Source organism: Panthera tigris, chromosome D1, assembly GCF_018350195.1.
Source record: "Panthera tigris isolate Pti1 chromosome D1, P.tigris_Pti1_mat1.1, whole genome shotgun sequence".
NCBI classification, from domain to species: domain Eukaryota; kingdom Metazoa; phylum Chordata; class Mammalia; order Carnivora; family Felidae; genus Panthera; species Panthera tigris.
In genome coordinates this window covers 102,122,024-102,184,630 of record NC_056669.1, presented here as the reverse complement: position 1 = coordinate 102,184,630, position 62,607 = coordinate 102,122,024, and the positions used below count along the sequence as shown (strand labels likewise).

Genomic DNA, 62,607 nt, shown 5'->3' with positions numbered 1-62,607 from the left:
CTCACAAACCAGGAGATCATAACCCAAGATGAAATCAAGAGGTGAACGCTCAACAAACTGAGCCACCCAGGCACCGCAATAAAAAAAATTTTTTTAAAGGATTTAAGAAGAATAGGTAAATGTAACAAATTAAAAACAGAAACTAAAACAAAAAAAATTTTTTTTTAAGTAAAGCTGAGTTGCTTTGGATTGGAAAAGATTCTTTTTTTCTTTCTTTTGCTTTCAGTGGAGAAAAGGTTGAAATTAGTTAAAATGAAATTTTGAGATATTATTTTTGTTGCACACCTGTGTTGACACTATAAATTGTATAACTATTTCATCTATCAGAATATAGAGCAAAAATGTCAGCAACAGAGATAATAATCATGAAAAAAGTTGAGAGGCACAAAAAACACTTACCTGTTTAACAAAAGTTCAAGGTGGGGTGCCAGGAGGGGTGGCTCAGTCAATTGAGTGACCTTTGATTTTGGCTCAGGTCATGATCCCGGGGTCATGGGATTGAGCCCCGTGTCAGGCTCTGTGCTGAGCGTGGAGCCTGCTTAAGATCCCCTCTCTCTCCCTCTGCTCATCTCCCCAATTCACGCACTCTCTCTCTCGCTCTTTCAAATAAATAAATAAATAAATAAATAAATAAATAGAAATTTTTTTACATTTTTAAACAAAAGTTCAAGGGGCACCTAGGTGATTCAGTAGGTTAAGCTTCTGACTCTTGATTTCAGCTCAGGTCCTGATCTCAGAATTCATGAGTTCAAGCTCTGCACTGGGCTCTGCACTGACAGCTTGGAGCCTGCTTGGGATTCTGTGTCTCCTGCTCTCTCTGTCCCTCCTCCACTTGCATTCTCTCTCTCTCTCTCTCTCTCAAAACGAAATAAATAAACATTTAAATATATATGTGTGTATATATATATATATATAATAAACATTTAAATGTATATAATAAATAAATAAAACAAAAGTTCAAGGATAATATACAAAGAGAATAATAAATTTTTTTTAAAAACAATAGAAGGAAATTCCCTTGAGCTTCAAAAAAATCTGAAGTCTTCAGATCCAAAGAGCTCACCAACACCCTGATACCAACATTGAGGACATATTTCTAGACTCAAGAATAGGACAAAAGGGCTTGGCTGGCTCAGTCAGTAGAGCATGTGACTCTTGATCTCAGCGTCACGAGCCCAAGTCCCATATTGGGGGTAGTGTTTACTTAATAGAAATATTTTTTTAATAATAGAATGATATACTGTACATTTATGTAAAAGAAAAAAACAAAAATAAATGATCTGTAAGGGAATTAGAAACAAAATTTTTATCTACTATACTGAACATCAGAAGTCAAAGGAAAGAAAAATGTCTATAAAGATCACAGAAAATGATTTTGAATCTAAAATTTAACTTCCAACTATTCCCTGGTCACAATGTAAATAAATTAACAAGGATCTAGCCAAAAAGAATACCAACCATTTTGGCATATTGAAATGGCCTGTTCAGTGACTCTGGAGATAAAATGGAACTCATCCTGAAATTTCAAGGTTTTTAGAAATAACTGACATTGATTAGTGCATATTAAAACCTGTGAATTGTATGGGGCGCCTGGGTGGTTCAGTCGGTTAGGCGTCTGACTTCGGCTCAGGTCATGATCTCGCTGTCTGTGGGTTTGAGCCCCGCGTCGGGCTCTGTGCTGATGGCTCGGAGCCTGGAGCCTGTTTCAGATTCTGTGTCTCCCTCTCTCTCTGACCCTCCCCCGTTCATGCTCTGTCTCTCTCTGTCTCAAAAATAAATAAACATTAAAAAAAATTTTTTTTTAATAAAATAAAACCTGTGAATTGTAGTAAAATGAAAAAAGGGGAAAAACTAGGCTAGTAAATGCATTTATTAGAAGATATGGAAAAAGAAATAAATTAGGTATGTTGCAAGTAAATACTAAACCCCAAACACACTAACCAAAAGAAGCTAGAAGAAAGTAAAAAGAGAGAAGTAGAAAGTAACAACATATAAGACAAATTTTTTAGTGGACCTGATAAATAAGGCCAGAAGCTAACTTTTTCAAATGATCAATACAATAGAAAATATATTGCCAGATTCACAAAAAACTACATAGGGAGCTATATGTATCAATAGAGATAAATCCCAAAGCCATCGTGCTGAACAAATTCCTAAATATTTGAACATTATGAACATTATATCCATAATCCATATATGTAGAACATATATCCATAGATGTGGAGCTTAGAAATAAATATAAATAAATGGTGGGTTATTAAGGAGATATAAGTAATTAGTAATAATCTAAAAGCACGTAGGGGGATGTTAACACCAAATTTAAGATAGTTGGTGCCTGTCTGGATGAAGTCAGGAAAATGAGATCAGAAATGGGTACATAAAGTTTTCAAGAATATCATTACTGTTTTGGGGTGCCTAGGTGGCTCAGTCGGTCAAGTGTCCAGCTTTGGCTCAGGTCCTGATCTCACAGTCCACAAGTTCAAGTCCGGCATCAGGCTCTGTGCTGACAGCTCAGAGCCTGGAGCCTGCTTCAGATTGTGTGTCTCCCTCTCTCTGTCCCTCCCCTGCTCATACTCTCTCTCTCTCTCTCAAAAATAAATAAAAACATTAAAAATGTGTATATTAAAATAGAATATCATTAGTTTTATCTTTTAAAATATTAGACAGACAGTAAAATGTTAATATTTGCCAAACCTGGATGGTGGTACATATGTTCATCAGAATATTTTCCATGTTTTTCTGGATAATTAAAATATTACACAATAAAAATTATAATAGAATACCCTAAGTTTTTATTTTTTATTGAAAAATATTTTTAAAGGTTTATTTTTGAGAGAGACAGAGCACGAGCAGGGGAGGGGCAGAGAGACAAGGAGACACAGAATCCGAAGCAGGCTCCAGGCTCTGAGCTGTCAGCACAGAGCCTGACGCAGGGCTTGATCCCACAACCAAGAGATCATGACCTGAGCCAAAATCAAGAGTCTGATGCTCAACCGACTGAGCCACCCAGGCACTCCTGCAAGAAAAACATTTAAAAAAATTAATAGCTATATAACCAACTAAAATCATGCCCTTCATTATGGTGGTAGCAGCCATATGTGACTATTAAGCACTTGATATGAGGCTCGTCAGAACTAAGATGTGTTCTGATATAAACCCTGGACTTTAAGGATTTACTATGGAAAAATACAGGGAAAATATCCCATTAGTAGTTTTTATAAGTTGTATGTTGAAATGATAGTGTTTTAGATACACTGTGTCAAATAAAATATGCTATGAAAAATTAATTTCATTAATTTTTAATGTGACTGTAAGAAAATTTTGACTATATTTGAGGTTCATACTATATTTCTATTGAACAACGTTGGATCAGACAATGCAATGAAAGGGAGATTTAATTCATACCAATGACACAAACTACAATTACTACTTAGGAACCAACCTAATACACTGTGCACCACCCCATATAAAGAAAATTATAAAATCTACAGAAGGACATAATTTCATAAAATTTTAAAACCAGAAGACACATATGTATGGATGGGAAAAGATTACCATGTTGTTAGAACAGAAGACTCTGTGTAAGAATGTCAATTCTCACAGAATTAAATCTATTATTTTAATGTGAGTCCAATCCAATGAGCTTTTTGCTCATGCTGTTTGCTTGTTCATGATGATGGTATTGATGACCCCAATCAAGGGCGACCCTTTCACATGCCCTTTTCAGTGTGATTGAAGCTCCACCTTTTGAGAGATTGACTCAGTAACCCCACCCTTTGCATAGTTGCCTGTTTTATCACTTTATTCAGCAGAACGCAGCTGAAGAGATGGCGACCTAAGTTCAACAGTGCACACATCTGCTCTCTTAGACCCTGCCACTGCCATGTGCACATGCTTGAGCTCACCTGTTGGAGGAGGAGAGCCCGGTGGGCTGCTTACAGCCAGCTAATGCCCACTGTGTCAGAGAACTAGCCAAGCTGTGACCTAATCCAGAGTTGACCGCAGATGCATGAACTTCCCCAGCTAAAATCAGAAACACTAGCTAACCAACCTTTAGACTCACAGGCAATAGTAAAAGCTTATTGTCTTGGGGCATCTGGGTGGCTCAGTCGGTTAAGCCTCCGACTCTTGATTTCAGCTCAGGTCACGATCCCAGGGTTGTGGGTTCGAGCCCACTTTGGGCTCCACACTGACAGCATGGAGCCTGCTTGGGATTCTTTCTCTCCCTCTCTCTCTGCCCCTCCCCTGCTTGCATTCTCTCTCCCTCTCCCTCTCTCTCTCTCTCAAAGCAAATAAAAAACTTAAAAAAAAAAAAAGCTTATTGTCTTAAGTCAATGAGTTATTATGACAATGGGTAACTGACACACTGGTAAAATAGGGCAAGTTGATCTTAAACTTTATCTAGAACTTTAGATTGCATAACAAAAGCAAAGACTGAAAAAGACTGAGATATTTTGCCCTAACAGATAGCAAAATAAATTCCAAATCTTAAGAAATTAAAGAAACTAAGTTAAATACGACTATAGGGTTAAAATGTATCTGGGGCTGGAGGAGGGAGGAGTAAGTACTGAAAACAAACTCAAGTACATGTGGAATATACATGAAAATGAAGTGTCAATTCACTTTTTTCTCTTCCTCAGCTTTTTCCCTTTTACTCTTCACTATCATTCTTACACGATTTCATATTTCTTGAACATTTTCGTGTTATATATGGTGAATTCAGACTTATATGAAGTAAACTAAGATTTATATGCTGTCGTGTTGGGTCCATGAATCAATATGTGCATGCAAACATTATCCACGGGTAATAAATGGTTTCTATATACGTGCAACCATATATGTATGGATATACTATGTAGATACTCTGCGTTCTGCAAATATGTGTTACTCATCCAAGTGTTTTAGGAAGTAAACTGCAAGTCCAGGAGGCTTTTTGACTTAATATTCTTTTTTCAAAAATGATAATAAACAATTCACTTTGGCAACAGCAACAACAACAAAAGAATAAAAAGAAAATGAAGTGTGGCAAATTACTGATTAAGGAAACCAATAAATAGTATCCAGACAACTGGCATACCACATCAAAAAATGAATTTTTTGTTAAACAAAATTATTTATTTTTTGTATTTGCAAAAGTATGAAAGTTTTTTTTTAAGTGTGTTTCACACCCAGCATGGCACCCAGTATGGGGCTTGAACTCATGACCTTGAGATAAAGACCCGAGCTGAGATCAAGAGTCAGACGCTTGGGGCTCCTGAGTGGCTCAGTCGGTTTAGTGTCCAACTTGGCTCAGGTCATGATCTCACGGTTTGTGAGTTCAAGCTCCGCGTGGGACTCTGCACTGACAGCTCAAAGCCTGGAACCTGCTTCAGATTCTGTGTCTCCCTCTCTCTCTAACCCTCTCGCACTTGCTCTCTGTCTGTGTCTCTCAAAAATAAATAAACATTAAAGAGAGAGAGAGAGAGAGAGAGAGAGAGAGAGTCAGATGTTTAATCAACTGAGCCACCTGGGCACTCTGAGAGAGTATTTTTATAAACTTCGGGCAGAGAAGGACAGCAGGGAAGCTGGCATCCTTTATCGTGAAAGTAAACATTGCACTTGGCCCAGGTGTTGGAGAAGCTTTAGGGGAGACATGGAAGCAGCTGATGTGGCAGGAGTCTGGGTGTGGTCCCGCGGCAGCCAGGTGAACCAGCAGGTAAGTGACAAGGCACGTAAGCTGTAACTGTCTCCCTCCCTCCAACCCCCTGGTGCTCTGCACCTGTCTTCAGAGCTAAAAGAGATGCGGCTTCTACTTTATTCACCTCCTACAAAATGTCTCTTGTGGCCCACACTGAAACAAGGAAATGGGGTTCCCCTTGTCTAGCTGACACAGGACAAATCCACCAACAATTCTCTTTCTAACCACCGGTCGTAATGCCGAGCATGAGTGCATAACCACGCTCTCAAAGATATTTATTCCGATGTTGTTTGTCACTGGAAGGAATTAGGGGAATAAAGGGATAAGAACATCTCCACAGAGTGAAACTCTATACAGCCTTTTAATAAGAAGAAACCAAACCTGCAATTGACCAGTTAGTTACAAGGATATCCACAGTAAAGTAGTAAATTGCAGCAAACGATACAAAAAAAAAAAAAAAAAAAAAGATACCATTTTTGTTTAAAAATAAGTTAACAAAAGTTTGATGAGCACCAAAAGATTGATACAAAAGTAACCGTGGTTGTCTCCGGGTGATGAGATTGGAGGCAGAGAGAGGAAAGCCAGTCTCTCCTTTTTACCACATGTATAGATATATTTATCCTTTAGGTTTATTATAACAGAAAAGTATTAATTTTGTTTTAAGAAACCAAAAAGTTTTTAAAAGAGAGACTGATTTAAAAAAGAGAGAGAGAGAGACCAAATGCCTAAAAATCATAAATCACAGGAATTAGTATGAGAATCCTAGGCTCTTAAAACTATTATTGTTGTTGCTGTTTAGTGGTAGTCTCTGGTTAGCTCAAGGAGGCTTTTTGGTGACCCACCCTCTCTGCCTTTTTCCTGAAAGCTGAAATGTGTAAGAGAAGCAATCTTCCAATAAAGAAGTCTGGGTAGTATTTTCTCATCTTCCTGCACTGAATAAACAGCAGAATCCCCATGTGCAACCCTGAAACCCCAGGAGGTGCATAATTTTGTAAACGTTGAATCTTCAAATGATGGAATTTCCCTAAAGATGTATTTGCACTGAGGCACGTGAGGGGAGAAGATTTCCCTAAAGTGTTACTCAGCCGACTGCCTGAGGTCAAGGATCTCATTGACTCTCTCCCTGGCACTGCTAACAATACCTGGCCCTCCTCTGTCGACAAATACTCATCTACTGTCTACCAAGTATCAAGCAGGGTTCTGGAAATGCGGGGGAACATCAACAAGCCAGCAAGGCTCACATGTGCCCTGCCCAAGGTCTGTTGGGGAAAAAAACTGACATTAATAAGTGCTTTGTGTATTTCAAAAGCAAGCCACGAGGGTGCCACAGGAGCAAACAACCAGCAACCTTAGTGTCTTGGGGGAATCAGGGAAAAGCTCAATAATGTTGCAAAACTTATTTGAGGGCCCTGAATGTGGCAGTCCCTTCACAAAAGCGATCGCAGAGTCACAAAGCCACGAAGCCACAGGTGGTAACAGCAAATGATCAGGATAGTTTTCAACAGAACCCTTGGAAGAAACAAAGTTTGTCTTTTTTTCATTCCATAGACAGAACCTGTGTTAAGAGCTGGAATTGTGACAAATGTATCCAGCCTGAAGGAATACATCCTTTTACTCATCATTTATTCCACAGATATTTGCTGGGTACTTACAAAATGCCAGGGGCTGTTTTAGCCACTGAGACACGGCAGAGAACCCTGCCCTTATGAACTTACATAATTGCGAGGTGACAGAAAATAAAACAGGAAAGAAAAGCATTCACTATGTCAGATGGGATAAGTGCTATGCAGAAAAATACAGCAGAAAATGATGTTAGGGATGTTGTTTGCAATTTAAAATAGGGTGATCAGAGGCCTCATCAGAAGGTAATATTTGAGCAATGATTTTAAGGAATCAAGGGAGCAAGTTATACAGCTATCTGGAAGAAGCATTCCACTAGGGGGAATAGCGAGTGCAAAGGTCCTGAGGTGAGATCACCCCTGGTGTATTCAAGGGTCCATGAGGAGTTCAGAGTCTAGTACAACAAACAATATACTGAGGTCAAAGAATATATTTACTCTCTCCCTGGCACTAACAATACCTTCAGTCAACAAATATTCATTGACTGTCTACCAAGTGTACATAAAAAGGAACTATTTTACAATGTATCATGACAAGTGATGATGCCAGGTATTTTTGCTAATTAATTAAGGGAGGTCATGGCAGAATTCTGGTGCTGGGAAGCAGAGAGGCTGTCTACTATTGCTAGAAGCGCCTGGGCAGCAAGGTCAATGTTAAACTGAAAAAAAAAACCCTCCACAAACCTGATTTGGCAGCATTGGGATGGGTATGGACTGGATGAACCTGATCAGTCTCCCCATCTGCAACCCACTTCACCTTCCCCTGAACAGTATTTTTCCACCCTTGTTCATTGTTCTATTGTTGCTCATGACCTGCTCTCCTGCTGATTGTAATCTCAGACCGAGGGTGAAGAAAACAGTGCTGTGGGGCAGCAGGACTCCTGGGTCTTCCTCCCCATCCCCTCCCCGGCCCCCACCACCATCTCTGACTAGCTGTGGGATCCTGGGTACGAATCTCTCCATCTCTCTGTTTCCACTGCCTGTTGTTTTTTTTTTACTTTTTAAAATATTTATTCATTTTTGAAAGAGAGAGAGAGAGACAGAGTGCAAGCAGGCGAGAGGCAGAGAGAAAGGGAGACACAGAATCCCAAGCAGGCTCCAGGCTCCGAGCTGTCAGCACAGAGCCCGACACGGGGCTCGAACTCAAGAACCATGAGATCATGACCTGAGCTGAAGTCGGACGCCCACCTGATTGAGCCGCCCAGGCACCCCTTATCTGTTTTTTTTATAACCCCCACCCTATGACAAAAAGCTGGACAAATTCTAATTTCATCATTACCTTTTCTTCCTTTTTCCCTTTCCATAAATTCTTATATGTGGTTACCGTAGGTCCCCATCCCCCACCCAAGCACAGGTAGGGTGGGGGGATATCCTCCTTCTGTGGGCTCCTGGCCCCCCACAACACTCTGCTAGTGTTGTTTCCAATCAATGGCTGACCTGCATCCCCAAGGAAAGGTCATTGTTGATACTGGGCTTCCTTGCGTGCAAGGTTTCTCTTCTACGCCCATTGCTAAAAGCCTTTGCCCTCTTGTGCCACTGCTAACAATGGTTAAGGGAGCCTCAGTTCTAGTTCTGACTTGTCCCCTGAGGAGCCACCAGTCCTCCAGACTCCGGTTTCCTCTGTCGGAATAATGTCATGCATCATAAGCTCTGTCACCCTCACCAGCTGTGACCTGGGTGAAAGCCACTTTGCAAAGACAGGGCTCGCCCCACATTTTGCCCAGAGGTAAGGGGAACCTATTCACCTAGGGAAAGACAGGGCACATTGTAACCACAGGTCTGCCCCCTGGGGTCAGGCGCTTCATCAAGTTTCTCCCTTTAATCTTTAAAGCAAGAGAAACCTTGGAGGCAGGGGGTGGGGTGAGGGGGATAAGTAGGACGAGCGCATTGCCAGGAGGAGCAATTGGCAGTCTGCAGGTTGGCATGACCTTTGCCAGCTCTCTGCGGCTGAGAAATGTGGCAATTATTCTTAGCATCTGAGGCACAAGCATTTTTATGAGTCTCAAAATGGTCCAGGCAAGACAAAGAAAAGCAACATGGCCAGGGAGAAACTCCCTTGATAAAGATGCTACCAGGGAGGGTAAGGTGGGAACTACCTGAACACTGAGCCAGGGTGTCCTTTTTCACTTGCGGAAGGTGCTCTAGAGCCCTGGACCAACAGGGCTTTCACAGAACAGACAGACACACGTGCACACATGCACAGGTGCACACACACGCACACACACATAGATGCTGTCAACCTTAAAAATAGAGCTTGCAGTTATTTTTACCAGCAAACAATGGGCGTATTTGGGAATAGCAGAGAATTTCAATCCAGGACAAGCAAGCTACAGCAAACCCATCGGCAAGTCCAACGACAAACGAAACAGAGGAAGGTTATTTTAGGGAGAGGTCGGAGGGAGTTTGGAGGGTTGTTTTGATCACAAGAGTCAAGAGGTGAGGCGAGAGTCCAGGGTGATGACCCTTTCTTTGATTTATTAGCTACAGGGCTAGATGATTTCTTATAGGAGATGCAACATACATCTTTCCCTGCTGGGGCCTGTAATTGATTATTTTTTCCTGTTGAGATGCTTCTGATCTGGAGTCTGTGATTGATCATTCCCATAATTGACACTGAGTGTAAGTAAGGCTTCTCCTACAACCTTGCCCCCTGGGCATCATCCTCAGTCCACTTTCTCGAGCTTGTCTTTTATTGATTTTCACGATACACACACTTATTTCCTGCCCTCAAGAATAGTATAAGCTTCCATGAGGGGTGGATCATACATGTAATTAATCATTTCCAAACCAGGATAGAAGTCCAAGGGAGATGATTTCCAAGGAAGAGGCATTTGAGCTGAAACTTAACACAAAATTGCAAACTGCCTATTCTCCTTTGCCTTCCCTTATATTCTCTACAGGAATTATCACCTTTCTGAAATAACAGGTCATTTAGTTATTGCAATTCTTGTCTCTCACCCTCACCCCTCTGACCAAGGCTGCTCCTACACTTTTTCCCATGGCATCCCTTCTAGTAGAGAAAGATGCAAAGAAATAAAAATTGATGAGCTCTTTCCCTTGCAAAGTACCTTTGACCTTTGAGAGCGATGTCCCACTCATTTTTTCCTCCAGAGAGCTCTGGGAAGAACAGAGGTCATGTGACTTCCCCATTCTGCTTAAGTAGTAACATAAGCTGGGGGTGGGGGAGGGATGGAAGGTTGCTCAAGGTCATCCACCTAACACTCACCAGCCTTATAGAGGTGTCGTTAGAATCTCTCCTGGCATATAGAAGGCACTCGAATTACAGAAATCATGATTTCATTTTTCTTATGCCATATTCTTCAGGAAAAAAAAAAAACTATTAAGCTACTTTCTTAGTACTGTCAGCTGGCACTGTGAATATTTTTCTGACTCCTTTTCCTTTCCTGTCTCCTTACGGTGCCAGAAAATAATTACCCTTCACTTTAATGTCCTTGTTTCACAAGGACCCAGGAAGGTGTTTTCCCGAAGACCAGAGGGTGGACACAGATAGTTTCCCCAGTGCAAGACTCCTGCCTGTTCCTCACTGCCAAAAAAAATTTGTTTTAATTTTTTTTAACATTTATTTATTTTTGAGACAGAGAGAGAGAGAGAGAGAGAGCATGAACAGGGGAGGGTCAGAGAAAAAGGGAGACACAGAATCTGAAATAGGCTCCAGGCTCTGAGCTGTCAGCACAGAGCCCGACGCAGGGCTCGAACCCACAGACCACGAGATCATGACCTGAGCCAAAGTCGGCCGCTTAACCGACTGAGCCACCCAGGCGCCCCTAAAACAGTTTTAATAGCATGTATTCTCTGATCACGTCTTCAGTACAGTTGCAGGGTAGAGAGCGTGACTTTTACCACCCTGACAACCCATTGTGAGAGTGATACTCTTCCTATGTATCCCTATGAAAAAACATTTAAATAGATAATATTTAATCATAACATATAATAATTAATTAATATTAATTTAATTAAATATATACTATTTCATTACGGAAAACATTAAATATATAACATTTCTAAAAGATGAAAAGTTATTTTCTCCAAAAAGTTGGGACATTTTTGCTTATTATCACTTCTCATTACCGGTCACGGACGACACTAATGGTATCAGCATGTTACACAGTTACAAAGTGGGGGGTTAAAATAACCCTCAGGAGGCTTCCTGGAGGACTCCTTCATTTTCTTGTTTCTCCAGGATTTAAATCAAAGCGTTCCATGCAGGAACCCCAAGTCCATGAGGCTCTTCATGAATGGCCTCTTGGCTGCTGCCTACAATAAGATTTGTTACAGGTGCAGGTGGGGGGAGTGGGATCTGCTCAAGATTCTTCAGTTCCCCCAAGCTATCACGGATCTAATGATTAATTTTTTGATCCGGCCTCTGTAATATCTGCTGTATGTTTTCCTGGGCAACATCTGGATGAGAATTGGCTTCTCTTCTGTTGTTCTCCACCAAAGGTTGCAAGGACCAGTATTCTAGTGTCCAGATACTTGGCCCATGAGACCCCTGCCACCCCCACTTCTGTGGGCCTGTGGTCTGAGCGATGAGCCACCAATCCCTTTGCCGGCACATACCAGGAAATGTCACTTTCTCATTCTAGGAGCAGGACGTCCCTGCTGTGCCTCGCATGCTTTCTCAAAGTCTGGTTTTGCACGTTCCTCCTGCTACTCCTGACTTTTGTACTGGTGGAGACACTTGGATGCAAGTATCAGAAACCAATTCAAATGCTTTGCAGAATTAAGAAAAGATTCATTGTAAGCAAGCACTGAAGGGATTCTCACAGAACCTACAGGCAGCAGTGCAGCCAGACTTAGGGAGCACATCTCCTGAAGGACTACCAGGAACCTGGGCAGTGATTCTTTGTTGTTGTTGTTAATTTTTTTTAATTTTATTGAAGCATAGTTGACACACGATGATACATTAGTTCAGGTGAATATACATAGTGATTTGACAAGTTTCCTAAACTGTAGGAACAGCTGATGGTAAAAACCAAACAAAACAACAAAAAAGAACACTGGTAATATGGTTGGGCATAAAGAGAAAGGTAAAAACCACCTTTTCCGGGGGGGGGGGGGGCACTTGTTGGAATGAGCACTGGGTGTTACATTAAGTGATGAATCACTAAATTCTACTCCTGAAACCAACACTACACTATGCGTGTTTTCTTGTAATATAACTTATTGTCAAGTTGGCTAAAATACAGTGTATACAGTGTGCTCTTGGCTTTGTGGGTAGATTCCTGTGACTCATCACTTACACGTAATACCCAGTGCTCATCACAAGTGCCCTCCTCAATGCCCATCACCCATTTTCCCCTCTTCCCCACCCCCATCCACCCTCAGTTTGTTCTCTGTATTTAAGACTCTCTTATGGGTTTGCCTCTCTCTCTGTTTGAAACTCTTTTTGCCCTTTCCCTTCCCCCATGGTCTTCCGTTAAGTTTCTCAAATTCCACATATGAGATAAAACATATGATATCTGTGCTTCTCTGACTGACTTATTTCACTTAGTATAATACCCTCGAGTTCCATCCACGTTGTTGCAAATGGCAGGATTTCATTCTTATTCATTGCCAAGTAGTATTCCATTGTATTTATAAAGCACATCTTCTTTATCCATTCATCAGTTGATGGACATTTCGGCTCTTTCCATAATTTGGCTATTGTTGATAGCACACTACATTATATGTTAACTAACTTGAATTTAAATTAAAAAAAAAATCTTTTCTGCCCCCCCCCCATTCTGTCTCCACCCAGAGTCACCACGCAGAGACAACCACAGGAACTAGGGTAACATCTGCTCTGAAGTCTGGCTCCTCCCCCTGACTAATTACTTAACCTTTTGGAGCCTCAGTTTCCTCAACTATAAAATGGGAAGAAGAAGGAGAAGGAGAAGGAGGGGGAGGAGGAAGAAGAGGAAGAGGAGGAGAAGAAGGAGAAGAAGAAGGAAAAGAAGGGGCGCCTGTGTGGCTCAGTTGATTGAGCATCTGACTTCAGCTCAAGTCATGATCTCCCGGCTTGTGTGTTCAAGCTCCGAGTCGGGCTCTGTGCTGACAGCTCAGAGCCTGGAGCCTGCTTCTGATTCTGTGTCTCCCTCTCTCTCTGCCCCTCCCCTGTTCACGCTCTGTCTCTCTCTCGAAAATAAACATTAAACAATTTTTTTTAAAAAGAAGGAAAAGAAGAAGGAGAGGAAGAGGAAGAAGGAAAGTTGCCTTGTAGGGTTTTTGCAATGACTAAATGGGCAGCGTTTCATCATCTGTCATCTCTGCTTCTCTACACACCCATTTTCTATTTCTCTCCCCCTGAAGAATTGTCTCCTCTGTAACTCAGTCCACATGACAGCAAATGGCCAACCACAGCTCCCAAGCATAAGTTTTGTAGGTCCAGCTCCCTAGAACAACCAGTCTCTCATAGCTGCAATTTCAAATTCCTGTGAAAGGGTCCCAAAATAGCCAACCTGGGTCAGGCGGCCTCTCCTGTTCCACAGAACTGCGGCCATGGGGCTGGGACCACCCTGGTTATTGAGCACCCATTTCTGTCCTTTCGGCCATCACGTACCCAGTTCTGGGAATCGCGGAATAAAGCACTCGACAGTTTTATTATGAGCCTTGTCAGTCTCTTCAAAGGCATGTGAGGCAGCGAGAACCTAGATCCTTAATGCAACTGTCTAATAGACGTGATTTTGGACCGCTACCTCCAGACATGTTCTAGTTCTCTTAAAACTGTCCCTATGAAAAGTGCCTAAAGCACAGCAGACCTAGGTAGCCATGTTTACATCATATGACCCAAACCTCATCTGAATGTACAGTGAACAGCCTACCCAACAGTGCATCTGGCCAGTTGACCCATATTCTTTCTCTAGAGAATTTCAACCAAGAAACACAGATACTGTGATCAGTTTCATGGTAAAAACTTGAACTGATTCATCACGTGTATTTGAGGGCCAGTGGGCACGTTGAGTCCTTACAAACAGCAGAAGTTGGTTAAAAGAAGGAAATAGAAAGACTCAGAGCAAAGCAAGGATAAATCAGACCACGCACCCCTGAGAAATGAGAACACAGTTTTGGTTCCCAGTGGCTCCTGGAGTCCACTTCCCATGAGATCTGGCTGCAGTTTGGCTCCTGTGGCCATGAAAGAGCATCTTTACAGCAAAATCTCCCACTTCTACTGACCTAGCATGAAGAGAGTTCCATTTGTTACCACCAGCAATCCCTGACTAAGAGAGCCCGAGAGGGTATTGGATGGGGAGTGAGGCCTGAAGGGGGGGGGGGGAACTTCTCCTTAGCCAGTCAGCTGAAGAACTCTGAAGAGAAACAATTCATACCCCTACCTCCTCATGTCTGCAGCTCTTCTGTTTTCAGAAAAGGAAGTTCTCATGGTTCTTTAAATACCTCCAACCTGTTTTCCAAGCCTCATCAGGACCTGCCAGTGAGAGGTTACTGGACACTGAAATAGCAACACACAGTTCTTCCTGGGCAAGCTGGGCCAGCCTCGCCTGGATGACAGATGTTCCTGCAAACATTTCATAATCTTTTCCTTCTTCCTTCCTCCCTCCCTCCCTCCCTCCCTTCCCCTTCCTTCCTTCCTTCCCTCTTCCTTCCTTCCCTCTTCCTTCCTTCCTTCCTTCCTTCCTTCCTTCCTTCCCTCTTCCTTCCTTCCCTATTCCTTCCTTCCTCCCTCCCTCCCTCCCTTCCCCTTCCTTCCTCCCTTCCTTCCCTCTTCCTTCCTTCCTTCCCTATTCCTTCCTCCTTTCCTTCCTTCTTTCTTTCTTCCCTCCCTCTCTCCCTCCCTTCCCCTTTCTCCCCTTCCTTCCTCCCTCCCTCACTTCCCCTTCCTTCCTCCCTCCCTCCATTCCCCTTCCTTCCTCCCTCCCTCCATTCCCCTTCCTTCCTTCCTTCCTTCCTTCCCTCTTCCTTCCTTCCTTCCCTCTTCCTTCCTTCCCTCTTCCTTCCTTCCCTCTTCCTTCCTTCCCTATTCCTTCCTCCTTTCCTTCCTTCCTTCCTTCCTTCTTTCCTTCCTTCCTTCTTCCCTCCCTCTCTCCCTCCCTTCCCCTTCCTTCCTTCCTTCCTCCCTCCCTCCTTTCCTCTCTCCCTTCTTTCCTCCCTTCATCCTTCCCTCATTCCCTCCCTGCCTCCCTTCCTTCCTTCCTCTCAACCATTATTTTCATTACTAGAGGATAAAGACCCAATGATGGGCAAAAGAGACACAGCCCCTGCCCTGGTGGCGTTTATAAGCCAGCTGGGGAAACAGACAGTAATTAAATATTAAATAACCACTCCAAAATGTAAAATTACATTTATGTCAAGTGTTACAAAAGAGAGATATAAGTAGCTGTGAGGGCAGAAAGAGGTTCATATGATCTCATTGGGGAAGTCCTGGGAGGCTTCCTGCAGAAGTGAGCTGAGATCTGAACGTCATGGTCCTGGTGAGAAGTGTGTAGAAGAAGCACAGTGGATGACCTGGGCAGGTCCTGGACTGGAATTAGCCAAGGTCACGTATTTGAGTGACTAGAAGGAGCCAGTGTGACCTGGTCTCAGCTGAGGGGAGCATTGTACAAGGTAGGTTATCATGGAGGAACTGGGTAAGGCTGGATTATGTTGGATCTTGCAAGCCATGTTCAGGGTTTGATCTTCATCCTAAGAACAACTGAAACCATATTCTCCAAAGCATCAGGCTGACTCAGATTATTGGAGGGAGATGCCTCTATCTTGCAGGAGATTCAACCTTTCCTGCTGTCCATCATCCACAGCCTTCCCCTCTTTCTCATGTGCTGATAGTTTAATAAGCTATTCTGCATCTGGGACTATAAGGCATTAACTCTACATCTATAGACTACTCTGTTATCGAGGAAGTTAACCAAAAAATTATCAAATATATATATATATATATATATATATATATATATATACTTTATATATACACTATATATCTATCTACGTACATATATACACACATATAGATACATACGTACATACAGAGTAAGGGAGAAACAGGGACAGACATAAAAAGACAGAAAATTAGGCATTCAGAAAGATAGGCAGACAGAGGGACTATGGATTAACACAGTGGAAATCTCAGAGCATTTTCCTGGTCTCCAAAATATCTACTACTACAATATTGTCCCATTTGTTAAGGATGCTATTTATTGTTTAAAATGAAATACATGTTTAAGCCTCATGGCCATGAGTGAAAAACCTTTAATATAGCAGAGGCACTAGACATATTTTTTGTTACTATCACAAGATCTGACTAACCAATTAAAGACTGCATTACAGCTTTCTACTTGAGCTAATTGCTAACAAAGTCAGTCTGAAGGATGTTTTAATGAATGAACACACAACCGCTCACACAGTGTAGCAGCTGATCACATGGGGTCTCCAGACACTACTTCCTGCCCATCGGTCTTCTCCCCTCTGTACCGGACCTGACGTGATTGTGACTGTTCCTTGAATTTTCCAAAATAGATTTGCTCCAGGAGCGAACACAGAGTAGGATCACAATAAATGGTTTTTAAAGAATAAATTGGAATCTTTTTTCAATGATCGCATCAATTATAAACGACAGAGGCTAGGAGTGCCTGGGTGGCTCAGTCGGTTAAGCATCTGACTTTTGATTTCGGCTCAAGTCATGATCTCAAGGTTTGTGAGATGGAGTCCCACAACAGGCTCCGTGCTGTCAGCGCAGGATTCTCTTTCTCCCTGTCACTCCCCTGCACGCGTTCTGTGTGTGTGTGTGTGTGCGTGTGTGTGTGTGTCTTTATCAAAATAAATAAATAAACTTTAACACAAAGAAAGAAAAGAAGAAAAGAAAAGAAAAGAAAAGAAAAGAAAAGAAAAGAAAAGAAAAGAAAAGGGGCTAAGACACCAAAAACTAACAGGAGGTCTCTCTTAAACATATCTTCTTGAGGAGGCTATTAATTTGCAGCCCTTTATAATGCCCGTGTCATTTCTCTCCTTAGCAGTGTGTGCAACATTATTCTGAAATAGTCAGTCTAAATGAAAGGGCATCCTGTTGTACTTCCTTTAGACTTATATGCTGCCGAATCTGGTCATGCCTGGTAGGGAATTCTGCTTTACGCAGTGATGCCAATGGCATCAAAATGAGAATTAACTTTAAGATCACTCACTCTGTTGTTCCAATAAAGAATTTGGGATCTATTTACAGAAGCCATATGTTAGCCATTTTTGTTAATACTCAGAATTCTCTTTGCCTCGGGCTCTGTATCTGTATCAATCTGCTAGGACCACCATAACAAAATACCATAGACAGGTGGCTTAAATAGTAGAAAATAGATTTATTTTCTCACAGTTGTAGAGGCTGGAGGCCCCAGATCAGAGCATCAGCGTGATCAGATTCTGAGGAGAGCTCTCTTCCTGACTTGCAGATGGCTGCCTTCTTGCTGTGTCCTTACATGGTGGAGACAGTGAGCTGTGTCGGGCTCTGTGCTGACAGCTCAGAGCCTGGAGCCTCTTCAGATTCTGTGTCTTTCTCTCTCTCTGCCCCTCCCCTGCTCACACTCTGACTCTCTCTGACTTTCAATAATAAATAAACATTAAAATTTTTTTTAATAAATAAATAAAAACTGGCCTCTGCCTTCATTCCTAACTGACCACAACATCTGGCACCCAGTAGAACCTCAATAATGTTGATCCAATTGAATCACAGGAGTCGTGAACGGCTGATCACATAATGCCCTCAGGAAATAGGCCAGGATGTCACAGGCACACAGAAGCTGGTGGAAGTTCCCACAGAAGTGTAGAAAAATCAGAGTTAACATCCTTTAATTAATGAATATGTTAATAGAGTGCTTACTACATGCAGAGGTTGTGTTAAGAGAAGAAGATCAGTCCAGCCAAGGAGACAGGCTCATATTTAAAAATACTATGTAATGGGGGTGCCTGGGTGGCTCAGTCCCTTAAGTGTCTGTTGATTTTAGCTCGGGTCATGGTCCTTCAGTTTGTGGGTTCAAGTCCCATGTCAGTGCAGAGCCTGCTTGGGATTCCCTCTCTCTCTCTGCCCTTCTGCATGTTCTCTCTCTCTCTCTCAAAATAAATAAATGAACTTTAAAAACTATACTATGTAATGTGATATGGGGTAAGATGGAAGATTGAATGGAGATCCATGGAGACATGGGAAAAGAAGGAAAGAAGTGGTCCTGCTCAGCTTTAGTGCAGAGTGAGTGAAGGGAGGCTAATGGGAGGGTCAAGGAGGGAAGGGCATGGAGCCCATGCACGGGGCAGACTGATTGGAATTTCTTGAGTTGGAGGAAAGGAAATGGCAGAGGTGGATAGTGGGCTGAGAGAGAATGTGCCAGAAGAGGTTCCCTACAGCAAGTGACAGATGAGCTAGACATTGATTGATGAGGGGAGTGCACTGAACAGAAAAGCCAAAGTAGTGGCCTTCCCAAACCAAGACCAGCTTGACAAGACCCTAGAGGGTATGAAAGTGTGGTTGCTTTGGGACCCAGCAGATAGACTTCAGTGCCTTTCTGCTGTCTCCCCACTTGCCGAGTCTGAAGACCCACAGGTGGTGCCCCCAAAGTATCAAGCAATTGCCAAAGCACCGCCCCACCTTGCCTCAACAATCACTGGTCTTTCCCTCCTGGAAATATGTTGAGATCCACATAATTCCTGACGTTCCCCAGCTATCACCCCCACCTTTATCAAAACCTTGCTGTCCTCTGTTTGGTCCAATAAAGGCTTTCTGTTCTCCTTAGGGACTATATGAAGTATTTCTCTTGCCTATAAAGACATCATTGGCTCAGAACTTTATTCTCTCTCGAAAACAAATGAATGTCAGCCAAGGTCCTTGTGGCTGGACTCAGAGGAGCAAGTTGTTCCGTGAGAATTCCAGACACCAAGACATAGCAATGGGGACAAATATTTGGAGATGGTACAACTCTCCTGCTCCGCACACATTGCAGCTCCCTGGCTCCATTTAGGATTTTGCATAAATCAAATGCAAGCGAGAACTTCTGGGTCTCTTAACTGCACATAAATAGCTGAGAAATTTAAAATAATTGCAAGCACTTTGAGAAACTCTTTTTTATAATCAATACAGTTGGAGGGTTATAAGCACCATAGTTCCTAACTTCTGGGAAAAGAGAAGAGAAACTAAGGAGTCTGTATGAGAACTAAAGTTGGTCCAGTAGATCAGATTAACGTCAGCCAGAGCTCACAGACAACAGGAAGGGGGACAGGCCACAGAGGGGACAATGTCTGGGCTTGGCCCCTCAACACTGGGCCTCACGGGACACAAAGATGAAGGTAAAATGTGTCCATTTCTTATCTTCAAATTACAACAAATGCTTAAAAAAGTAACTCTTCTGTTCTAATAAAAAAAAAAAATTGGCATAACGAATTGTACTATTCTCCCTCCTTGTGTCTTCAGTTGATATTGTGTTACCTCACTACATCCCTGGAGAGCAGAGTGGTGTTATTATCCCCATTCTACAGTTGAGGAAACAGAGGCTCCAAATGATTTCGGCACTTGTCTGAGATCTCAGGGGAATGACGAAGGCAAGATTCAAATCCTGATCTATCTGACTCCTGGACCATACTATCGAAAAAGGCCCAGATTAGAGACACAATCGCGGCTCTCCCGTGGACAGCAGGGCAAGACCAGGGTGAGGCAAGGGAGGCACCTAGAGTACAAAAGTTAAGGAGGCGCTCATTCTCGGGTTCGGGTACTCACTTTGCACTTGCATAGCCCTCAGAATGAGCACCTACTTCCGAGTCATTGCTTAGGCCACACGATCTTCAAGGGGCCTATGACGGTCACTTTTAAGTGTCACCTGGCTAGGGTATGACACTAGTTGCTTAGCCAAACACGAGTCTAAATGTTGCTGGGAGGGTATTTTTTAGATATGATCAAATTAACACATTAATCAGTCGACTTTGAGAAAAGCAGACGATTCTCCATTGCGCGGGAGGGCTTCAACCAATCAGTTGAAGGCCTTAGGAGAAAACATAGGTTCCCCAAAAAAGAAGGAGCTGTGCCTCCGGACTGCCCTTCAGACTCTTAACATCAGTTCTCCCCTGGGTCTCCAGCCTGCTGGCCTGCTCTGCAGATTTTAGACTCACTCGCCCACCATCAGGTGAGCCAATTCCCTTAAAAAAAAAAAAAAAAAATGGGTAGATGAGAGAGAAAGAGAGCGATTCTATTGCTTGTGTTTCTTTAGAGAACGCTGACTAATACTGGATCTTAAAATCACCGTCATCTAAGCAATTGAAAACGGGCACATAACAGCTCGCCTGACCCAAGAACCCAGTGCAGTGAGAAGTGAGCCTCATAACCGATAACAGTGTGGCTCTGAAGACAGACTGTCAGCGCTCAATTCGAACTTTGCTGCTGGCTCTCTGCATGAGTTTGGGCAACTTCTTAACTTCCCTGTGCTGCCACCTTCTCATCCATAAATGGGAACTAAGACCAGCGTTTACCTCAAAGGGCGGCTGTGGAGATTCCATGCGGCATGAATGGAAGATGCTCAGAATAACGCTTGGGCCAACAGTAAGGCTCAACGGAAGTCGGTATGTATCAGTTTGCTAGGGTTGCTGTAACACAGGGCCCCAAACTGAGTGGCTTAGGCAACAGAAGTTTATTGCCTCCCAGCTCTAGAGGCCAGAAGTCTGAAATCCAGGTGTCACCAGGATTGGTTCCTTCTGAGCGCTGTGAGGAAGGGTCTGTCCCGGGTTTGGGGAAGGCCATCTTCTCCTTGTCTCTCTATCCATCGTCTTCCCTTTATGTGTGTCTGTGTCCAAATCTCCCCTTTTTATTTTATTTTTTCAAGAAGCCCTATAATGGATTCTTTTTTTAACGTTTATTATTTTGAGATAGAGAATGTGTGTGAGCGAGGGAGAGGCAGATAGAGGGAGACACAGAATCCGAAGCAGGCTCCAGGCTCTGAGCCGTCAGCATAGAGCCCAACGCGGGGCTCGAACTCACAAACGGTGAGATCATGACCTGAGCTGGTCAGACACTTAACCAACGGAGCCACACAGGTGCCCCAAATTTCCCATTTTATAAGGACACCAGTCATATTGTGTTAGAGCTCCCTCTAATGACCTCATTTTAACTTGATTTCCTCTGTAAAGACCCTGTCTTCAAATACAGTCACACTCTGAGGTCCTGGGGGTTTGGACCTCAGCACATGAATTTGGCAGGGAACGGAATTCAATCATTAACACAAGAATTGTAATGCCATTGGATTCACCTACACAAGTTCCTTGTTGCCCGTGGTAGATCGTGTTTCCCGCAAATCAGACCCTGAGACGGGTTCTCAAGCCAGTGGTTTATGTGGGAGTTGATTTCAGGAAGTCCAGGTAGAGAAGTAGGGCAGAGAGACAGAGAAGGGGAGGAAGCCAGAGCAGGCCATGCCCATGAGCAGCCTCCTGACATTAGTCCCTGGGGCTCAGACCTGCTGGGACCTCCGAGAGGTAGCATGGAGCACACCTCAGAGTTGGCCCATCCCAGGAACAAGGAAGTCTGGGAGTTTACCTACGAGTAGTCCTGTCACTCCTTGATTGAAGACTGCCCCTAAGCCCTTAACTCCCTGGCCAGTATTTACATTAGAAATCTCACAGGTGGTGTGGCTGGGGCCATCACAGCTGAGGGGTATGACAGGGACCCTGACAGCATCGACCATGTAGCTACACACAGCCACAGATCACACCAAGATGGGGTCAGACCTCACACTAGATGGAGGGTGGGTGGAGGGCCTGATTTCTCGGCCAGGATTCTTTTCGAGCATTCTCCAGAAAGGATGGTCAGGAGCTCCAGTGAGGAAGTCCTCCTTCGGGCGACCATCCCTCTTTGGCTGTGCCTTCGGCCAATATGGCAATAATGGATAAAAAGGTGCATTGTAATCGTGTTGGATTGGGAGATACTAACCATTCCCATTCCTTTTAGACTCTCTCAGCTTCATCACAGAACAACAACAACAAATCTATTGCATTGGTTTTTACTGCTAAGCCACAACACTCTACCTTATTAATGAATGATGCATGAGGCAGAAGATCCTGGGTGTCCAGGCCACTGGGCTGAGTATGGAGATTTCAGCTTTTACCTTCCCTTTCTGCTTATAAGAGTTTCAGTCCCAAGTTGCTTTGCATCCTCCGTCTTCTCTGTCTCTGTCTCTGCTGCCTTGCCACTTCTAATATTTCCTGGCTCTTTCTATCCCCTTCAGCCTTGCTTACGTGACTTCCTCACCCTCCATTATTATCAGCAATTAATATTTATTGCCATGAAATGATGAGCGGTCGTACATAACAGACTAATTCCAGAGACCCTCTTCTTTCCATCAAATCCTAATCCTTTCTCCATCCTATCTGCTCTTCTCAGATGCTGACTCATATTCTAGTGATATAGTGACGCTATTAATAATCCTTCACATTTATCATAGCTCAGGAAGTCAGGGAGCCAAGGTTAGAAAAGTTTCAAAAGGTCTTCTAGCCCAGAAGCTGTGCTTCTGACTATATATAATTCCCCTTTTGCGAACTGGTGGGCCACAAGAGAAATCCAGCCAACAGATATGTTTTTTTGCTGCATGCAGGATTTTAAAAATCAAGGAACTTCCCATTTAAACTATTCGATTGCAAATTTCATGGGAAAAAAAAATCTTGTTGCAACATGTGGTGACACTTGCTGGGAGGGGAGAGGGGGTGGCTCCTTTGACAGGACAGGGCCCCTGCCATCCACAAGTCCCCACCCCAATTTTCTTTAGCCCAGGGTGCTCATTTGCTTAGCTCTTGATGTTTGAATCTTCTACAACAACCCCCCAAGAATCCCACAAGTGTATGCTTGAGCACCCCTAAAGAAAAAAGAGTCCACCCCCTGCAAATACAACCCACTCCTTCTTTGAGCAGTTCATTCCAGAGCTCCTCCTTAAATCCTATTTTTATTTTTTGGTGAGCGCAAGTGGGGGAGGGACAGAGAGAGGGGGGCACAGAGGATCTCCAGTGGGCTCTGAGCGGACAGGCTGACAGCAGCCAGCCTGATACGGAACTCACAAACTGTGAGATCATGACCTGAGCCGCAGTCGGACGCTCAACCAACTGAGCCACCCAGGTGCCTCTCTAGAGCTTCTCCTTAAACTCTGGAAGCCAAAGCACCCACCATTGGCCCTAGTCCATCTCCTCAACACTAGACAAAGGAAGAGTCTGCCATTGCGTTTTCTCCAAAGCAAACATCTCTGGTTCCTGGTCTAACGTGGTTCCTTCGCTAACTTGGTTTTTATTTTCTGGCCCTGCTCCACTCTGTTTTTATTCCCTTGAAAGTGTAAAATCCAGAGATGAAGATTTTCCTCTTGATAGATTCAGCTCAACCCTTTATCTTCCAGAATTCCACTCGTGCCCTAATGAAAGGAGTGTTTACTAAACACTTAGCAGGTGCCAGGCACTCTGCCAGGCCCTGGCATCACGTTGGCGAGCAGAGAAAGCTTAGCGCCTGCCTTCCTGAAGCTCACACTCCGCTGGGGAGACAGTGTTACTCTGCAATCTCCCGAAGGAACGTACACTTACACTGTGATGTAGGCAAAAGAAATTCCAGATGATTCCAAGAATCGAGACATAAAAAGAAAATGAAATTTTAACAAATCCAGGGGAAAACATGGGTGAAGAACGTGATTATCTGAAAGAGGCCGTTCTAATCGCAACAGGAATCCTCAAAGCTACAAGGGAAAAAGTGGATAAATCTTACTACATCAAATTTTAACATTTTTGCAGGCAAAAAGCATCATAAACATACTCAAAAGACAAACTTGGGAAAATATTTGCAACACGAATGACAGCCAAAGAACTGATTTCCCTAGTATGTGAATTACCCTTACAAATCAATTGAGAAAGCACATGAAAAATTTACAAAAGAAATATAAATGATTCAAGCAAATGAGACAATTCTGAACCTCATTAATAATGAAAGAAATACAAATTAAAATAATGAGATATTTTCAAAGTAAATATCGGCCATGATATTTTAGGAGTGATCCTCCCTGGAGCTGCCAACGTGGAGAGAAGCTGGCCCTTCTGCAGAGAACTCAGAGACGAGCTCATTTTAAACGTTCTGATTCTGTTATTTTAACTGTTCCTATTCTTTATTCTTTCATCCAACCCATCCGCCATTGCGTCATGGCTTCCAGAACTAGCTCCCACCTGCACCTTCTGGGATCCTCAAACCAACCCCGGTGAGTCTATTCAATCTATAATTTGGGGGACTCGGGATCACTGTTCTCCTAGAGGGTTTCCCCAAGGCCCACCTCCATTCCCTTAGCTCTCCTAGGAAATTTGACAATGGCCTGGTTAACTCCGTAGTGTCCCTGCCAAGGTTTCTGACAAAGAAGAAATCTGAACTGTTCAGGAGTGTGTTTAAAACATGGTTGCGGGGCGCCTGGGTGGCTCAGTCGGTTAAGCGTCCAACTTCGGCTCAGGTCACGATCTCACAGTCTGTGAGTTTGAGCCCCGCGTCGGGCTCTGGGTTGATGGCTCAGAGCCTGGAGCCTGCTTCCGATTCTGTGTCTCCCTCTCTCTCTCTGCCCCTCCCCATTCATGCTCTGTCTCTCTCTGTCTCAAAAATAAAAAAAATAAAAAAAATAAAAAGTTAAAACATGGTTGCTATTTAGCTGCAATCCCTGGGATCAGTTAACCATCCCCGGCTTAATTCACCCCACTGATAAAAAGGAGCCAACGTTACATGAGAAGGTGGAAGGGTGGGCCTGAAGATGAATCGAGAGTCCTTTCCTGTCAATCCTCTGAATTTTTATACCCAATCTTCTCTCATTATGTTAAGGGTTTCAGCAAATGATAGTTGAGTGCCTCTTTTTAGTAAATGGTGCTGGTGAACCTGGATATCCACATGCCAAAGAAAGAAGTTAGACCCTTACCTCACACCAGATACAAAAATTAACTCAAGATGAATCAAAAATCTAAACATAAGAGGTAAAACTACAAAATATAAGAAGAAAACTTAGAGGGAAACTTCGCCACGTTGGATTTGGCAATGATTTCTTGGATGTGGCACCAAGAACACAAATGACAGAGGAAAAAAACAGATAAATTGGACCTTATCAAATTAAAAACTTTCACGTTCAAAGGACACTATCAAGAGTGAAAAGGCAACCCTCAGAACGGGCAAAAATATTTGTAAATCATATATCTGATAACACATTAGTATCTATAATATCTAGAGAATGTGTACAACTCAACAACAAACTTTAAAATGAGCGGGGGACATGAATGGACATTTTTCCAAATTAAGATATACAAATGACCAGAAAGATGTTCAAATTACTCATCATAGAGTAATGCAAACCAAAACCACAGTAAAATACCACTTCACACCTATTAGTATGGCTATCAAAAAACAAAATAGAGGGGCGCCTGGGTGGCTCAGTCGGTTGGGCATCCGACTTCAGCTCAGGTCATGATCTCACGGTCCGTGAGTTCGAGTCCCGCATCAGGCTCTGTGCTGACAACTCAGAGCCTGGAGCCTGCTTCAGATCCTGTGTCTCCCTCTCTCTCTGCCCCTCCCCTTGCTCTGTCTCTGTCTCAAAAATAAATAAAAACATTAAAACAAAAATTTAAAAAAATAAAAATAAACAAAATAGAAAATAACAAGTGTTGGTGACGATGTGGAAAAATTGGAACACTTGTGCATTGCTGCTGGGGAAGGTAATACAGTGCAGCCTGTGTGAAAAGCAGCAAGTGATCCCTCAAAATATTAAACATAGATTCACCATATGATCCAGGAATTCCTAGGTATACCCCCAAAAGAATTGAAAACAGGGACGTGAACAAATATTTGTACATCGATATTCATAACAGCATTGTTCACGACAGCCAAGATATGGAAACAACCTAAATGTCCATCAACAGATGAACGGGAGAAAATGTGGTATCTACATACAGTAGAATATTTCTCAGCCTTAAGAAAAGAAGGAAGCCCTGCCATTTGCAACAACATGGAAAAACCTATAGGACATTACGCTAAATGAAATAAGCCATCCATGGAAGGAACAAATACTGTATGGTTCCATGTATGTGAGGTTTCTAACAGAGTCAAACTCATAGCAACAGAGAACACAATAGTGGTTTCCAGAAGCTGGGGGACAGGAGCAATGAGGAGTTGTTAGTTGGTGGGTATGTTTGAAATTATATTCATCCTGGAAAGGAAATAATTACCTCCTAGCTTTCCATACAGTATCTCTGACACAGGGGATGACTCATGTTATAAAATCCGTATTTCCAGTGTTTCCCAAAACACTTGATACATTTTAACTCACTATTCTACTGACTTTATTATTTCCTTATTTATTATATTCGAGGTATATGGTTTATCGCCTCCATTAGGGTATAAGCTCCACAAAAGCAGAGACTTTTTGCTTATTTCCTTCCTGGATAAAGCTTCCAAATGCTAGGGCAGTGCCCAGCATACAGTAGCCCCCTAATAAACAATTTCTTGAATTAATGAATAAACTATTGTAGACTCTGTCTATAGTGAAAATATAAAGCAACAGGTGTAGACAGGCTATTTTTACAATACCTTTCTGGGGGCTTTCAAAACCCAAAGAAGCAAACTTCCTAAGGCCTGAGTTAGAGTTCAGATATTCATTCCGTTCCAAGAAGAAAAAAAATGCACTTTCGTTACTGTGGTTGCTGTCATTTTTTAAACTTTATCTTTTCACCGTTATGCCTTAAATAAAGATAAAGTTATGTTGAGAAAAAAGCAAACGACACAATGTTCTTTTCAACAATTTTCAGAATAGTTCATGGTTTTTGAAGAAGAGACGAGTGAAAACAGCTAAGACTGTCTTTCCCAACAGGATTAAAACGATGAATCATACAGCGTCCGTGAAGCATCTTGGTCTCCATGAAAACTCTGGCAGCTGCACCGCAGGGAAGCAGGGAGGCTATTTTCCTTTCAACTTCTATCAGCTTTCCCCAGGTTCTCGGGTGATTTATCCTCCTCATTCTATATCCAACTAAGATTCAGGAGAAAATACTGTTTGAGGTTTGAATTCAGCATCAGGGAAAATGAGATTTGGAGCCCAGAGTTGTCTTACCTTCTTTGAACTCCGGGACCAATGAACCCTTTTAGCCAAAATGCTTCAGCCTCTTTTCGGTCTCTCCCCCTAAGGCTACCAAAAAGATATGGGAGATCCGTGTTGGGGCTTGAGCCGCTCTGTTCTTGTGGTCGTTCGCACATGGCTGTGATGAAGGTATTTTCCCTTCCTTGTACATTAGACCAACAGGATGTGAGCAAGGGAAGCAGACTAAGAAATCTGGGAAGTATTTTATCTGCTTTCTATTGATCCTCATACCAAAATAAAAAGGGAACCTTTTGTGGTCTTTGTAGGTCTTATCTGAAGGGTTACGACTCTCCCAGAGGACAGCCACACCCATACACAAAAGTGAACATATGAATACACACTCCAACCAAAGACCCGAGATTATGGGCTATGTGGGTTATATCCCCTAATTCTACCCTACACGCATGCCCTTATGTGATCATCCAGTTCATTTGGCCTCACATCTACGTTCCTCCATTCAGATTAATATATGTGAAAAAATAGAAATCACAATAAAATATCGGTGTTGTCCCTACCCCCAGTTTTATCGAGATATAACTGACATGTCAACTGTGTAAGTTTAAGGTGTGCAATGTGACGATTTCATGCACACACATGCTGTGAAATGTTTCCCACAAGGAAGCTAGTTAACACATCCTTCCTCTCACATAATTACCATCTTGTTATCGTTGTTTTTATGGCGTGAACACTTAAGATCTATTCTCGTGGCAACTTTCATGTAGAGTCACCACGCTATTCATCGGATCCAGAATTTACTCATCTTACGTTGGAAGGTTTGTACTCTTTGACCAACATCCTCCCTATTTCCCCAACCCCCAGCCCCTGGTAACCATCAATCTACTCTCTCTTTCTGTGAGTTTGACTGTTTAGATTCCACATAGAAGCAAGATCATACAGTACTTGTCTTTCTCCATCTGACTTTCACTTAGCATAATAATACCCTTTAGGTCTGTCCATGTTGTTACAAAAAGCGAGATTTTCTTTTTTATGGCTGAATAATATGTTCCTGCATGTGCAGGAACATGGCCTCGTGTTTTCTGTATCCATCCATCTGCCCATAGACATTTAAGTTGTTTCCATGTTTTGGCTTTTGTGAATAATGCTGCGATAAATATGGAAATGCAGATATCTCTTAAATATCCTGATTTCATTTCATTTTCTTTGGAAAAAATACCCAGAAGTGGGATCGTTGGATCACATGGTAGTTCTATTTTTCATTTTTTGAGGACCCTCCCTACTGTTTTCCATTGTGATTGTACCAGTTTACATTCCCACCAACAGTACACAAAGATTCCCTTTCCTCCACAACCTTGCCAACATTTGTTATCTCTTGCCTTCAAGCAAGAGATCTCTTCTCATTCTAGCAAGTGTGAGGCAATATCTCATTGTAGTTTTGATTTGCATTTCCCTCATAGTTGGTGATGCTGGGAATCACTGTGTACCTGCTGTCCATCTGTATGTTCTCTTCAGGTCCTCTACCCATTTTTAGTTGAATTGTTTGTTTTATTGCTATTGAGTTGTATGAGTTCTTTATATATTTTGGATACTAATCCCTTATCAGGCACATGGTTTACAAATATTTTCTCCCATTCATAGGTCGCCTTTTCATTTCGCTGATCATTTCATTTGCTGTGCAGAAGCTTTTCAGTTTGACGTAGGCTCACTTGTTGATTTTGCCTGTTGCATTTGCTTCTTCTGGTGTCAGAAAGCCCTGCCTGCTGTCATGCACTCTTGTGGCTACCAAGTCCCTCCATGGGCATGGGCACAGTAGTGGAGGCTGGTGACAAGAGTCAGGCTATGAGCGTGTAAGTGCACATACAGAGGGCCTAGCCTCGAGCATACGCATGACAGTGAGGGTCAGCTGCGGGGGTCTAAGCTGGAGTGTTGCACTCACACCGCCACGGAGACCTGGGTTGGCCTCTGGTACAAAGCGGGCAGGGGTACAGAAGTGGGAGGGACTCAGGAGGCTGGCATCTGCACGCACAAAAATCCATGTGGTGAAAACCAGTGGAATCTGCATGGGACCCACGACTGTGCTGGCCATTTGGTTTCTTCAGTGGTGAAAGCTTCTGGGTTCCTTGGCAGAGCTGGTCACTGGGAACCATGGTCGCTTTCACTGTGTAGCTCAACTGTAGCCCCTGCTCATGTTCCTGGTTCATAGCTGGCTCTGGAAGGTGTAACACTGAGTGGGTCCTCTGTGCATTGCCCTGAAAGTCTGAGGACACTGCTCATTCACCCCAATCTCCCATTTCTTGGGCGGGGGGGGGGGTTCCCTCTTAGCACTGACCAGTGCCGGCCTGGGGGATGGAATGATGCAGGCAGAATGAAGCTGTTTTTCTTTCCTTATCTGTGGGATTATTCTCAGGGTTTTTTGTTTGTTTGGTTGCTTGTTTTTGTCTTTTGTCTTTTGTCTTGTTTTGTTTCATTTTGGTTTTTTGCTCCGGTGTTGCTGAAGTCTTTCAAGTGGATTCATGAGCTATCCCAGGGATGTTTTGTTTATAGATAGCTGCCTAATTATCGATCTTTGTGGGGTCCCCTAAAATGCCATGCTGGTGACATCACTGTTTGATAATCTAAATGATAAGAAGAATATAGCACTTTGGTCTCTTGATGTATTGAGTTAAATGGAACCATTCAAAGTTTGACAGTCTGCTTTCTTCATCTTTTCCATATCATTTTTGGTAGATTGAGGCCAAAGTATTACAGCTGAAACTTATTCCAAAACCCAGTGCTTAAACAAAATACACTTAGAAGCTGAATGGGATAAAAAAAAAAAAAGAAGACTCCATATTACCAACTGGATTTTATTATTCAGGGTTCTCTAGAGATACAGAACCAAAAGGATATATATATTTTTTTTTTTTTTTTAGTTTTTTTTAGTTTTATTTATTTCTTTGGTGGGGGAGCACATGAGTGAGGAAGGGGCAGGGAGAGAGAGAATCTCAGGATTTGCAGTCCATGCCAAGCCTGATATGGGGCTCGATCTCATGACCAGGACTTCATGATCATGACCTGAGCCAAAATCAGGAGTCAGATGCTTAATCGACTGAGCCATCCAGGAGCCCCTTTATGGAGATTCTTTTAAGCCACTTCAGGGTGGTTCGTGGTAGTGAAAATATCACCACAATCTATATTAAAAATTTGTTAAAAGAGTTGATCTTATGTTAAGTATTTTTTATCACAAAACAATAATAATCAAGAGGGTGGTAGAAAACTTTCAGAGGAGATCGATCTGTTTATGGCATTGGACATTTATTGTAAGGAACTGGCTCACACAGATTCTTGTATGGAAGCTGAAACAGTCCAGGAGATTCAGGAAGACAGTGGTGCAATTCGGTCCGAAGCCTGAGAACCAGGGAAGCCGATGGTGTGGATTTCCCTCCAAGTGCACCTCAGGCAGACAGAGTAGGAGGAGTGAATTCTCCCTTCCTCTGCCTATTGCTCTATTCAAGCCTTCAGTGGATTGGGTCATGTTCACCTCTATAGGGGGAGGGCAACTTGCGTCACTGGATCCACTGATTCAAATGCAAATATCATCTGGAAGCATCTTCACAGATACACCAAAAATAACGTTTGGCCAAGTATCTGGGCGCTCTCTAACTCAGCCAAAACTGACACATAAAATCAACCAGAGGATTCTATTTTCTGACAGATTATCGTAAAGTCTGTTTTCAAAGTGAGACCTATCAAGAACGAGACAAAGATGTCCACTCTGGCCACTTTTATTCAATATAGTACTGGAAGTCCTAGCCCAGGCAAGAAAAAAGAAATACTAGGCCTCCAGACTGGTAAAGAAGAAATAAAGCTGTCACTAATTACAAGTGACATGATACTGTACAGAGAAAACCCTAAAGACCCCCTCGCCCCCCACAACACACACTTAACGTGGTGAGCTTTGAGTAATGCATAGAACTGTCGAATCACTGTGTTATACACCTGAAACTAATATAACGCTGTATGTCAACTAAACTTCAATACTAAAAATAAAAAATAAAAAGGAGACCTGTCAATGAGATAAGCAAAAACTCTTGGTACCGAGCTCAACACACATTAGGTGATTTACAGACGTTTTCACTCATTGATTAAATTATGCAAGTGGAAATTCACCACAAAGGCCATTTCTTTCCGTGCCTTCGCACATTAATCAGAAAGCAATCCCCTAAAACACACTAAAACCTCATTTTATTTTTGTCCACTTGGTGCACCCCTGAAGTAGTTGTATGTACATCAAATACTGTACCTGCATCAAAGGTCATTCATTTATAGGCAGTTTGTGGCCACTCATCAAGTAGAAGGTGGGAGGAATCTTGGAAGCCCCACCACCACCACCAAAATAGCACAGTCACTGTCTAGCATTTTCCCCATTTATATACCTTTTTTAAATGTTTATTTATTTTTGAGAGAGAGAGAGCACGAGGGTGGGAGGGGCAGAGAGAGAGACAGACAGACAGAGGACCTGAAGCAGGCTCTGTGCTGACAGCAGAGAGCCCGACAGGGGGCTTGAACTCACAAACTGAGATCATGACCTGAGCTAAAGTCAGACACTTAACCAACTGAGCCACCCAGGCGCCCTGCATTTATATATGTTTTTTTTAAGTTAAAGGCTTTTCCTGACTTTATGCATGTAAGAAACCCTGCAAGGAGTGATTTCTTCAGCCTACTGAAACAACCTGGCACATAGTAGGAGTTAATGAAAATGTGTTGTCCCCTTGAAAGGGAGAAGTTGATGGCCATTTCGATGTATATCTAAGGAAGGCTGCATGCAGAGAAGGAAAAGTGTACCAGTGAAAAAGTAGATGCCTCCAAAAGTGTATTTCCCAAATTTCACCATTTTCTAAGAATCAGTGCTATACCAACATCATGGTCATGCACCTGTGAGCTTTCTCTGCTCTTATATGTATTTTATTTTATTTTATTTTATTTTATTTTATTTTATTTTATTTTATTTTAATTTTAGAGAGAGAGCATGCGCAAGCAGGGGAGAGGGACAGGGAGAGAGAGAGAATCTTAAGCAGGCTCTGCGCTCAGCATGGAGCCGACGCGAGGCTCGATCCTATGATCTGGGATCATGAGCTGAGCCAACATCAAGAGTCAGACGCTCAACCAACTGAGCCACCCAGGTGCCCTGCCCTTGTACATATTTTAGAACAAAGCACACAGTATTGTGCGGAAATCAAACCGCATATCCCAGAATGCACCATTGGTTGCCTCTTAGACGAAATGCGTATGCTTCCTTCCATCCCCCCGCAGCCATCACACTGCAGCCAAAGAGATCTTTTTAAATTTTTTTTAATGTTTATTTATTTTTGAGACAAAGAAAGACAGAGCATGAATGGGGGAGGGTCAGAGAGAGAGGGAGACACAGAATCTGAAGCAGGCTCCAGGCTCCAAGCTGTCAGCACAGAGCCCGACGCAGGGCTCGAACTCATGGACCATGAGATCATGACCTGAGCTGAAGTCGGACGCTTGAACTACTGAGCCACCCAGGCGCCCCAAAGAGATCTTCTTAAAATTCAGACAGGACTTGGGGCGCCTGGATGGCTCAGTTGGTTGGGCATCTGACTTTGGCTCAGGTCATGATCTCACCATTTGTGGGTTCGAGCCCCGTGTCGGGCTCTGTGCTTGACAGCTCGGAGCCTGGAGCCTGCTTCCGATTCTGCGTCTCCCTCTCTCTCTGCCCTTCCCCTGCTCATGCTCTGTTTCTCTCTGTCGCAAAAATAAATAAAAACATTTTTTAAAAATTCAGACAGGGGGCGCCTGGGTGGCTCAGTCGGTTAAGCGGCCGACTTCGGCTCAGGTCATGATCTCACAGTCTGTGAGTTCGAGCCCCGCATCGGGCTCTGTGCTGACAGCTCAGAGCCCAGAGCCCGTTTCAGATTCTGTGTCTCCCTCTCTCTCTGACCCTCCCCTGTTCATGCTCTGTCTCTCTCTGTCTCAAAAATAAATAAACGTTAAAAAAATTCAGACAGGACCATTTCAAGCCTTGCTCTTGCAGTAAAGTCCAGAAGTCCCCACGCGAGCCTGCGAGGCTCTCCGTGACCCAGTTGCTCCTGAATTCTCCAGCTGCGTGTCACACTCAGCCCCTGTCCTTATGCTGCAGCCACTCTGGCTTCCCTCAGCTCCTCAGCCCATGACTATGACAGGCTTCCCACTAAGCCTCAGCATCAATGTCAGTTCCTCAGGGAAGCCTTTGCTGACCACACCAAACTAGGTCAGAACCCAACTGTACAGTATAACAATATCCTGTATTGCTTTTTTTCCACTTTCCAAAGCCATATGAAAAACTAAATTAACTGTAATGGTTTACATATGTCTATGCGGCAAGTTCTAATCCCCATGAAGGAAGAACCACATCTATCTTATTTGTTTCTGTATTCCTGAACCTAGTATTATGGCTGATACATAGTAGTCCGTAAATATTTGCTGCATTGATGAGTAGGATTGTGGAATCTCTATGGAGACATTTGCCAGATAATGTTTCTAGCCAAAGGAGATCATTAAAAAGTGGCAGTCAGATTCATGGTTATCTGCCTTCTGACAATAAAGTAAAAGTCCTACCAATGATGGAGGTACATAGTGGTTTTCATTAATGGAAACTAGAAACTAGCTTGAGATGTTCTTTGAACAATCCTTCAGAAACAAAATAGAGTTTCTGACCTTTGGTGATCAAGAAGTATTTCAGAAGTTATATGTGGGGCTCAGTTCAGCTCCACATCAGATCAAATTACTTCCAATAATTAATGCAAACATTACATCTTTTACTCTACATACTTTTATTCTACAGTATCTCTCTGTCCTCTGTGCTATCTTGGGAAGTGGGTGAACATATTCTAGGTGAACATTTCCCAGTTTACATCTCCTTTCCCCTCTATTTTTCCTTCCTCTTTAACTGCTTGTATTTTTTATGACAAACACCTAAATTGGATATGATTGAATGTTGGGACAAGGTTTCTTTGGTCAAGGCTGATTTCCACCCCGCTACCCACAAGCAAAGAATGTAACTACCCTCACCATGCAAACAAGAAGCCATGGTTTTATAATTATTCAAGTGCAAAAGTTAGCTTGGCAGCTTGAATTTTTTGAACTCAAGTAGCTGAGAAAACACTCAGCAATACCCAGGACAGGTGAGAAAGTCAATTTTCAATTTTATAGCATGTTATTATTTATAAAGCCCTTTGGCATTCCATCTCTCTTCATCCTGGCTTTAATCATAGCAAGGCAGGAATTTTTACTGATGTGAAAACTGGGGCAGAGAATTTCTGACTGAAGGTCATAGAGCTAATAAAGAAATTGCTGGTACCCAAAGCTACATATTTTTTTTTTTGCCTCAATATGTCTTTGTCATTGTGAAATCTAGTTCATGTGTTAAAGAGAGAAGCCCAAAGGATGATTTGCAGGAGCTTCTGAATTCATGGAGCTCAAGTCTTACTGTACTTGGGAAACCTTTATCCTGTTGAGAGTTTTCTTCAGAGCCTCCTTCACTTCCTTGTTTCTCAAGCTGTAGATCATTGGGTTCAGCATAGGGATGACCACCGTGTAAAATACTGACACAATCTTATCCTCCCCAAGCGATGTGCCCATGTTACCTTTCAGGTATATGAACATGAGCGTCCCAAAGAAAAGAGCCACTGCAGTCATGTGAGAAACACAGGTGGAGAAAGTCTTGGCTTTGCCACCTGCTGTACGAATCTTCAGAATAGCATGAATGATAAAAAAGTAGGATATAAGAATCACTGAAATGCTGGTCGTAATGACCAAGAAAGCTAAGAGGTAGATGAGCCGTTCCCGTGGCTTGGTCTCACTACAGGCAAGCTTCAGCAGGGGTGGGAGGTCACAAAAAAAGAAGTCCACGTGGTTGGACTTACAGAAGGAGATTGAAAAGGTGCACCCAGTGCGGATCACAGCGTTGACCATGGCACCAGCGTATGCCCCAGCCACCAGCCCTAGGCAGGTCTGTGGTGTCATGGCAGTGGCATAGAAGAGGGGGTTGCACACAGCCATATAGCGGTCATAGGCCATCACAGCCAAAAGGAAACATTCGGTGCTGGCACAGAGTGTAAAGAAGAAGAACTGGGTGGCACAGCGTTCGTAAGTGATGGCCATCTTACGGGTACCCAAGGTCTCAAGCAACTGAGGGACAATGACAGAAGAGTAGCAAATGTCCAGGAAGGAAAGGTGGCGGAGGAAGAAGTACATGGGAGTTTGGAGACGAAGGTCTCTCTGAATCAACACTATCATGCCCAGGTTGCCCCCCACGGTGACGAAATATAGGACCAGAAACACAAAGAAGAGACCCATTTGCAGCCCTGCCGACAGCTGTAATGCCATTAGAATGAATTCTGTCACCACAGTGTCATTCTCTGCCATGAATCCCAGGTCATCCACTGAAATAAAAAAAATAAAATCTCATTAAAGACAAACTAAGGTGATCGATTTGATCACTCTCAGCAACGGTCATGTTTTTTTAGGTTTGTAAAGCACTTTACATTTTTTGCAAACTTTACTTCATTTGATATTTTGGAAATCCTTCGAAGCATATATTGTGCCTCCCACTTTTGAGAGAAGAATATGAGGGCCAAAGAGGTGAAGTGACCAGTTCGTTATTTCACAGCAGACAGGCAAAGCTGGAGCTAGAACTCAGTTCCTTAGACCTTTCCAAACTTCTGACAGGTTCCAAATTGGAAACCCTCATCAGCTTCACAACAGAGCTAGAAAGCACCACTTTGTTGGGGAAATCCTAGTGGTATAGTACTAAGTACATGGGCTTTGAAATCAGACCTAGGTTCAAATCCCTCGAGACCTTGGGCAAGTTCATGCATGTATCTGAATATCAGTCTTCTTGTTGGTGTCATAGGCATTTCAATGCCAAGGTTACTGTCGTGAAGAACATAACTGATGTACCGTTCCTAGCACATGGTCTGACTCACACGCTTAGAAGTATTTTTTCCAAACTCTACAATAGCAGAGTAACACCCTCCTAGGTTCGTGGACATTTTGGCATCTTCTTATCTCCCAGTCCACAGCCCCCTGGAGTCTCAGTATCAACAGTATCTCTTTTTGTGGTTGTTTTTGAGGTGCACGTGAACACAACGGGACAGGATGCAAGAAGCGAGCCTTGAAGAACAAGGTCTGTTAGAACCTCTGCCACCTGTTGCCCACCAAGTCGCTTTGTCCTCTCTGTTCCTGCCAAGCAGCATGGCCTGGTTTCCAAATTCTCCTCTTATTCCAAAGGACCTGTCCCATTTTTTTAAATGCCAGATCATTATCAATCAATGAGATGCTTCAATCGAGCCATTCCAGAATTAGCCTGCCCAGCTCATTAAGAGACAAAGGCATCACACTGGGTTTAGAATTCTAATACAGTTAGAGTTCTTGCCAAGTATTGGACAATCTTGTCTCTGTACCTTTGGATGCAGATGATCTGGGGTAATGGGAATACTGAATGCAGACTTCAAAGGTAGTTATTTTTGTCTTCCTTCCATCCTTGAAATAAAAACTGAATTTGAGAGAGATCTCATAGGATTTCAGATAAATAAGAAAATGAAACTTTGATCAATGTTTGACAAAAGCTGATCTATGGATGAAATAAAGGTCAGCATCTGGTGTTTTTCCCCTGCTGAATTCCTGACAATGTGACTATTTAGGAGGTTTTTTTTTCCCTTACAGCCCAATCTAATCTTGACCTTCAGCCAAAACAATGATTTGCTGTGTTCTAAAAGTAATTCACCCAACTCATCTTGACCAAAGGGGAAAACAGAGAGAGAGAGACAGACTATACTCATTTATTTATTCCATGAGAATCTACTGAGAACTGAGAATGGCAAGCATTCTTCTGGTTGCTCAGAACAACACAGACAAAGATCTTTGCCCTTCTAGAGCATTCTAGCAGAGAGCCAGTCATATGCAATATATTTTTTAAAAAAAGAAGTATATTTTCTACCATGATAGATGATGACAAGTGCTATTAAACACACACACACACACACACACACACACACACACACACGCACCGTGTGGGGAATTGGGAGAGTCAAAGTAAAGAAGGGAGTATTAAACAGGACCATTAGAAGGTTCATTAGAGGGGCGCCTGGGTGGCTCAGTCGGTTAAGCATCTGACTTTTGATTTTGGCTCAGGTCATGATCTCATAGTTTGTGAGATCGAGCCCCATGTTGAGCTCCACGCTGAGCGTGAAGTCTGCTTGGGATTTTCTCTCTCTCTTTCTCTCTCCCTCTCTGCCCCTCCCACACTCATACTCATTCTCTCTCTCAGAATAAATAAATAAACATTTTTAAAAGAAGTTTCAGGGTGCCTGGGTGGCATGTTCGGTTAAGCATCTGACTCTTGATTTCAGCTCAGGTCATGATCTCATGGTTCTTGAGTTCGAGCCCCACATCAGTCTCTGTGCTGACAGCACAGAGCCTGCTTGGGATTTTCTGTCTGCCTCTCTTCTGCCTCTCTCTCTCTCTCTCTCTCTCTTTCTCTCAAAAATAAATAAATAAACATTTAAAAAAAGAAGTTTCATTGGAAAGGTGGCATTTTAGTAGAAATGCTAGGGATCAGTTAACTATTCACACTTACTTGCACACTTTCATCCACAAAGAGTAGAAAATGGAGAAACAAATCATCTCCATGGGACAACCTCACTCCCAGTACAAAATAATATGGAGTTTTTCAGGTCCTTATGAGACATTTTCAAGACAGCTTTGTTCAGAAGTGTCTACTTCCTAATATGGAGAGGAGCTCCTGAGGTATCAGAGTCCCGAGGATCAGCCTGTGATTGCTGCATAAAAAACCAGTATGGAAGGCCCTCAAAAAATTACAAATGGAATTACCATATGGTCCACTAATTCCACTACTGGGTATTTACCCCTCAAAAAAGGAAAACACTAATTCAAAAAGATACACACACCCCTATGTTTCTGGCAGCATTATTTACAATAGCCAAGATATGGAAGCAACCCAGGTGTCCATCCATAGATGAATAAATAAAGAAGATATGGTATATGTACATAATATATATACGTGTGTGTGTGTATTATGTGTGTGTGTGTATATATATACATATATATATAAATAAGACCTTATTTTTTAAATTAATTCTGTGTGTGTGTGTATGTGTGTGTGTGTGTGTGTGTGTATACGTATATACATACATATATACACACACACACACACACACACACACACAATTAATTTAAAAAATAAGGTCTTGGGACACCTAGGTGGCTCAGCCAGTTAAGTGTCAGACTTTGGCTCAGGTCATGATTTCATGGTTTGTGGGTTCAAACCCCATGTCGGGCTCTGTGCTGACAGCTCAGAGCCTGGAGCCTGCTTCAGATTCTGTGTTTCCCTCTCTCTCTGCCCCTCCCCCACTTGTGCTCCCTCTCTCTCTCTCTCTCAATAAATATTTTTAAAATAAGATTACCATTTGCAACAACATAGATGGACCTAGAGTATATTATGCTGAGTAAAAAAAGTTAGAGAAAGACAAATACCATATGATTTCACAAATCCCATGTGATTTTACTCTTGAATTCCGAATTTGAAATTAAGATATAAGACACACGAACAAACAAAGACAAAAAAGAGACCAAAAAAAACCCCAAACAGACTCTTAAATACAGAGAACAAACCAGAAGGGAGGTGAAGGGGAGATGGGTGAAATGGAAGGGAGTAATGACACTTAATGTGATGAGCACTGAGTAATGTATAGAATTGTTGAATCATTATATTGTACATTTGGAACTAACATAACACTGTATGTTAATTATACTTCAGTAAAAAAATAAACAAAAATTTATTTAAAAGATAAGACTGGAGGGGCACCTGGGTGGCTCAGTGGGTTAAGCGTCCGACTCTTGGTCTCGACTCAGGTCATGATCTCACGGTTTCATGAGTTCCAGACCCACGCTGGGCTGTGCTCTGACATTGCGGAGCCTGCTTGGGATTCTCTCTCTCCCTCTCTCTCTCTCTGCCCCCTCCCACTTGCACTGTCTGTCTCTCTAAAAATAAATAAATAAAACTTTAAAAAATAATAAGTCTGCAATCCCAAAAGTACAGCATAGTGGCTAAGAAAATGGGCCCTAAAGACAGAGCTTATTCCCAACTCAGACTCAGTCATTTCTATTTGTGAGACCTTGAGCAAGGTACTTGACCTCGAGAAGCCCATCCTGAACATCTATGCAATAACAATCACAGCACTGCTGTGTTCTGAGAAGTAAAAGGGATAATTCAGGGAAACACATGCACTGTTCCTAGTATGGAGTAAATACTAAATACATGTGACTGTTACAAAAATGATTTGGGGTTGTTCTGTGGTTCAGAAACGTCATTTACCACCCCCATCGTATCGCTGAGTAAAATGAGGCACAAGGTGACTAAACCAACTTTCCCAAGGCCACACAGGTAATAAATGGCACCAGGACTTCTGATTCCAAGTTCATTGTGCTTCTGCTAACCGACAGCAGGGCTCATCACCAGGAGCCAGGCTGTGGTCCAGTTTCGGGCAGCCTGAGCTGGGGGCGGGGCGGGGGGGGGGGGCAGGGACAGGTCAGGAGACCCACTTCATTCTGCCACCACCCTAATCGATCCCCCCTGGATGACGGGAGCTATTTTCCTTGGAGGGAGAAGTTCATGGTTGGGGAGAGGCAGTTGAGTAGGATCAACCCGAGAGAGTATCTATAGCAGAAAGGCTGGGAACTGCATCTAGAGCTTGAATTCAAGTCCAGTTTCTGCCACCGATGCACTGTGTAAGCCTGAGCCGTTACCTTCCCGTCTCTGGATCTCAGTGCTGTGTCCTCCTCTGGAACGTGATGGTCTCACTTCTCTTAAAAGTCTCTTAAAAGTCTTAAAAGTGAGATGGGAATGCAATCTGGTGGAGCCGCTCTGGAAAACAGTATGGAGGTTCCTCAAAAAACTAAAAATAGAACTACCCTATGACCCAGCAATAGCACTACTAGGCATTTATCCATGGGATACAGGGGTGCTGTTTCGAAGGGACACATGCACCCCCATGTTTATAGCAGCACTATCCACAATAGCCAAAGGATGGAAAGAGCCCACATGTCCATCGATGGATGAATGGATAAAGAAGATGTGGGATATCTATACAATGGAGTATTACTCAGCAATCAAGAAGAATGAAATCTTGCCATTTGCAACTATGTGGATGGAACTAGAGGGCAATACGCTGAGCAAAATTAGTCAGTCAGAGAAAGACAAATATCATATGCTTCACTCATATGAGGACTTGAAGAGACAAAACAGATGAACATAAGGGAAAGGAAGCAAAAAGAATATAAAAACAGGGAGGGGGACAAAACAGAAGAGACTCATAAATATGGAGAACAAACTGAGGGTTTCTGGAGGGGGTGTGGGACGGGAGGATGGGCTAAATAGGTAAAGGGGCATCAAGGAATCTACTCCTGAAATCATTGTTGCACTGTATGCTAACTCATTTGGATGCAAATTTTAAAAAATAAAAAATAAAAATAAAAATTTAAAAAGTCCAGTGAGAGATGGAAAGAGCACACACTGATAATAATATGACGAATGGCAGAAAGCCCCCACTGTGTGCTGAATACTGTTTCAGGTGCTTTACATAAACCGCCTCATTTACTTCCCACAATGCCCCACCCCAGGACATGTCATCATTGTCCCAACTGATGGACCGGAAAACAGAGGGAGGCCTAATGTGGTTGAGCTGAACCACTACACCGAGATTTGAACCACATCTGTCTGTCTCCCAGGCGTGTCCCCAACCACTATTTGCTCATGCGTATGGGCATAATGAGTTATCATGTAAGGGACACCATTTCTATGCCCAGAGTTTTTTAGCAGCTTACCTAAATTACCTACTACGCCTGGGCCAGGAGGAAAAGTAACATAAGTTAGATGAATATTTTGGAAAATTGTTTCAATCCCGAGTCAGTGACACTGCACATGTCCCCCTTTCTGTGGTATCACCTTTATTGGCTACATCTTGTCTGCGGGGATGAGAGGGCAGAAGGACACACAGGGCCACCAGCGGAATCAAACTCTAATGAGGAGTGTGCGGGCACCAAGGAAGCATCACCTCTAACACAGCGTAAAGTGGTAAGACAAAAGTCGTGTGAACCAACTTTGCTCCTGGCTCCTCATTATAATCTACCGACGTGCACTTTGCCCAAGTCTCATCCCTCATTTTTAATTTATTGTATCTGACTGCCTGCCACGCATTTTTATAAGCCACTGCAAGTCTCTTTCGGAAAGAAGTATTGATGAATAAATAAACACGAAACAAAATTGCCTGTTTGCCAGATGCCAGCACAATCGGAATAAGTAGCCCTATCATCATTGGACCAGCAAGAGCGCCAGAAGACTTTGCCAAATGGGTTCTGGAAAGACAGTGCACAAACAGTGGTTCAACTTAATGAGACTGATCTATGGATGATGAAAAAAAAGCAGATGCTCAAGGGAGGAAATGGAAAGCTCAGGAAGATCCCCAGGTCTGTGCTACTGTAGCCAGCTCCTGAAATCTTCATAAATCCAGATCCAAGATGGCCGGGCCCTCCGTTTTGAGACAGTGAGCAGCATGGAGGGTCCCTGAACTCAAAACACACCCGAATGTGATTCTTCTATCAAGTAGGCCCACGTGGCAAAGGGCAGAGGACAATTTCAAAGAAAACCAAAGATGCTGAGTGTCTGCTATTCAGAAAGCCTGATCTCTCCAAGCACAAGTCCACCTTGCCTTGGGATACATTGTCTAAATTCCTGAACCAATTCAAAATGATTAATAATTCTAGATAGAAGAGCCCGTTGGCTTCCTAATGATTAAGTTTAGGGAAAGCAAATAGCAGCTCCACGAAATCTCCAGGCAGGGAGAAGACCTACAGGGGGCCTCAGTGTGGCCTCAGAGGGAAATATTTGGTCCCAGGCGATCTAGATAAACTAAGTTGCTGGGGAAATGTGAACAGATCACTGAAGCAGCAGTTTCCTGTTTTTGAAGGCGTAAAATAGTTGAGATTGCTGGCTTTCAAGGATGCACAGGAAGAAAATAAATCCTTAATGCCATCAGGAACCCACCACACCCCACGGTATTGAGCAACATTGGTATTTCGCACTCTCGGCGGTCTGTTATCTAATCACTGATCCGACACAGAAATACTCTGCTCCCAGACAGGCCTCTCTTGGTGGACCTCTGGAAGTCCAGGTTATCTTTCCTCCACATCAGTCACATCTGCTCAAGACCCACAGCTCATGGTAAACACACCTAAGACGTGTAGCTCTCACACATTCCAAAGCTAAAGGAGAAAGTCCTCAAGATCGCCTGCTCTTCAAAAAGAATATGAAAGCAGGGAGGAGGACAAAACATAAGAGACTCTTAAGTATAGAGAACAAACAGAGGGTTGCTGGAGAGGTTGGGGGAGGGGGGATGGGCTGGGTGGGTGGAGGCTTAAGGAATCTACTTCTGAAATCATTGTTGCACCATGTGCTAGCTAGCTTGGATGTAAACTATAAAAAAATAAATAAATTATAGAAAGAAAAAAAAAAAAAGATCACTTGCTCTTTGAGATGATCAATGCTCCCCCAAACTGAGCCTCAGAAAACTAACAGGGGTTTCAGAAGAGAGAAAGCCCCACAGACTTCAGCGTATCATTTTAGAGCAGAGAAACACTGGCCTAAGAACCAAGAGGCCACTATGAATCAAACAAGAAGATGTATTGGTAGATGATTTTAAAAGTAAAAAATTTGCCCTTGGACGGGATTGTTTTAAGTGCCCAGACACCCACTTCATAATATCACATGCTGTGGAAAAGACACCGCCGTGGACCCGAGGAGTATTTATATAGCTCAGCACAACTAATGCGCTTAGATCTTCCCAGGCAGGTTTAAAGTTATTTAAAAATGGTGAGATACAAAGGCGGTGTAGGTGCCTCAAGTTCGATAGCCATTGCTCTCAGCTGGAAGTATGCAACAAGGATTTTTAAAGGATCTGCCTTTATACTCTGTGCCAGGCACTATTGTGGACACTGGGGACGTAGGGATGAATATATAGAACTACACAGACATAGACGACGGGTATCCTCCCTCTGCCACTATAATAGAACCGGTATCATCTGCTTGCGATGACCTGAAGGGGAAAAAGGAATAAAGGAATGAGGTCCAAGATACTTTGACTGCTACTCAAAGTGTCAGCGTGGACTTGGGTCTTCGGAATGTTTAAATGGTGAAAAACACAGAGGTTCCTTCCACCCACACTCTGTCTGTGTTCAGGTAACGGAGCGGCTCAACCTAGAGGTGAAAATAGAGTCCTCGGGAACTTGTTTGGGGAAAAAAAAAAAAAAAAAAAAAAAAAAAAAAAAAAACTTTAGTTGGTCATTTTCCAGTTGGATTGAAACCCAGAAAGACATAGGAAATGATTCTCCAGCAAGCCTCACTGAGAACAGCAGGAAGCAGAACCAGCATGTTGCCATGGAGCGAAGATGCTTCGAGGTCCCGGCACTGCGGAGTCAAGCCCCAGCCAGGCGCCTAAGTTCTCTGGGCCTCAGCCCTTTCATCTAGAAGACGGATATGAGACGACCTAAGTCACAGGAGGGTTGTAGGGTGAAATGAGAAGGCAGATTGTGTGTTCAGCAAAGACCGATTCTGTTGCCTACTCTGGAAGGTGTGGATCCCCCCTCCCCAAAGACTTTCATGACCCCTCGTTTTAGACATTGTGCACCCATGATGTCATCTGATCCTCACACAACCCATGTTCAGAGGAGGAAAGTGAGACTCAGAGAGGTCAACTGACTTGTCCGGAAGTCACCTAGCTGGAAAGAAAAGCCAGAACTGGGACCCAGAACCCTTCCCGTCACACCACCGAGTCCTTCATCATGGTAGTCGTGGTGATTCGGATGGCAGGCGTGGGGAGAAAGACCTGAAAAGTGGAAATCTTGAGGTTCTCCCTCACATTGTGAGCTGACAAAGAAACATCTAGAATGCCATATCAAGTCTATCCAAATACTGACCTCAAAATCTCTTGTACTTCGCCTTCACCAATGCCTGCTCTGACCCATGTGCCTCCTGGACTGAGAGTACGGAAGCATCTTAGAACTGAAAGGTCATGGTTTTGTCCTGCTGCCTTCAGACGGGGTAAGCAGAGAGGAGGACAGAGAGGCCCCGAGAGGACATGTGTCTTGCCTAGAAGCAAACTCCCAGGTGCCCAGAACTACTCAAGTTCCCCACTTCTGGGAGAGTCATGACGTCAGATGGACAGCCTTCCTTTACAGGGAATTGAGTGGGGTCTAGAGGAGGTTTTTTGTTTTGTTTTGTTTTGTTTTGTTTACTTCTACAATTTTTTATTCCCTTCATATGGGTTTTTTTAAATATCATTTATCGTCAAATTTGTTTCCATACAACACCCAGTGCTCATCCCAACTGGTGCCCTCCTCCCTGCCCACCACCCACTTTCCCTATCCCCCACCCCCATCTACCCTTAGTTTGTTCTCAGTCCTTTAAGAGTCTCTTGTGGTTTGCCTCCCTCCCTCTCTGTAACTTTTTCCCCCTTCCCCTCCCTCATGGTCTTCTGTTAAGTTTCTGAAGATCCACATATGAGTGAAAACATATGGTATCTGTCTTTCTCTGCCTGACTCATTTCACTTAGCATAATACCCTCCAGTTCCATCCACATTGCTACAAATGGCCAGATTTCATTCTTTCTCATTGCCAAGTAGTATTCCATTGTATATACGTCCCACATCTTCTTTATCCATTCATCAGTTGATGGACCTTTAGGCTCTTTCCATAATTTGGCCATTGTTGAAAGTGCTGCTATAAACACTGGGGTACATGTGTCCCTATGCATCAGCACTTGGAGGAGATTTTGATGATAGGGACAACTAGACAGAGCCAGCCCTGCAAAGTATGAGCATGAGCATCAGGTCTCTTTAGCTCTGGATGGGGCTCTTCCACCCCCCTAACCTCCTTAGATCCTCTCCCAAAGTCCTAAATGAGTGATCTCAGTTCTCTTGCCTTAAGGAAGCTCAGCCCAGGACCCTCAGAAAGTAGCTGCATGGACTCCAGCTGCAGAAACCTGGATTTAGCTCCCACCCACAACAGAAAGCCTCTCTGGAGCATCGCTGATGACTGATCTTTGAGCTAACGGTGACCCTTCCCGACAGATCACAGTGATGGGGAAATTACTCCCCCACAAAGGAGACCGATCTATTTTAGAGCCTACTTATAGCTTCCAGCTCTTTCTGTAATGCCAGTACCATGGCATTCCAAATACCTGCCAGAGTTACAAGTTTCTTAGAGATTCAACAAGGTAGGTGTTTGCTCTTCCCCTTTTCTTAATAGAAACCTTTATATTTAAATGGCCACCTTGGGGCGTGTGGGCGGCTCAGTCAGTTAAGTGACCCACTTCGGCTCAGGTCATGATCTCATGGTTCATGGGTTTGAGTCCTGCATCAGGCTCTGTGATGACAGCTCAGAGCCTGAAGCCTGCTTCAGATTTGGTGTCTCTCTCTCTCTCTCTCTCTCTCTCTTTCTCTCTGCCCCTCCCCTGCTCACACTCTGTCTCTCTCTCTCTCTCTCTCTCTCTCTCTCTCTCTCTCTCAGAAATGAGTGAACATTAAAACAAAAATTTAAATAGCTACCTTAGTTTTCCACATGGTCCCACCTACCCTGTCCTTTCTCATTCTGAAAACAAACAAAGCAGATACAAAAGGCATCATCCACCCCGTGTTATAGATGAGGGGACTGTGGCCCCAAAGGCCAAGGGTCTTATATCACTGCAAGGGGGAAGCGAACCCAGCACATTGGGCTCCCCAACAAGTACCAGCTTTGGCCCTACTCTCTAAAGACAAAAGAGATAAACCCATTTTATATGAGAGAAAACTAAGATTCAAGTTGTCAAGTATACTTGGAATCTGAACTGCGGTTCATTTTCTCCCCTCTGCCATTGCCACACTCACCTCCAGCAGGACCGATCCAGAAGACTGGGCTGGGCAGGAACAGAATGTGGTGTCTAAGTGGGGCTTTCAGGGACCAGAGGAATAAACATCTCCCACACCTACAGCTCTCAAGCCCCAGCATCCACAGTTACACCTATTAATAAGTGCCTGCCTCTCTGCCCCATTCTGGGCATTCCAGGAAGGGAATTAGACCAGGGCAGGGGGGTATGTCACTCATGGGGGTTCTCTAATCAGGCCCTACGCTGCTGATTAGGCTTCTCTGATCCCCAGAGGTGAGAAGCCTTCAGCGAAGGGCCCCTGCAAAGTGAGCTTTCTCAATTCTTCCCCATTCAAACTTTGTCCTCTCTGGAGCCCCCAACCACAATGTAATCTCATGTGGGGGCTGGAGGGGAGATGCGGCTACATTCTGTTCTCTGAGGAGTTGTCCTTAGAATGACCCTTTCGGACCAGTATCATTGTGGGAGCTCAAATGAGATAAGGGATTATGTGATGGCCCAGCAGCCTGCAGACTCATTGCCTTAACATTAATAATCTATACAAGGAGGATTTGGAGCCATGCCCAGCACGCCACTCTAGCTTTACCTAGGGTAACTCATCTACTCCCCACAACAACCCACTGAGGTAGACGCCATTATCGTTCTACTCTACCGGTGAGGAGGCAGAGGTGAAGTAACCACCCGTGGTCACACAGGTAGTAAGCGGCAAGCTGGGATCAGAACCAGGGGAGGCCGGCTCCATGCACCTTGCTCCTAAACACCGTTCTGAACTCCCTGATATACCACTATCTAGGACAGAAAATTCGGGCAATGTGAAAAGAGTATAAAGTGAAGAAATGGAATCCCTATTATCATACCACTCCAATAGGGATTGTTAACAGTTAGAGGGGGAAATACTAGAGTGTATTTATTTAGCACATAAGTTCTGGTATAGACTGTGTGGATTCAAATCCTCCTCTGGGTTGGGAATTTAAGTGGGTTATGTCACTTCTCTAAACCCACCCCGGGGGATGGACATCCAGGTTCCGGGTGATACATATAAAACACACAGAACAGGGTGTGGTATTATTAATATCCTTCCAGAATTTTTTCTATAGAAATTTATATGTAGTTTTAAGAATCAGGATTTTGGCTGGCACATTATTTCTATACTGTTCACCGAGGTGAGTTAACCAGAGAAAATGTAACTGTTATGAAGTCACTCAGGTGGGAGGGACCTGTGGTCCACAACAACACTGTGGAAAGTCGTGAGGTCTGTCGTTGGGCAGCTCATGGTGTTGGGGCCATTGAACCCCATTCCCTGAGTGTCGATACCCAAAAAGTTTAGGCAACCACAGCAAGAGAAGAGCTAACGCCCAAATTTGCCACAAAGGTGGTGATATTGCCCTTGTCTGATGTAAACATATGCACTTGAACGATCTCAAAGGTAGTCATGATAACCTTGAAGGCAAAAGACATCCCCAAATTTTCTTGAATGCAAAAGTCCTCAAAACCCTTGGGTAGAGGAGACACCCCATGGGGAATGGACATATATTATATATTTTATAGAACATTTTAATAGCCTTAACCTTGACAGAAAAGGAAGTGAAACACATTGATGCATTTTAGAAACCTTAATAAAGACTGTGGTATTTCTTGTCGCTCTACACAGGCTCTACACATGTACCTCCAATGCTAAGCCCATTCCATCCTCGAGACATGACATCTCCCTTCCATTCATTCCACTCCTTCCTCAGTTCCCTCTCGTAGGCTCCCCTTGCATTGTTTTATTGATCACGGCTCATGTAGAGAAGGCTATTGATAATCATTTAGGCAGGTCCTCTCACTCGATAACCTTGCTGAACTCTTATCGTTGTTAGTTTGTTATTTTGGAATTTCAATATAAGTAAAATTTTCTGTGCATATATATATTTTTAAAGATATATGGTATTTCTTATCCTCTCATGGAGAAAATTTATGTCCCCAACACTGCTGTCCACTTGGCATGATATCCTGAGCATTTTCTACCCTGGTAGTCATATGAGGTACATTTGATTCATACTCCCCCCACCTCAATATTTTCTAGAATCCCCACCCATTCCACAGAGATGCCCTAGTGCTGAGCCATCATTTTGCACACCCAGCCTGGTCACAGGACATGAGGCAGCACCACAGTGAATTGGCTTCTGCCCCAAAGTGCTACCTCTCAAATCACTCCAACCTCCCACCCTCCTCCACCAACACAGCTGGATGTCTATGCCCTCCCTTCTGCTACTTTGTATGTCCAATGCCAACACCCACCACCAGTGACGCTGCCCTGCCCACCAGGAAGACCCATTATTCCCTTAGGGCAAGTTCCGGACAGGTCCACCCCAACCCGGGCCAGTCGAGGACATTTTACATCCCTGAGCCTCTGTGGGGGTCTGAGTTGGGGAAATTCCTTGGCTTGCCATGTAGACCAGTGGCCCTTCTCAACCCCACCCCATGGAACCCTTCCAACAAAAGCGAGAATTGCAAGATGCTTGCATTTGAACCCTGGCTTCTCACATCCAAAATATCCTATGCACCTAAATGCTTTTGGTCCCTTTGATATTTTCAATTTTTTTTTTGTTATAAAATAACAGTAACATGACCACAGACCTTTGTAGATAGTAATGATGATTTCTGTAGGGTAACTTCCTAAAAGCAGAATTAGGGGGAGAAAGGCATTTTCATTGGTAAGGGTCTTTATACAAATCAATGAAACTGACTGTAAGGTGCACCCCAGCACTCCACAGTGTATGAGGGAAACTGTTTCCCAGCACCTCACTAATACAGGTGTGATGATCTTCTTTTAAACATTTTGTGATTATGAAAGCAAAAGATAGCTCACCGCGACATAAATTGTAATTTTTTAATTTATGGTGATGTTAAACATTTTTCATATGTTTAGATACTTATTTCTTCTTTCGCCAATTTCGTGCTCATATACTTTGCCCATTTTCTTTTCTTTTTTTTAAAATGTTTATTTATTTATTTTGAGAGAGAGAGAGAGAGGAGAAGAGAGAGAGAATCCCAAGCAGGTTCCACGCTGTCAGCACAGAGTCCAAAGTGGGGCTCGATCTCACAAACCGTGAGGGCATGACCTGAGCTGAAATCGAGAGTCAGCCACTTAATTGATAGCCACCCAGGAGCCCCTTGCCCTTTTGTTTAATAAGGTGTTTGACTTTTCTAACTGAATGATAGAAAAGTTGACGATTCTTCCTTTCATCAGTTTGACAAATATTTGAGCAGCTAGTATATGTCAGGAACTGTTCTAGATGCTGGCCATACAGTAGTGAACAAAAGAGATTAAATTCCTGGCTTCATGGAGCTTACATTCTAATAGACAGAGAAATAGCAGAAAGTAATATTATAAACAAATACAGTAAGATGATGTGATAGGAACCGTCTCGGGTAGTGGCAGAGAAAGGGGACTCTTGAAGTCAGAAATGGTCTCTGACATGACATTTACACTAGGACCTGCATAAAAAGAACACACAGGAACATCTTGTTTGAAAAGCATTTCAGACAGAGGGAACAGCAGGAGCAAAGGCCCTGAGGCAGGGATAAGCTGGCCTCTCAAGGAATAGACAGAGGACAGTAGGAGATGACCAGGGGAGGTACACAGAGGGCAGATCCTATAATGATCTCACAGACCAAAGTAAGAAATTGGGGTTTTTTTTTTTCTGAAGTGCAATGAGAAATCAAAGGAGGGCTTTAATAGGGGAATTTTAGAACCTGATGTAGGTATTAAACAGTTTCTCTGAATTCTATGTGGAATATGGATTATGGGGAGGCAAAGAATTATGGCATACACACCATGGAATATTATTTAGCCATAAGAATAAAGGAAATCCTGCTGTTTGCGACCACATGGATGGACATTGAGGGTATTGTGCTAAGTGAGGTAAGTCATAGAAAGACAAATATTGTATGATATTACTTATATGTGGAATCTTAAGAAGGTTTACTTGTATGGCATAGGAAATACAGTAAATGGTGTTGGAATACGGCTATATGAATCACTATGTTGTACACCAAACTAATGTAACATTGTGTGAGGCATCCCATGGTCCGTGAAGGGTTGATATGGGCTGCAGAAGGCCAAATCACTTGCCTGGAGGCAGAGCTGAGCCCAGGGTGTAATTCATACTCCAGAGAAGCGATCAGACTAGACTCCAACTGAAACTGTATCTTTGCTCAGCTAGTTTCTGCTTCCTTGATTCCCTTACAGGTTCCTTCTGTGATTGCTCCCTCAGTGAAACAAACACTGGCCCCCAAACCCCTGTCTCCCATCTTTTTTTTAAATTTTATTAATGTTTATTTATTTTTCAGAGTGAGAAAGAGAGAAACAGAGCACAAGCAGGGGAGGGGCAGAGAGAAAGGGAGACACAGAATCCGAAGCAGGCTCCAGGCTCTGAGCTGTCAGCCCAGAGCCCAATGCGGAGCTTGAACTCACGAACTGTGAGATCATGACCTGAGTCAAAGTCAGAGGCTTTACCCAACTGAGCCACCCTGGTACCCATTTCATCTTTTTTTTTTTTAAGGAACCCAACCTAAGACGTATCTTTTTCCAAAAGCGGAAACAAAAGTCCTAGGTTTGATATTAACAAGAACAACAACAATAATAATTGTGTAATACATCAAAGCACTCCAGATCTTTCCAACCTGTCGCCAAGGGAAGAAGGTAATAAATACTATATAATCACCCACCTCCCCAAGATCCCCAGGGGATGTTTAATGGAATATTATCATTGCTGGCATATTCCCCCTCCTTTTTCTCTATCTTGTCCCCATGGTCACTCTCTCTTCTACAGGAAATGCAGTTCACATACTCCTACCACATAGTTCTTTCAATAGGTATTTAATTACAAGAAATGATAATAAATACTGTAATTGGAAACTCATTGGAAGATAGCATTCCCTGTGCTGCCAGAAGTCCTGATCTGTGGCCACCTTCCTTCTCTGGATTCTTGTTCCATTCATCATCCACAATGGCAAGAACCACCCCAGCTAGGCTGAATGCTTGCTAATTACCAAGAAGTTTTATCCCTGGCGTATTCTTTCAGAGTGAATGCGGCACATGGCCTCTCTGAGACCCTGCTGCAAGAGTTTTGATCCTACATTAATGAGTAGATGAAAGCATATACGGCAGGGGAGTGATTCTACTGAAGCAGAACACACGTTAATTGGGGGAAGCAAGATGGATTCTTCGGGAACCTACTGGGCAGTAAGACTAGTCACCAAGGAATGACCAAAATTAAGGGCAAAGGTGTGTGGTTCTAACACATGGAGAGTGGGTTTCAGAGAACAGGGAAGAGAGGAGAGCTGGAATAGCCAGAGAAAGCTGCCCACCGAAACTCTGGAATGGACCTTTAAGGAAGATGACCTAACAAGCCACTCATGGTATAGATTCAAGAGCAGCATGTTTGGACCACACTAGCCTCATTCCTTCCAGAACCAATAACCCAATCTTCCTAATGAAATTGTGAACAGGCCACACAGCCAGTTTCCACCCCCTGAGATGGGACTCGACATAAGGTCTAAGGGGCGGGGGGGGGAGGGGTGCGGTATACAGGGAACTTGGCCAGGACTCCTCAGAGTTCCAATCCGGGCACTACCACTGACTGCGACAGCAGGACACCGAGGGGCAGTGGCAAAGAGGAACCAGCTTCGTTCCCTACAGGAACTGCAAATGAGCTTTGAGACTAACACGAGTCAGGAGTTGCCATGAAATCCCACAAGATTTGTCTTTACCCTCTGCGCCGTGTGGAGAGGACGAGATAATGAGCCCCTGCCGCAGTGGGCTGTCCCTCACAAGGCTGGCTCTTCCTGGGAGTCCCGAGGCTGTCCCAGTTACCGACACGTGATTCGGGGACAGCCTCTGTGCACACTACATCCCTCCCACAAAACCATCCCCCAAAAGCATTTTAAATATCTCGCTGGTTTGCTTGGTAAGGAGAAACCTAGAATCTGCCAGCTACATTCATCTGTTTGAGCAATCCCAGCTGCTCTCTACAAAATGCTTAAAGGAACCAGATCGATTTGGTTCCAAACCGCAGATGAATCCAACTGGATTATCCCACCAGGTAACTAAGATATAATTGTGACCTCGGTGATGTTGTGAGGACACTAGCCTGGACGTAAGGTGCACACAAGCTAGAGAAGGTGAAACTGGTCAAAGAATCCGCCCACTGTCACCCAAACCCGCCATCTAATGGGACCATGTCCAGACTGGGATTTCAGATCTGGTGTGAAAGACACAAGTAAGATTGAGTCTTTTTTTTTTTTTTTTTTTTTTTAGAAACCCATAGCTGTAATCTCTTTGGGTTTGTGCATCACTAAATAAGTTTTATTTTTTTTTTAAGTTTATTTATTTATTTTGAGAGAGAGAGAGAGATCACAAGCAGGGGAGGGGGCAGAGAGAGAGGGAGGAAAGAGAGAATCCCAAGCAGGCTCTGCGCTGTCAGCACAGAGCCCGATGTGGAGCTTGAACTCACAAACCACAAGATCATGACTTGAGCTGAAATCAAGAGTTGGACACTTAACCAGGGCACCTGGGTGGCTTAGTCGGTTAAGCATCCGACTTTGGCTCAGGTCATGATCTCACCACTCGTGGGTTCGAGCCCTGTGTCAGGCTCTGTGCTGACAGCTCAGAGCTGTGTCTCCCTCTCTCTCTGCTCCTACCCCACTTACACTCTCTCTCTCTCTCTCTCTCTTTCTCCCTCTCTCTCAAAAATAAATAAACATTAAAAAAAGAAAGGAGCTGGACACTTAACCTACAGAGCCACCCAGCCTCCCCTCACTAGGTAAATTTTAGAAAATATATTCCGCCTAAGCGTGAAAGCATATCATATTTGTCTTTCTCTGACTGACTTATTTTACTTAACATAATACTCTCTAGCTCCATCCACGTCATTGAAAATGGCAAGATTTCATTCTTTTTCACGGCTGAGTAATATGCATATATATATATAGGCATATATATATGTGTGTGTGTGTGTGTGTGTGTGTGTGTGTGTAGTATATGACCACATACGTATAAATAAGATATATATATGGGGCGCCTGGGTGGCTCAGTCGGTTAAGTGTCCAACTTCGGCTCAGGTCATGATCTTTCGGTTTGTGAGTTCAAGCCCTGCATCGGGCTCTGTGCTGGCAGCTGGGAGCCCGGAGCCTGCTTTGGATTCTGTGTCTCTGTCTCTCTCTGTCCCTCCCCCACTTGTGTTCTGTCTCTCTCTCTCCTTAAAAAAAAAAAAAAAAAAATATATATATATATATATATATATATGTATATATACACCACATCTTATTTATCATAGGGAAGAAAAAAGAGAGGCAAACCAAGAAATAAACTCTTAACTATGGAGTACAGACTGATGGTTACCAGAGGGGAGGAGGGTGGAGGGATGGGTGAAATAGGTCAGAGAGGTTAAGGAATGCACTTGTGAGGAACACCGCGTATTTTGTCTGGAAGTATGGAATGACTACATTATACACCTGAAAATCATATTATACTGTATGTTAACTAACTGGAATTTAAATAAAAACTTAAAAAAAATATATAAACAGTTTCATGGGGCAGGGATGGGGGACTAGACTGCAGAGCTTAGATCCATGACTTCACTGTAAATCACTACACTTCCCTGTGATTACTCTGGAGGAGGGATTCATCTTACATACTAGAGCTTTGGCTTTGGAATAAGATAGACCTGGGTTAGAATCTGGGCTTTTAGGGAGGGCCTAGCTGGCAAATTTGGTATAGCATGAGACTCTTGATCTGGGGTTGTGAGTTAGAGGCCCATGTTGTATAGAGATTATTTAAAAAAAAAAAAATCTGGGCTTTTTCACTGACTAGTTGAGTGACCTTGGACAAGTTACTTACCTCTTCACATTTAATTTCCTCCAGGACAAAATATTGCCTGTTTTATGGGTCATTGTGAGGATTATATGAGATAATGTATACAGGATGTTTAACATCCTGATCAGCACAGAGAAGTTGCTCAATAAATGGATACCAAGATTAGGAAGAGCACCCCAATTCTGGGCTCGAGGAGACAAGGGTTAAGATCTAAATATCTTTGGGGCCTCTGGGTCACTCAGTCAGTTAAGCATCGACTCAGATCATGATCTCACAGTTCATGAGTTGGGGCCCCGTGTCAAGCTCTGTGCTGACAGCTCGGAGCCTGGAGCCTGCTTCGGATTCTGTGTCTCCCAATCTCTCTGCCCCTCTCTGCTGTTTCTCTCTCTCTCGCTCTCAAAAATAAACATAAAAAAAAAAATATATATATATATATATATATATATAAACAAACATCTTCTTTTTCCAGCTGTGAAACCACAGGCAAAATATTTAATGTCTGTAAACCTCAGTTTCCTCTACTATAAAATAAAAACAAATATTTTCTCTTCTAATGCCATCAGATTGGAATGAAATAAACCCCTCACGGTGCTCAGCGTGCTTCCTGACTCAGGGCAAGAACTCATAAATATTGACAATAATATCTTTAGACCAATCCCAACAAGGTGAGGAAAGTTAATTTGTGGAGCTCCTTCACTGTCCCAGGTGGACACAACCTCAGCAAGAAGGAGAAACAAGAGTTAGGGAGAAGGTTCCAAGTGAAAGTAAGCACAAGATTTAAGACCCAGGTCCTTTCTGAAGGCTTCCTCCTGGGTAAGATCGTCTCTCTCTCCCCATCCCCTCCAGAGATCTCATATTCATCTGTGTTACATATTATAATCAAAATGTATCACAAGTAATAATGTCAACCCATAAGTGTCCCTAAGCCTTCCTAAAATGTCTGTTGGCCGTAAACCTTGGCTTTCCCTCCTGGAAGCTGTTCTGGGTTCAGGGAGTTTGTTGCCATCCTCTCCTCTGAGCCCAATCCAAGCTGCTGGTGCCCCAACCCCCTTCTTAAACAAGATCACACAAAACTGGGTGTGACCAGCTGGTTCTGAAATTCTTCCTTCTGGGAAGTATTCTGGAAATTGCATTTCTAGAAAAAAAGCAAATTCTACCACATTAGGGAAAAAATCCATTCTAACTTTTAAAAAAAAATTTAATGTTTTTATTTATTTTTGAGAGAGAGACAGAACGAGTGGGAGAGGGGCAGAGAGAAAGAGGGAGATACAGAATCTGAAGCAGCCTCCAGGCTCTGAGCTGTCAGCACAGAGCCTGATGCGGGGCTTGAACTCACAAGCCATGAGATCATGACCTGAGCCAAAGTTGGACACTCAACCAACTGAACCACCCAGGCGCCCCCATTCTAACTTTTCAAAAACCCATTATTTATTTCCTATTTTGTCATTGAGCAAATTGGGATTATAATTGGTTAAGCAGTTTCTTCAAGAACATACCAAAGGAGGGATATGGCCCAGCTAAGTCTGCCTTTACCCAAAAAGAAAGAAAAGCCATGAACCACCAAAAAACTCCAAAGTCAAACTTAGTCCCCTTTCCCCATGTAAGTTGAGTATTTGCCTAATAATCTCAGAAATGCTATGATTTTAACAGTTGAGACTTGGGTCTGTAGAAAAAGTAATTTGCTCCCCTAAGGGGACAGCATGATGTGAAGCAAAGACCACAGAATTTGGAGGTAGAGAGTCCCAGATTCAAATGTTGCTTCTGTTTCTTCCTAGATGTCTGGCAAGTTGGGTAACCTCCTTAACATCTCTGAGCCTCGCTTTGCTCATCCATAAAATAGCCAAGGCTGTACCCAACTGTCAGGGCTGCTGAAAGGATTAGAGTCGAAGTATGAGGTGGACCCTAACGCATGTGGCACAAACCCAGAGTGGCTGCAGCTGTAACCCAGTGACCTGGGCCACCTACTCTCCAGTCATGTGCATTGAACAGTCTTATCTCCGAATCAAAGGGAACCCCAGGACCTCACCACAAGATGGACAGAAAACGGTGTATGATGATTTCAGAATTAGAGATTGAGAAAGATGTTGAAATTAGCTGAGCTTTGCAGGAAGGATCTGATTATCTAAAGAACTGCAGAGAGATTCTTTTCGTTTCATCAATCATAAAAATGCAGTTAAGTATGGGAAAGCAGCAAAACAAATTCATAGCAAAGAGCACAGAATTTGCTATCAAACCACTATCATTCAGAACCCAGCTTATTAAACTAGGTCACCTTAAACAAATTCATCTCCCAGAAGTTCAAATTCCTTACTAGTAAAAAAAAAAAAAAAATTAAAAAATAAATAAGACAACAACCCTCGAAGGGCTGTTTCCAGGATACAATAAGATGATTTTTACAAAGCCTCACCATCTTTAGCAGAATGGTTAAGTAAATGTGCTGTAAGCATACCAAGGAGACCATAGCAAAATCAGAAATAAAAAACTAAGCTTACCTATATGACATGGACAAATCACAAAAACATAGTGCATATGGGGAAAAAAACAAAACAGGACTTACAGCACAAGATCATGTATACAAAATTTAAACCGCACCAAAATCACTGTCTTTTTTAAAGATACACATATTTTTAAATCAATATGAAAGGACGAAGTGTAGGAGGATATATATTTTGCATACACTAGATTGCGTACCTGTGAGGAGCAGGAGAAGGATTGGGGATGGAGAGAGAAGGAGAGAAAAATAATAAAGTGAAAAAGAGCCTTGCCTTGATCAATAATGATGATTTATCTGGAACTGGCAAGTATGATTACTCAATTTCAGACTTAACATCCCGTAAGTAACTACAAATCACTTGAAATAGTGCCTGCGTATTTTATTTACTCAGTAGTTTGTAGCTAAGGAGTATGCAGGTTATAATAGGAAAATCCTTCCAAAAACCTCATTTAACCCATATACCTAGACATACGCATCATGATTTGTGAGAGATGTAAAAACTTCAATGATCAAATAGCCTAGCCCCGCCATTTTGCAGAATTGAAAGTAAAGTCCAAGGAGGGAAAGTGAATTTTAAAGGTTACTCAGCTAGTTAGTGTCTGTCCTAGAGGTGACAACCGTTGAAATTGACTGTACAAGAAAGCCTTCCAAAGACGCTAACTCATCTCCAGACCTAGCTGCTGGAGTCAGGTGTGGGGAACAGCTTCAGGAGACCATGTTTTATATGATGTGCCAGTGTCTCTCTTTCACTAATGACCTCTGATTCAAGCTGGAGGAGGCTCCCAAGATTAAAATGGTAAAGACTAGGGGTACCTGGCTGGCTCAGGCAGAAGAGCATGAGACTCATGATCTCAGGGTTGTGAGTTCAAGCCCCACATTGGGTGTAAAGATTGCTTAAAATAAAAATAAATAAGTAAACTTAAAAAAATAAGTGATAAATACATTAGGTAAAATAGTAAAGGAGCACCTGAATGGCTCAGTTGGTGGAGCATCCGAGTTCAGCTCAGGCCTGATCTCACTGTTCATGAGTTCAAGCCCCACGTCAGGCTCTGTGCTGACAGCTCAGAGCCTGGAGCCCACTTCAGAGTCTGTGTCTCTCTCTCTCCCTCTCTGACCCTCCCCCACTTACACTCTGTCTCTCTCTCAAATATAAACATTAAAAAATTTTTCAATGGTAAAGATTAAAGAGAAAGACTGTTATTTTTTTTTGTTATTACTGAGATATAATTGACATATAACATTGTGCAAGCTTCAGGTGTAAAGTGTGTGGTTTGATTCATTTATAAGCTGCGATATGATCATAGTGTTGGCTAACATTCCGTCACTTCCCATAATGATCAAGTGTTCTTTTGTGGTGGGAACAAGTAAGAACCAGTCTCTTAGCAACTTTGAAGTTTGTAACACAATATTGTTGGCTATAATTCGATGTCTACAATACAATGTTGTTGACTATAGTCACTCTGCTGTACATTAGATCTCCAGAACTCGTATCTGCCAGTTCCAAGTTTGTACCCTTAAACTGCATCTTTTAATACCATCTGACTAAGTAGTTTTTGAATACATGCTGAATAATTACGTCACAAGAAAAGAAAGCACATCGGTGGGTAACATGAGGGAATACTCAACATGAAGAGCAGATTCGTCGTCCTCCAACTTCTGAAATTCTTTTATGAGAAGAAGGAATTAAATTTGCTGTGCGTGTCTGGAAGGGGGAAAACTAAAACCAATATGTTGAAGACGAAGAGAGAGAGGAAACAGATCCAAAATGAGCATTAACGGGTAGAACTGTCCACAGATGGAGGTTCATACAGTAGCTAGATGACCAAGCAGAAGGTACGTAGTACAGGACACTTCAGCATCCCATGGGGATTAGGACACTTGCTGACCAGGTTCTTTCCAAATCTGAATCTCTGTGTCTCTTGTCTTCACAGGAATTTCCAAATACAAACCCAAATTAATTTGAATCAGAAACACCAGCTCAGGGCTCAGCTCCAAAAAACGTGGAAGAAACATAGATGCCCACGGAGACTCGGCCACGTACAGGATTTCCCAAAAACAAGCTCTATATGTTGGCCCAGAAATATAAAGCTAACTTCTACCATAGAAAGAATCTGTCCTTCAATTCTGGGATGTTGTTGTTGTTGTTGTTGTTGTTGTTCATTCTCACCCTCAGATCAATTGTCTATATTGAATCCATGGACGCGAATAATCTTACTATGGTAACAGAGTTCATTCTCATGGGCTTTACTGACTACCACATGTTGGAGATCCCCCTCTTCCTGACGTTTCTCATTTTCTATATCGTCACCCTTCTGGGGAATGTGGGGATGATCATTCTGATCCAAGTGGATGTCCAACTCCACATGCCCATGTACTTCTTCCTGAGCCACCTCGCCCTGCTGGATGCCTGCTATGCCTCGGTCATCACTCCTCAGATCCTGGCCACACTGGCCACAGGTAAGATGGTCATCTCCTATGGCCAGTGTGCTACCCAGTTCTTTTTCTTCACCTTCTGTGCAGGCACAGAGTGTTTCCTGCTGGCAGTGATGGCCTATGACCGCTATGCTGCTGTTAGCAACCCACTGCTCTACACTGTAGCCATGAATCCTAGAATTTGCTGGAGTTTGGTGGTGGAAGCCTATGTCTGTGGGATGTTAGGGTCCATTGTGCGTACCACATGCACCTTCACCCTCTCCTTCTGTGACCACAATCAGATCAACTTCTTCTTCTGTGACCTCCCGCCCCTGCTGAAGCTCGCCTGCAATGACACAACAAACACTGAGATTGTCATTGTCTTCTTCGGCAACTTTGTGATCTTAGCCAATGCTTTGGTCATTCTGATATCCTACCTGCTCATCATCAAGGCCATTCTGAAGGTGAAGTCTCGAGGTGGCAAAGCCAAGACTTTCTGCACATGTGCCTCCCACCTCACCGCTGTGGCCCTTTTCTTTGGGACCCTCATCTTCATGTATCAGCGGAGTGGCTCGGGCAAGTCCCTGGAGGAAGACAAGGTCGTGTCTGTCTTCTACACTGTGGTCATCCCCATGCTAAACCCTCTGATCTACAGCCTAAGAAACAAGGATGTGAAAGCAGCCTTCAGAAAGGTCACTGGTAGACTCCAGGTATCCCTGAGTGTGTAGATATGAGTGATAGGACCTTACGTCCTGGTCCATTTTCTTCCCATATCAATATATCCTAACAGGCACCAGCACTCTATGCAACTTAGCCCCACAAATAGAGAGAAGGTAGATGGGTGTCAGCAGGCACACAAGAAAAACTGCAAATATGGTAAAATTCATTTCCAGCAACCCCATGGTGCTTTCTTCTTCTCCCCATCTCGCACCTCCAGCCCATTCCTTAGCATACAACAGTCTTATAATACTGCCTGATATCTTCACTTACAGAATGTCAGGGGTCCAGGGGGCCTTGAGTTTATCTCATCTCACCCCAAGTCTTTGCAGCTGTCCTTGGCTTTCCCATCCTTTCCTTCTCATTTTTTTCCTCCCATTAATACAGCCTTTTTCTATGTCAAAGATTCTATCTGGGGATTCTAGCGATCAATGCTAAATAGTCTTTTGTCTTCTTTTAATAGATGAGTGACTGATCACCTCAGCAAGCAGGGAGTGCTATATAAGACAAATCTGAGTCTCTAAGTGGCCAAGGGAAGGGAGTGTTTGAGAAACAGGCCTTTCTCCTCACCATTCTAGTCTCTGGTCACTTTCCTTCTTGCTCATGCCACAACAATGGAATTTGCAAGCTGCCTTTCCACCTGATCACATCCCACTGGCTTTGCTGTTCCTGCTGTGTAAGGTTACTCTGACATCTCCAAGATGAACTAAAGCCACCTTACCTTTGGCTCCTCAAAGGCCAACTCGCTGGTTTCTGCGGGACACGACGCATTGCTTCTCCTCTCTATTCCCATTGCCTGCCTTGTAGCAAGCCTCCCATTTCCAGGAACAGCAATGTTAGAGAACAAAGACAGGTATAAGGAAAACATTAAACCACACATTATCTTCGCTGGCAGAAGGTTTAGTAAGAGGGGGAATAACTAAATCCTCTATTTAGTTAAAGAGACCACAAAAACCCTTCAGGGCAAATTCTGCTTTGCTCCTTAGGGAACTCACCCCAAACCCAGAGTCCGGACCAAATGAGCTCTCAATAATTACTTTTGAACGGATTTTTATGGCACGTGCATGGTCTCATTTGAGCCTCATGGAAACTCCGTAAAGCAAATAAGAAAGACAGGGCTGAATAGAAGATTCCTATTTTGCAGTTAAGAGAACGCTTTCTCATAGTCCCTTTGGACCTTTGCTTAAAGTCTCTTTGTTCAGCATATACAGCAGGAGACAAGGCACAGCTTTCAGACTCAGGCTTGTATCTGAATCCCGATTCTCCCACTAATTCACTGTGAAATGTACCATAAAGGGCTTCATTTCTCAGATCTTAATTTTCCTCAGGTCTAAAACAAATGTAACAACTCCTAATTCAAGAGCATATTGTAAAAATTAAATGAGGTAAGGGGCGCCTGGCTGGTTCAGTCAGAAGAGCATGCAACTCTTGATCTTGGGGTTGTAAGCTTGAGCCCCACGTTGGGTATAGAGCTTCCTAAAAACAAATAAATAAACTTAAATTTAAAAAAAAAGGTAAAATCTTAAACTAAATAAATAAGTGAGGTGATGAATAAGAAATCTCCTAGCATAAATCCATTGCTCAATATATACTGTTCTCTTCCCTTCCCTTCCCTTTCCCTCACTTTCACCCCGGACCTTGCCACAATCCCATGGCTGTTAACAAAAATGAAACAGATCACAAACAAGTAGTAGTGAAAGATAGTGAACTGAGGAAGATGAACAATTCAATCTTTTCACCCAAGAAATAAAACGAACTTTGGTGTTTAGCTGGGGTGGGGTGGATTTATCTGCACCCCACATGGTCAAGGATAACCAAAAGATGTCTTTTCGTTGAAGAGATAAACACCCAGTCAGTCAGTAAACCCCTCTGCTGAACTTTGATTTTATGAGAAGTTGGTCCTCTGTGGCACTCTGTATGGGAACAACCATGTTAAATGGACCATATTAAATTTAACCATATTAAATTTAAATTCCGTATTAAAATGGCCCATTGCCCTGCCTAGAGTTGATTGGTTCAGAAATAAGCACCTGACCCAGTGTAGGTTTGATTAAAAAATAAATAAATAAATAAAAATAATTCCTGGGCATTTTGAAGTTGAACATGTAAAACAGATGCAGAATAGGTGACCAGATTGCCCAAGGTAGAGAAGTCAAGAAAGACACAAAAATGAAGCAGTTATTCAAAGAGAATCAGAAATAACAGACTAAGGAGGAACCCTGAAAGGTTCCATTCTGGGCTTTCCAATGCAGCCGCAATAATTTTCTTGCTTCCCTTAAGGCACACACGGATCCAACAATGAATTCCCCCTTGAGGACTAGCTCAAGCTTAGTCATCAGGTTCAAAGGATTCCATACTTCTAGAACTGGAACGGGGAGGAGTTCTTCAGCATATTACAGATCCACACTCATGGACACTGATTTTATCTCCACCCTTCAAATAAAGAAAGGACTGGGTCTCAGTACCCTGGATACTTCTATCGTACTCCCTTTATAGGAGAAACTTTCCCACCCAGAGCCCTTTGCTTGGGTAATCACTGTTCTGGCACTTGGTCTTGCCCTTTGGGTGATCGGATCAGGCTAGAATAAGCCCCTGACCCACATTTCATCAATTCATGAACAAAACAGAGAGCCATGAGGTGTCCTACCGTTATACAATGATTATTAAGCAGGACCAATAAAGTTATCTCCCTCTTGAGGATCTAAACCGAAAAATATGAGAAAAGCTAAGTTATTTGAGAAACAAGACTCAGAAATTATAATCAGAGATGACAAAAATGGCTGAGTCACGTTAATGGGCAGACCAAAGAGA

The 62,607-nt window shown here is 43.1% G+C and overlaps 2 protein-coding genes across 3 annotated transcripts; one reads left to right on the top strand and one right to left on the bottom strand.

Annotated features, from left to right (window-relative positions):
- Positions 1-34,802: 34,802 nt before the first annotated feature.
- Positions 34,803-35,744, bottom strand: LOC102948865 (olfactory receptor 9I1-like). Its single transcript, XM_007092664.1, has one exon. It carries the CDS (start codon positions 35,742-35,744, stop codon positions 34,803-34,805), a length of 942 nt encoding a protein of 313 aa, XP_007092726.1.
- A 1,017-nt stretch (positions 35,745-36,761) lies between these two features.
- LOC102964284 (olfactory receptor 9I1-like) lies at positions 36,762-59,807 on the top strand. Of its 2 annotated transcripts, XM_042958410.1 has the most exons (4): positions 36,762-36,834; positions 45,379-45,667; positions 50,860-50,999; positions 58,599-59,807. In XM_042958410.1, the coding sequence occupies exon 4, from the start codon at positions 58,683-58,685 to the stop codon at positions 59,805-59,807; it is 1,125 nt and encodes a 374-aa protein (XP_042814344.1). In that variant the 5' UTR covers positions 36,762-36,834; positions 45,379-45,667; positions 50,860-50,999; positions 58,599-58,682. The 2 variants fall into 2 exon arrangements, with proteins under 2 accessions (XP_042814344.1, XP_007092699.3); XM_007092637.3 differs by lacking the exon at positions 50,860-50,999.
- Positions 59,808-62,607: the final 2,800 nt, after the last annotated feature.

What these genes read in the sequence shown, in the direction of transcription:
- LOC102948865 (XM_007092664.1), bottom strand. Translation starts at nt 35,744, where the DNA reads ATGGCAGAGAATGACACTGTGGTGACAGAATTCATTCTAATGGCATTA.
- LOC102964284 (XM_007092637.3), top strand. Translation starts at nt 58,683, where the DNA reads ATGCCCACGGAGACTCGGCCACGTACAGGATTTCCCAAAAACAAGCTC.